Source organism: Leopardus geoffroyi, chromosome C3, assembly GCF_018350155.1.
Source record: "Leopardus geoffroyi isolate Oge1 chromosome C3, O.geoffroyi_Oge1_pat1.0, whole genome shotgun sequence".
Lineage (NCBI taxonomy): Eukaryota > Metazoa > Chordata > Mammalia > Carnivora > Felidae > Leopardus > Leopardus geoffroyi.
In genome coordinates, this window is record NC_059338.1 from 139,572,581 (window position 1) to 139,644,669 (window position 72,089).

Here is a 72,089-nt window from a genome sequence, read left to right on the forward strand (position 1 = left end):
CTGTAAGGAGCAATTAAGTGCAGGTTCTGAGACATTGCGTGACTTTTGTGAAGAGAGCGTGGAAATGCCTGTCTCTGTCGATGACGGGGCAAGTCACTTCACTCAACCAACATGGTCTCTCAGTTTCGTAGGTTCCAGGAACTGGCCCAGCTGGGAGCCTGGAACTCCATCTACTCTAAAATATCTGATCAATCACTCACTGTTAGAAAAGATGACCCCAGGAGAAGGTCTCTTATCAAGGAATCTCTTAAGAATTTATCTCAAGTAAACCCAATTTTTTAAAATTATGTACCTTAATTAGCTCTGTTGGCACAATCCCCTTAGGAAAAGTATGAAATCGAGTTTGCCTTGTCTCCCAAAAGAAAAATGCTTTATCTGTTCCAAACAATAGGCTTATTGGGCTACCAGACACTCTTTTCAAATAACATGACAGATTAATTCTAAACAAACTTTAGGACCACATTTTCGCCTCCAAACGGAACGACTTTATGAGGAATAAGAGAATGTTAGCCATAATTTTCTTACTGTGATCAATTTTATAGAGTGTTTTATCTCCATGAAATATCAGATCAAAGCAATTTAAGACCATTTATGAAATTCACCAATCTATGACTACAGCAATATTATGTAGTGGTTATGAGCAGAGATTTGGAAGTCAGACTGCCTGGTTTGAATCCAGGATTCTTCGGTTACCAACTGTGTTAATATCTCCGTTCTTCAGTTTCCCACCTGTAAAATGAGGATAACAGTAAATTATCCTAATAATTTATATTAGGATATTTATATATTTATATTATATATATTTATATTATAATATATTTTACATATAATATATATAATATATATGATCATATATATTATATATATAAATATATAAATTATATATATTATATTATATACAATATACATATAATAGGACATAGGATATATAATATGTAATATATATAAATTTATATATAATATATATAAATAAAATATATATATTATATAATATATTTATATATATTATATATCCTATAATATTAGGATATTATATTTATCCTAATATTAATTATCATATATTGTGAACAATAATGCCAATGGGTACCAAATCTAGGATAGTCATGATATTAGACTCTATTATAATCTTCATCTTAAAGTGAAAGTCAGAATAAACAAAAATATTTTTACAGTACATGTAAATGTCAACGTACATGATGTTAACCATGGTTATGTCCTAATTCCCTCCTTGCCTTACTGATTTACACCAAACACTTTGCTACAGCTAACAGATGCACCCAATATATGGCATACCTCTCCCCTGCCACACACACAAGAGACTGTACTTCTTTTAAAAAAATTCTGGTGGTATGTTTTCATTATCATACAAAATCAATTCACTTCCTAGCTACTTTCAGGAAATGCACCTCACTATCAAGCATCAAGCATAAAAGCAAACTCACTGAATTGAAAGGCATTTCCCAACATTAATTACATTTCAATTAACTGCACCAATTTTAAGTAACTCCACACAATGCATCAATTCTCTCAACTCTAAGGAAACGTCTTTTACAATTAATTTCATTCTGTCTAGTTCCTCAAGACGTAGTTCCTTCTCAGACAAGATGGTCCGTTGGTAACAAATGCCTTTAAAATCGTTTCATGCTAAAATGAATTCCTTCATGCTATGTGGTGCAGAACTCTAGGATCTCTGCCAAGTGGTGGTGCGAGAGCTTGAGAAGATTTAAAGCTCTTCTTTGACAAAACCACTATCTTTACTGCATGTGGCCCTGGAGTCCCTGCCCGTATTCAGGTGGGTAGGCCTTCTGCCTCGGAGAAAATAAGAATTGGGTTTTTAACCAAATGAGAATATCTACTTGGCTGCCTACACATTTAGTACATAAAATATATGGCCTTGGGTTAACCACAGAAGCACAGAACACCTGCTCTACATTTAAAGAAACAGATCATGATCTCACTATAAGTTAGATGGCTTACTCAAGACGTCTGGTATTAAAGAGAATGCTTAAATGGGCATGCCAGTTCTCCACACGACATTCCCTAAAGTCTATCCCTATATTAATACCGATTATTTTTTTACAAAATTACTCAGCCCTTCATGATGAATTCAGTATTCTGCGAAGTTTCAATTTTATGTTACCACTTAAGCTTTTACAGGTCAAAACAAGAAGCATTCTTTTGAAAAGCGTTTGTGGCTTTTGCAAAATCATGACTGAAAAAAGTTTTCAGCATGTTATCACAGTGCTTCAGAAAAGTACAACATAACAAACCGTCCCTTTAATTTAGCTCAGGAAAGTGTTGCTTTCTACCCATCAAGGTATATATTTTCTTTAATCAGACAACAGAGTTATGTGCCTCAAGTGTTTCTCTGTGTTCCCTAACTGTTAGGAAACGAAGACATGATTCATGGAAAGTGCCACTGCTGGCCACAGGAAGCACTCCGTTACAGCTAACTCTTGTTATTAATAATTACAATATTGTTTTAAGTGTCAAGTGACATCTCTCTGATCTGTTGCTTTAGATGGTGTCTTTTAATTTTATTCTTAACGGTCCTGTTTTGTATTAGTTATTTGTATAAGCCACCTTAAATTAGAAAAAGTATAAGTTCAAATTAAAGGTTTTTAAACACGTAGGACTTTAACACAGTATTTGTGTTTCCAATAATGGCAGAGGGGTTATTTTAAACTCACAAATTAGGGCTGACGAAAGAAGTGTAAATAAGACTGTGATCAAGAAGTATGCTAATTTTCCTACCACCATGAGAATATTTTCCCAAATTCAGCGTGTAACTATAATTTTTGATTTATGGTCAGGCATGGTAAAGCCTCAATAGGTCAAATTAATTTGGGAGTTGTGGAGAAAAGCTAATGCAATGAAAATGAAAGAAGAGTTTAAACCATAAAATACATAAATAGTGTAGTTGTATTATTTCAAGAAACATGACAGCGGCAGCGACCTGGACGTAAGCAAGGGGTGATGGCCGGCTGAACCAAAGTCGCGGCAGTGGGAGGAAGGAGAGTGCAGAGGAGAGTTCCGGTGAACGGGGCAGGGTGCACAGGGTACATACAGGAGGCTGAGCGTCCTCGCTTGGAACTCCAGGAGACTGCAGGAAGGTATGCATGAGCACAGGCTGCTTGCAACAGAGATGGAGGTCTTTCCAGATTTCTAGGCTGGGCAGTCCCTGTCCCAGCTGCAGTACAACCTTTTAAAGACATTCCACGAACTCTTTCTTATTTTGCTTCCGTTCCAGACACTGCAAACAGTCTTGAAATCATGGGCTGTTGAAGCAGGAAGGAACCCCGTGGACCATACAGCCAGAGCTTTCGTTTTGCTGCTGAAGAAACTGCCATTCAGAAAGGTTATTCGAGGCCACACAGCTGGTCAGTTCAATAGCCCAATCTTCATATCAGGGTTTCTGATTCTCAGTTCAACACTCCACGCTCCGCTGTCCTCCTGTGATAGGATGATATTTGTCTGGGATTATTGTAGTTTTAAAATGGAAAATCTCATATCCTAGGAAAAAAACCGTCAGCCTCAAGCAAAACAAGAGAGTCAGTCACCCTAATGGAGATATGAGTTATTATTCATATTTCCCTAATCTTCGAGAATATTTTTCATGGTTCATCTTGGCAAAAATTCATCATCCAAGAGGTTGGGCAAAACAACTCCAGAATAAAGGGTAGCCTTGACATTGAGGAGTGGTGTCTTTATGTCAACATAGTGGAAGGGAAGAGTAAGAACCCCTTCATTTTCCAACCCACTTGTGATAGCAATTCCACCATCAGTTCCAAGTCATGCTATCAAGACCCCATCTCCATCCCTTTGCCCAATCATATTAAGGGTAGCAGATCACTAGTAAAATTTGCAGAGGGTCTCCTTTTCCCAACACCAATTAAAATCTAAAAAATATTCCAGAAGGTCGGCGAAGAGTGGGATTTGAAACCTGCCAGTTTCGCTCCCCACCATTAATTACTCCAGGAAAACATGGATTGACTTAAAGGGCATCAAGCAAATAGACATACAGACTTTAGAGAAATTAAGCTATCTGCTTCCCTCCAAAGTCACCAGAAGCAAAAAGCAAGCCCTCTTGCACATTCCACGTGGAGCAAAATGGAAGGCCTACTGCAAAGTCATTTGGGGTTTTCGTTGGGGAGGAAAGACAGGCAGGGGCGCCTGGGTGGCTCAGTCAGTTGAGCATCCGACTTCGGCTCAGGTCGTGATCTCGCAACTCATGAGTTTGAGCCCCGCGTCGGGCTCTGTGCTGACAGCTCGGAGCCTGGAGCCTGCTTCGGATTCTGTGTCTCCCTGTCTCTCTGCCCCTAACCCACTCGCATTCTTGTCTCTGTCTCTCTCCAAAGGAAATAAACATTAAAAAAAAAAAAGAAAAGAAAAGACACAGGCAACATCTAGAAATCCTGTGTAACCCAGCAACAAGATGCCTTCAAACAAAAGACTGTGATTTCCATCCCAAAGGTCTTTCAGGCCAGTCACCTTTGATTTGACCCTGTCCTTCCTCATGAGTCATGCTGGCGGGCACCGTCCCCAGGCAGCCCAGCCTCCTCTTCCTCAAAGTCACTGCATCCATCAGAGATTCAGTCCTGGCAGCCACATCCCAGGACAACTCCAAGGATCTGAACATCCACCTCCAACCTTCATGGGGAAGGTATCGGGGATTTTAATTTCCAATTAAGCTGCCCTGACTTTATGAAAAAGAAATGCCTAGTGAGAAGCTAGACAGTAAGAGAAATAGCATGTTGTCCTTGCCCCTGGATTCACACTCTAATAGGAAAACCCTCCTTCTCTGGGGAGATGGATAGGTTGTTTTTCCTTTGCCCCTTCGTCCCCTTTGATTTCATTTCAAAGGAGCTTGTGAAATAAAAGGATGTCTTTTGAATCAATTCCATTCACACTGAAGAAACCACAATATCTTACTTTTCACTTCATTAAAAAAAAAACAACACTCTTTTACTTAGCCTCCATGAAGCTCCTGGGTATGGAATCAAGCCTTTTATAAGAAAGTTGCTTTTCTTAGAAAAGTTTGTAGTTGCTGGCCATGTGTCAGTAAAGGTGCAGCCCATGCTATGTAGATGCCTTTAAATTTCCTTTTCTGAAAGTCGGTGGGAGCCTGCAAGACACCAAAGGTGTGGATGATCGTGGCTCAAGGTAACATAAATTATAGCTAATGCACTTTCTGTGGATTGGAAAGATGAAATTATAATTTCAATTGGAAGCAGCCTCCGGCTCCATACCCCCAGATCATAGTAAATCTCCCATTTGAACACTCGCACCTCTGAGGCTTCTAGATTGAATCAGAGCCCCAGAGGCCGCCTGCCTTCCCCTGCTGTTGCAGACTGACTTTTCCACTGAACGCGTACTGTGATACGCCAACATATCCTCACCCCTATTGGTTTAGTTTTGTGTAGTTGTTCCGTTTTTGTTTCATTCTGTCTTGTTTTAGGAAGTCTCTCCGGAAAGCATGCTTGACTTCAAATTTGAATTTGAGCCCCAGAATACCACTAATTGCCTGGAACTTCAACAATCTCCTGAGCCTTTCTGCATGTTCGTCTCCTATCTCGAAAATAGCAACAATGACACAATTATACAGGTTTCTGGAAGAATTACCACAGCACAGGTGAAAGCGACTACACACAGTAGGCGCTCAGATATTTACGCACTGCTGCAGAGCAACTATCACCTGAATAGCACACAAGACTGACTTCAAATAGGTCGCAGTCTCATGATAACTACCATCTCTCAAGCACCTATTATGTGCCATGTGACGCGCTGGGTATTTTCATAGGCACTGTCTTACTTAATTCTCACAGCAACATTATGAGGTAAATATTATTATAGCCATTCTGTAGATGAGAAAACGAAGCTTGGAAAAGCTAAATAAATTTCCTAAAGTCACAAGATTAATACATGGCAATGCTGAGACGAGGATACAGGCCTGTCTGTCTTCATACAGCCCTCCAGTGCAAGCTGAGAAAGCATTAAACACACGCGCGCGCGCACACACACACACGCAGAGCTGATCATATTCCAGAATATTCCCCACTCTTGTTCAGGACGTGGAGGGTTAAAAAGAAGATGACTAAATAGCATAAACAGCTGGTTCCAAGGTGCTAGTTGCTCTTCTGTGATACCATTTTGTTTGTGCTTCTGCAGCTGTACCAGAAAGTTTTTGTTCTCTGAAGAAAATACTGAACTGAAAAGATAATTGGAATTCAAGACACACATGTTTTCTACCAGCAAATAAGAAGAAAGCACAACAGGATTCTTGAAGAAGGCTGATTTTTTTGTGTTTTGCAATTCTGCATTTTCAAAAATGACATCTGTTTTGTGAGTGACTAAAAACTCTGGAGGAAGAATTTGTAAAAGGAAATAAAATTGTGTTTCTGAGCATTTTCCTCCTTACTGCCTTCAAATGATGTTTAGTTGGCCCATTTTCCCCAAAACATTGTCAAGGCAGAAGTTTTCTATTTCCTGCTCACATTTCTGACAGGTTTGAAATGATGTTCCAGTGGCAAATGTTTTAAAAGTTTCTTTTAGCACTTTTCCTCCATGTATCAAATCATTCTTTCTTTTGAGCACTCCAAAAAAAAAAAAAAAAAACTGTGCCTTCTAGGAGCATAAATGAATATAATGCATCACATTTATATCATGCATTTCTAGAAGGAACTCAAAAGTATTTTACTGTCTTCACTTTTCCAGGCTGTTTATTTTTTGCTGGTGCATCAACAAATACAAAAGTTTAAGGGAGCCATTTCTTATTCATTCCCATCTCTTTGATTTATCACTTCCTGTTCCATAAATTTCCAGTCTCTACTTCACACAAATAAAAAAGATGCCGTAACTCATGTAGTTTGTCAGCCAAATCCCAGTTTTAGAGAAGAATGAATATTATCCAAGGTCATCTGAAGAGGTCCCCACTGTAAAAGGTGCGGTGTCAGGTGAACCCCCATTCTCCCAAATCTGCGGGTGGCCACTCCACAAGAATCACCTTCCTCTTCCGAAAACATATGAGAGCTTCCAAGCTGTAACCGGCAGAATCAGCACCCTTCAAGGTGGGCAGGAACTTCTAGACTGCAGGTACAAGTCTTTCTCCCTCTGTTTTACCCCAAATTTATGGAGCCATACATCACAGAGAAATGAAATATAAATGAATCTTTGGGAACTCTCATGAGGCAGAAATCTCCCAAGTTGTCCTGACGATTTAGTTCACATTTATCTAGCCCCATAATTCACAAACCATAAACGCTGTTTGTACAAAGCTTCTTTCTCAAAGCTCATATATGTCATGTTTGTTTGTGATATCTTAGTTATGCACACTTCAACTTCCTCTGAATTTTACGCATTGGCTAGCCAAGCACACCCGCCTCAGTGTTTGCTTCCGACACAATCCGTCTGGCCCCTCGCTATGTATTGACTTCATGTTTCTTCTTCAGAAGTCCTAAAGCAGAAAGTCCCAGACTTCTTCACATATAGGGTGGCTCTGTCTCCAAGCCTGGAGAGACCAAAGCTACAGTGAGCCTACCAAGGAAGAAATCATATACCTCATTCTTGGTGTCAAAGGTTTCATCAGACAAGGCCACACAGAATGCTACTCACAGACAGAGAAATCTAGATACAAATAATAAAAGTAGCATATTGCTCAGGAAACTGAGGGGGAACAAGAGTTCTACCATGCCTGATAGTTTGTGATTGGGACCTAGGGTAGGCATCATTCTCTCTCCCTTCGAATAGTTTCTGGTGTCACCAGTGAGACCCTTCACATTGTAAGATAGACTCCACCAGCTCCCCATCCTGAAGACATGCTTCCTCACAGAGTTGTTCTTCTGGAGAAACTCCTGGGATTGGAAGCCCTGGTTCAACCCAAAGGACAGTCCCCACGTGTCCAGTGTAGGGAAAATGGTAGGTACCAGATTCATTTTTAAATCATGATGAAGCACGGGAAAAGTTAAAATGGGCAAAGTGGTCTAATTCATTGTGCACACATGTCACATCATACATAGCTTCCTTCTTTAGACAAGGTGCTCTCAGACCATTTAGACAAACTCATGAATTTGAATATTTTCATTTGTTTTTTGTAGTTCCCACTGCTTACACCCTATTTTTTCCATTCTGTATGACAAAATTATTTTCTTAGATGTTGCCAAGGGTCTCATTTATTTTCCTCCAAAAATTATCTATGTATTCTTCCATACTTATAGAAAGCCACTCTTTTCAATTCACTCTTTTTTTGTTGTTGTTCATCCTCCATTCTTACTGTGAACTTGGCCTCTTCCATAAACATGCCTACTTAAACATTGACTGTGAATGGCATGGTCTCTCCTCACCTTTCTAAACTGTATTGGACCCTCAAGGTCTATTTCAAATCCCAGATTTTTCACCTAGGTGTCTAAGATACTAACCAGTGTTGATCTCGTCACATAGGAACTGTCCATAGCATCACAGCATGAACCACAACACATGAGTTTGTGTTATATCGCCCCATTGCCCAACTAGAAACCTATGACCTTCTCCTAACAGTAAGCACAGACTTAGGCACAAAACAAGCATGCAATAAACACTTAAACTGAACACAAGTGGCCATAGAAAAATTAGAAATGTGGACACACTCAAGAAATTTTCATTTATTCGTATATATACCCAAAAATGTTTATGAAGTCCCTAAACTCCTGTGGTAGGCAGCAGGAAAACAAACACACATAGGTCATAATCACTGTTCTCTAAAGATCTAGTGGGAAGAATACAAATGTGAACAAAGAATGCATTAATGTGCCGCCACATTCTGTGTAGAAATGATTAAAGGGAACAGTAGAAGCACAGTGGAGAGAGTGATCAGTTCCAACCTGACTTGGAATTGAAGCAATGATTTAGCTGGATTTTGAAAAAATGACTAAGATGGAGAAGGAGAAAGGGGAAATGTTCTGGATAAAGGGAGAAGTTTGAACAAAGTCAGGGTATAATATTAACAATTGAGGCACCTGGGTGGCTCAGTTAGTTGAGCATCCAACTTTTGATTTCAGCCTAGGTCATGATCCCAGGGTCGTAGGATCGAGCCCAATGTCAGGCTCCACACTAAGCATGGGGCCTGCGTGAGATTCTCTCTCTTTCTTTCTCTTCCCCTCTGTCCCACTCATGTTTTCTCTCTCCCTCTAAAAAACTTTTTAAAAATATTAACAATCTGTAAGGATGTTAATTCAGTAAGTATGATATAGGGTCTAGCAATTACCTTCTTAAACAAGCATCCCCTGGGTAATTCTGATGCAGGCGGACCCAGAACCATACATGGACCCAGAGGAACATCAGTCCACATTCTACTTTGTGAAAAACTTGCTAAGAAACATTGGATACTGGGTAAACGTCTTCTGTGCCTCATTTGGTGAGAGAGAAGATCCACTCTGGTGTGGACAGGTCTCGCCTCTACATCCCTGCTTGAGTGAACCGTCCAAGATATGAATCCGGATATTACCTCTAGTTTATCATCCTTCAGGGATATCCGCCGACCAAAGACTGCCCAAGGCTTTAGTAGAGCATCCTTGGCCTCACATGAATTGGCCCTTTCCCTGGCCTCGCCTCTAGTCTCACTGCTCAAACTCTACCTTATGATTATATCAAATGTCATGCCTTGTGCTGCTGTTTATCATTGTTATGAAGTCATTAAAATTTAAAACACATATGAAGGGCTTTCTGTGGAGAATATCCAATTAAATAAGATTATTGTCCTTATACAAGTATAGGATCAATTTAAGTGTTAAAAATGAAATACCAGAGCACTTTCCTTTTGTCTACGGAATGTTAAACTGTCTCATAAATGCAGTGAAACCAAAGGAGTTCAAAATTCTGAGAGAAGGTTAAAAGGTATCCCATGAAACGAGAACAGAGTCGCCAAAAGTATTCTAATCCCCATCCTAACAAATGTATGTACACACACACACACACACACACACATATGCGTGCACACATACACACACACACAGATGTCTCATACCACTGGAGGGCATCCTGGAATCTGTGCATCACCAAAATATTCAGTGATAAAGACATTTTCTTCCTGGCACATTAGAGAGAGAAACTGAGACCAGACAGCTAGTAAGATAAGACACACTCTCCCTTCAGGAGCACATGCTGCTTTGGCAAACACAAATATCACTCACTCACACACACATGTACTCAAGCCTGTGCATAATTCTCTTGACAACTCCAACTTATAACATTAGCATATGAATGCCGAGGCTTACAGTGATATTCGCCCACCAAATGGAATTTATAATATAAATGCAGTAAAAAGTATCTGAAAGATTACTCTTCGGTCTGAATTGAGTCTGTCAGAGCTTGTATGTAAAATATATGTAATATCTGTAGAGAACCCAGTGTAAATATATTCTTCCCGCATGCTCCCACAGAGAAAAGCTGAGATGGTTAGGACAATACTAAATTCATACCTCCTTCCCAAATAATGCATAAAATAAATGGCTCCAATTCCCCAGCTTTATGCGTGTGTGTCTCCCCATTTCCAATATTTCACATGTATTAGGCCAAATGTGAGTTTTTTCAAAGTCGCTCTGTCTTCATTTTATTTTTGTGAGAGGTCCTTTTCCCAGCTGCCAAGAATTATTCACAACTCCAGGAGGAAGAGTCTACAATTGTATCCATAATCTACTCAAACAAGAGCCAGAAATTATTAGTATACGTGACACGTCTTTCCCAGTGGATTATAAGTTCCTCAAAGGGAATGACACTGATGTGTTTATTTTTAAAGTCATGTCATCTTTTAAGTCCTGTGCCTGAAAAAGCAACAATTTATTATTTCCTGTGATTCTGCATGCTGGCGGGTGGTTCCTGTCGGCCTCTACCTGGACTCACTCAAGCAGTCCCATTCATCTAGAACGGCTGGAGGGGTCGGCAGTATCTGGCTTCACTCACAGGTCTGGCAGGAAGCGCCCGGGGTCAGCTGGGTTTCCTTTGTCCTCTTCCTCATGGCCCCTTGTCCTCTGGTTGGCTAGACTTGCTCCCTTACACTGTGCCTCAGAGCAACACCGCGAGGCCCCTGACAGCCTCCTGCAGCAGTCACACACCGTCACTTCCACCAAGCTCTATTGGCCAAAGCAAGTCAGGAGGTAGTCCCTGTACATGGAGGCGGGTGGGGAATAGATACCACCTTGTGGTAGGCGGACGGGCACAGTCACCTGGAAAGGGGGCAGGCCCCCAGACATAAGGGAAGCTTTGGAGCCATCCTTGCAAACAATTTACCACACCAACAGAAACCTGAGACCCCCACGGTCGTCAGAGATTTTTTTGTTTAGCTATGCGTTCATTCATCCATCTACCAAATATCAAGAGCCTACAATGTAGCGAGCCCTTGATTTGGTTCTGGAAATAGAGGTGGCAACAAGGAGGAACCAGTTCCTGCTCTTGTGGAATGTGTGAAGAGAAAATGAAGGAGCAAGAGAAAGAAAAGTGATAGGCAGCTGTGGGGGGTGGGGGGGTGGGGGGTGGTGGTGGAGGGAGGTCCTTGCAGAGACATGGCTGCAAATTCTCGGCTCCCTTCAGAGTTAAAGGTTTATAAATTTTGAACTGCCTGAATACCTTATTGGAAGTGGGAGACTCAAGCCAAGATACTCTCAAGGGACTCAAGTCACAGTTGCACTCCAAGAGGGTTAGGACTGGAACAGCAAATTTCTATTGAAGTCAGAAGAGTTTGCAGACGCTGGAGGGACCGGCTCAGTTTTCCATATGAAAGACTCCGAGACCACTGATCAGTTAAGGTCTGGTAGAAAACAGAAAGCAAACTCAGAGGGAATTGGGGGAGAATTAATGAAGAGACCACATATATTCATAGGGGCAAATTTAAAAGAAACTACAGGAGATACTTAGATACCCAAGGACACACAATGGGAGGAAGATTTTAGCTAGCCCTGAAGCAACAGAAAGAGGAAATGTTTCCATTTTGGTGAGGTTTTTTTTATTTGGATAAATGTATTTGAATTGAGCACTTCAAGATAACAGCAAAATCTTGAGAAATTCCACACCTCAACTACCAGATTCTTTTTATTTGTATCTCTTAGGAGATTTAATTTTTATTTCTTCCACATTATACTTATACATACACATTTATTTCTCCCGGTACACAGTGAGCATCCTGAAATCCAAATGCATTTTTAAAAAATTAGTCTCTGAATCTTCACAAAGTTTAGCTCACTAGGTACTAATATTAAATATGCATTTGGTTAGAAAATGGTTGCCTTTATCCTCATTCTTTCACTAAAAAGGGAAAAAAATTACCTTTAGGATACCTGGAGGCTCAGTCAGTTGACCGTCCGACTCAATTTCAGCTCAGGTCATGATCCCAGGGTCATGGGATCGAGCCCGAAGTTAGGCTCCACACTAAGCGTGGAGCCTATTTAGGATTCTCTCTTTCTCTCTCTCTCTCTCTTTCTCTGCTCCTCTCCCCTGTTCATGTTCTCACTCTCCCTCTAAAAAATTTTTTTAACATTAACAATCTACAAGGATGTTAATTCAGTAAGTATGATATAGGGTCTAGCAATTACCTTCTTAAATAAGCATCCCCTGGGTAATTCTGATGCAGGCGGACCCAGAACCATACATGGACCCAGAGGAACATCAGTCCACATTCTACTTTGTGAAAAACTTGCTAAGAAACATTGGATACTGGGTAAACGTCTTCTGTGCCTCATTTGGTGAGAGAGAAGATCCACTCTGGTGTGGACAGGTCTCGCCTCTACATCCCTGCTTGAGTGAACCGTCCAAGATATGAATCTGGATATTACCTCTAGTTTATAATCCTTCAGGGACATCCGCCGACCAAAGACTGCCCAAGGCTTTAGTAGAGCATCCTTGGCCTCACATGAATTGGCCCTTTCCCTGGCCTCGCCTCTAGTCTCACTGCTCAAACTCTACCTTATGATTATATCAAATGTCATGCCTTGTGCTGCTGTTTATCATTGTTATGAAGTCATTAAAATTTAAAACACATATGAAGGGCTTTCTGTGGAGAATATCCAATTAAATAAGATTATTGTCCTTATACAAGTATAGGATCAATTTAAGTGTTAAGAATGAAATACCAGAGTGCTTTCCTTCTGTCTATGGAACGTTAAATTGTCCCATAAATGCAGTGAAACCAAAGGAGTCATGAACTCCTGGTTGTGGAATCGAGCCCTGTGACAGGCTCCATGTTGGGCATACAGCCAGCTTAATACTCTCTCTCCCTCTCCCCCTCCCCAACTTGTGCTCACTTTCTCTCTCTCTCTCTTAAAAGAAAAAAGAACTTTTGAAGAAATGCTTTTAACAAAAACCAGATGAGAGCTAGAGGTGTGGAAGAGAGCACTCTCAACAAGACGTACAGCCGTGGAAGAAGCCACTGCCAGAAGAGCAATTCCAAGTCACAGAAGTAGCAGGGTAACCCAACCTTTTCTCTCTTCCTGCCCTTTTCTCTCCTGTCCTCCCCTCATTGGTCAGATCCAACCAGAAATCTGAGGGCATGGAATCCTCCACGCCAGTACGCCCACTAAATCATGGGTCAGCCATGATACCACTACACAAAACAGAGTACTGAAAGGAGCTGGAACTTGAGAGTTACGGAAGTGACAAATTTACTATTGAAGTTTTGAGCTTAAGACGCCTGCAGCCCATCTGATCATGGACCTCCTGTAGGTATGAACCTGGAATTCAGGGGCCACAATTAGCTACAGATCAGGATTTGAAAATAATCAGCTTAAAATGGCTGCTACAGCCATATGAATGTAACGTGGTCCAGACCAAGTATGTAGAGAGACAAAAGAACAAAGTCAAAATTCCAGTTCTGGCATAGTAGGGACATATAAATGGAGCGAGGACGGCAATAGACAAAGACAATGAGATAAGTTAGAAGAGAACATGAGAAAAATGAAATCTGGAAATTCAAAGGAAAAGAGTGTTTCAAGAAGTTAATCACCAATGTTGAATGTGATAGTTTAACCAGAAAAGAAATGACTGAATTTGGTAATTAAAAGGCCACTGCTGATCTGCATACATACAAAATGATGTCCTCCAAAAGGCTCCTGCAGCTGGTATTATTTGACTAAATAAAGTTTAGATTTGTGTTCATTATATCCGTAGATGACTCCTTATTGAATACGATTATTAATAATTTAAACAATAGCTCACAAGAGCCACCCTAAGCATGGAGCCTATTTGGGACTCTCTCTCTCTCTCTCTCTCTCTCTCTCTCTCTCTCTCTCTCTCTCTCCCTTTGCCCCTCTCCCCTGTTCATGCCAGTTTAAGGGGTGCTTGGGTGGCTCAGTTGGTTAAGCATCCAACTCTTGGTTTCAGTTAAGGTCTTGATCTCACAGTTTGTGAGTTTGAGCCCCACATCAGACTCCATGCTGTCAGCACGGAACCTGCTTGGGATTTTCTCTCTCTCTGCTCCTCCCCTGCTTCCGATCTCTCTCTCTCTTTCTCAAAATAAATAAACAAACTTTTTAAAATGGCCAGCTTAAAAATACATGCATACATACATACGTACATACAAGACAGGTGCAAGTCATATACCTAGGTACCAAACATAAATATATATCTATGGGAAATAAATAAACATAAGCAAGGAAGAAAACTATTTAAATAATATATAATTTTATATCAATAAGACTGTTATTATCATAGCTATTGCTATTATGTTCTATACTATTCAAAATGATTTACTAAGATACCAACATATGACCCCTAAAATAATAATTCTTTTTATTGTATTTTGATCAATTCATGGTACACATAAGGGAAAATAACATGGTTTAGCATAGGTGAACTGCTATAATTGTCTATGCAGATTACTGCATCATGTAGAACACATAGGACACTTTAGATAAGTTCCCTCGCTCCTGCTGTATATAATCTTTTTATTTCAAAATTTCCAAAAACTTCTCATTTAATTCTCTGCCCTCTTTGAATTTCTCTCAAAATAACTTATTCTTCACAACCCTTGAGAGCCCTGGAGTTTTTTCCGTACGTTTTAAAGACTAGGATGGAAAGGATAAAGGACACGGAGGGATGGGAAAGAGAGGATGCCACATAAATGTAATAGAGGCGTCAGGTGGAGCCCCTTGCCCCTTGGAGAGGGAGGCTTACTTGGCCTGAACCCCAGCTTACTCCTCAGCTACCGGAAGTCTGATGATTACCCCGTAATTCCTGCCCATCTCCAGGGATCCTACCAGCATCATCCTCATCTCCAAGCACTTCATCAGTTTTAAAAGAATTCGTTCAAGCTGCATATGGTTGTGGGGATGGGCCACGTCACAACCTCCTGCCATCCTCTCCCTACATGCCCTTGCTTCCTACCTTCTCGCTCAGAAGCGTTTGCTGTACCCCAGCCCTGGCCCTCTATGTTCTTCCAGACAGAGTAGCTTTCCCTTTCTTCTGAAATCTTAACACGAGAGGAGGGGTGGAGCTCAACTTCTATCAAACTCGCTTAGCCAGACTCATGGAGGCTCTTAGCAGATCCCAGGCCTGACACTAACATGACCAACTATCTCTCAGCAGCAGAGAAGGTAGAGATAACATGTCCATCACATATAGCTTTTCAACATTACGATACACCACAGTTGTGTGGTTATACAGCTCGCTCCAGATCAAATTCTGTCCCCTAAAATAGAATGTAGTCTTGCAGAGAAAGTCTAGCAAAGAGAGAGTTGGTCTTTGTAAAAAGCTTGAGACGTAGTCTCCACAAGCATCTTATGTAAACATTCCAGTGCAATTTCTACAAGAAAGTATACCTAAGCTACCAGAAAAGGTTGGAAATCCAGGAAGGGAAATTAAAAAGCCATGCGCTTCTTAAATTTATTTCCTGAACCCTCAAATATGTTAATGAGGCAAGAAGTGAAAACAGGCAGGTCAGGTTCCCCCTTCTTCTACTGAAATGTTACCACAATTTAGCATAAGAGAAAGGGGGCATGCCTGTGATATGCTAATGACTTCCCACTGGGAAACGTGTGAGTTTCTAGACTTTGGGAAAAACTCATTAAGCCTTTAGCCTAAGAAAGAAGTTCATTTTGGTCTTTCCTAAAAACTAGATCCTTCCTTATCCTTGCCCATGTCCTGCTCTTATATGCTCCAGGAACTCTCCCTGCAATTTGTTATTTTCTCCTGTAAACCAAGCTTTGTTTTGCTTCCCTGCTGGGCTTTTTTTTAATTTTGTTTTTGTCTTTTGAAAAAGAGAGAATTGACCTCCATAGTCACCTTGAATCCCTTATACTCTAGCACTCCTCCTTTAGGATTGGGGAGAACTACGATATAAGATATGATTTTGTAAAAGCTTCTATAAGGGGAGAGATTGCCACTTCAGCCACATTTTTTAACATCTTATTGATGAGGGAGCTTAGGGCAAGCTGAGGGAAAATACAGGCTGACAGCTCCACCATCCACCCCCAGGTGAAATATGTGTGATAGTCCTTGGACACTCCTGGCTACCCAGGAGCAAAGGAAAGGGGTGTCAGTACTTGCCATGGTAATGTGGGAAACTAAGGCAAATGAAAAATTAAGTTGCCTTACTGCCTATAACCGATAGACAAGTCCTTGAAACTGGCACAGCGACCTCGCTCTAGAAGCTCAGCTGCCTCAATGATGACCCTCTGCTAGGGGCAAAAGTGAATCTTAGCTTAACATTACCCCAACCTCAAGGATCCTGAAGTCTACTTCCTTTATCTCAGCTCTCACAAGATATATATTGGCAATCATACTCCAAGCGTATGGCCCTCCGATATACATCTGTAGGGTCTCATGACTGAGGTTTCATTAAACGGCAATAAGTGGCATTTCCCTAGCAACAGCTAGCCCCTCAAGGTCCTGGAAACCTTGTTTCCAAAATATCTTAGAGACCTACTCTAGCCCTAACCCCCTCCCTACCTGAGGGTATACAATGAGTTACCCGCCCCAGTGCAGCTCGTCCTGCTCATGGGTCCTGTCCCTGTGTTTTAATAAAATCACCTTTTGGGGCGCCTGGGTGGCGCAGTCGGTTAAGCGTCCGACTTCAGCCAGGTCACGATCTCGCGGCCCGTGAGTTCGAGCCCCGCGTCAGGCTCTGGGCTGATGGCTCAGAGCCTGGAGCCTGTTTCCCATTCTGTGTCTCCCTCTCTCTCTGCCCCTCCCCTGTTCATGCTCTGTCTCTCTCTGTCCCAAAAATAAATAAACGTTGAAAAAAAAATTTTTTTTTAAAAATAAAATAAAAAAAAAAATCACCTTTTGCACCAAAGACGTCTTCAAGAATTCTTTCTTGGCCATCAGCTCCGGCCCCCACAAACCCCCCATCACCCCAAAACTTCATCACTATTATGATGGGAAAGAATGAAAACCTAACAGCTAATGAGTATCTATTTGCCCAAAGGCCTACACTGTTTTTTGAAGCCCTAATCTCTTAGCTTTTTGGAAATAAAAAGTTCTTTCTTGCAATCTGCCATTGTGTTTTTATTTTTTTTTTCAATATATGAAATTTATTGTCAAATTGATTTCCATATAACACCCAGTGCTCATCCCAAAAGGTGCCCTCCTCAATACCCATCACCCACCCTCCCCTCCCTCCCACCCCCCATCAACCCTCAGTTTGTTCTCAGTTTTTAAGAGTCTCTTATGCTTTGGCTCTCTCCCAGTCTAACCTCTTTTTTTTTTTTTCCTTCCCCTCCCGCATGGGTTTCTGTTAAGCAGCCGCTCTGGAAAACAGTGTGGAGGTTCCTCAGAAAATTAAAAATAGATCTACCCTATGACCCAACAATAGCACTGCTAGGAATTTACCCAAGGGATACAGGAGTACTGATGCATAGGGGCACTTGTACCCCAATGTTTATAGCAGCACTCTCAACAATAGCAAAATTATGGAAAGAGCCTAAATGTCCATCAACTGATGAATGGATAAAGAAGTTGTGGTTTATATATACAATGAGTACTACATGGCAATGAGAAAGAACGAAATATGGCCCTTTGTAGCAACATGGATGGAACTGGAGAGTGTGATGCTAAGTGAAATAAGTCATACAGAGAAAGACAGATACCATATGTTGTCATTGTGTTTTTAATTGGATCCTTTTCTTCTCCCCAAACATTTGTGTTCCTAAGATTGCAGACATGGACAAGTGGGCTTCTAACTCTATGCTCTATTCCCCTATAATTTTATCTAAAAGTGTGGTGTGTGTGTGTGTGTGTGTGTGTGTGTGTGTGTGTTAAAGTCTAAAGCTCTGGGGAAGTGAAGGGCTTGAGAAATAAGTTTAGGAAGTATCAATTTAAAGAATTGAAATGACATAAAGTATGTTTCTTCTAACAAAAAAATAATTATATTAGAAATCGGTAGTAAAATATAATTTAAAAGTCCTCAAAATTTTGAAAAAATTAAAACAAGTCAAAGAAAAAATAGACAAATTCCTTGAAAATACAACCTATTGAGATTATCAGCAAAAAGGGGATGGGGGAAATCTGAAGAGTACTCTTCTTATTTTAAAAATCAAATCTGTAATTTCAAACTTTCTACAAAAAAAAATTTCCAGCCTAGATGGATTAATTGGTACATCCTTCAACATTAAGGTAAAAAACCACCAATCATACACTGATCCAGAAAATAAAAAATGAGGAAACAGCACTATCTGCTTATTTTATAAGGCCAGCATTAAATTTAATACCATGATCTTCCAAAGACATTTTGAAATAGGAATACCACAGACCAATCTCTCTTCTGAACACAAGTATAAAACTCATTTATATTAGCAAAGAAACCAAAGCTATATATGTATAAAAAGACAATATATCATGGCAAACTGGTGTTTATACCAAGAATGCAAGGTTATTTTAACACCATAAAATTAATCAATCAGTAAAAATGACCATCTCAACAGACTAAAGAAGAAAAATTGCTTTAAAAATATGCATTAAAATATTTGGCAAAATTAAATTTCTCAATAATTGTATTAAATTTAAAAATTGAACTGAAGTAAATCAAAAGAAGCTTCAGAAGCTAGTGATCATGTAATAACATGGAATATACATTTCCAAAAAATTAAAAATCATAATAATGATGAAATGTTGAAAACATTTCCATGCAATCAAGAATGAGACAATGCTGGGGCACCTATCATGATGTCACCATCATGAGACTGAGCACTGCATTGGGCTCTGCATGGGCATGGAACCTGCTTAAGATTCTCTCTCTCTCTCTCTCTCTCTCTCAAAAAATGAAATGAAGAATGAGACAATGACACTTTCTATTACTTCATTTCAATCATTTGCTGGAAGAATTAGCTAATGCAATATGACAAAAAATACATATACAAATAATGATTTTAAAAGGAATAATAAAACATAAGTTGCTTAAAGACAAGTTATTATATATGTGGAATATCCAAAAGAATATGCAGATAAACTATAAGAATTAATAAGTGAATTTAACAAGGTCACTGGATGAAAGTTTATTTTGGATAAACAGAACATAACTGTATTTCTAAAATTAAAAATAGAAAATTAAATGTTAAAAGTGATATCACTAACAGAAGCACCAAAAACATCAAATACCTAGCAATAATTTTATTAAAATATGTGTAAAACGTCCTCCCAGGAAACTATAAACTTTACTGAGGTAAATTTAAAAAGACCTACTTAATGGCAGAACATATATAGATTAAAAGGTTCACTTTGGTAGAATTATTAGTTTCCTCAAACTGATCCATAGATATCATGCATTCTGTCAAAAGCCAAAAAACAAACAAAAAAAATCCTTTGTGTGGAAATTGACAAACTGTACATCTACACAATTCAAAACAGCTAACAATAGCAAAAATAATCTTGAATAAGAACAAAGTTGGAGGGCTTACTATATATGAAGACTCATTATAAAGCTACAGTAACTGATGGAACTAGAGTGTATTATGCTAAGTCAGTCAGAGAAAGATGAATATCACATGATTTCACTCAGATGTGGAAATTAAGAAACAAAACAGATGAACATAGGAGAAGGGAAGCAAAAATAAGATAAAAACAGAGAGGGAGTCAAACCATAAGAGACTCTTAAAAATACAGAGAACAAACTGAGGGTTACCAGAGGGATGTCGGGTGGGGAGAGGGAAAAATGGGTGAAGGGCATTAAGGAGGGCACTTGTTGGGATGAGCACTGGGTGTTGTAAGTGATGGATCACTAAATTCTACTGCTGAAGTCATTATTACACTGTATGTTAACTAACTTGAATTTAAATTTTAAAAAATAGGGGCGCCTGGGTGGCTCAGTCGGTTAAGCGTCCGACTTCAGCCCGGGTCACGATCTCGCGGTCCGTGAGTTCGAGCCCCGCGTCAGGCTCTGGGCTGATGGCTCAGAACCTGGAGCCTGTTTCCCATTCTGTGTCTCCCTCTCTCTCTGCCCCTCCCCCGTTCATGCTCTGTCTCTCTCTCTGTCTCAAAAATAAATAAACGTTAAAAAAAAAACTTTTAAAAATAAAAAAAATAAATAAATTTTTAAAAATAATAGATAACTATAAATAAAACTACAGTATGTAAAATATTATAAACCAACAGAAAAAATATAAATTGTAAAATTATATCCACATATATATAGTCACTTGATTTATAATAAGGCCAATAAGTTTAAATCACTATAAAAGGATTAAGGGGTGCCTAGGTGGCTCACTCTTTTCAACACCCAACTCTTGATTTCTGCTCAGGTCATGATCATGGTTCATGAGATCCAGCCTTCCTCTCTCTCAGTCCCTGCCCTGCTCATACACCCTCACACTCTCTCTAAATAAGTAAATAAATAAACTTTTTTTAATATTAAAAAAAATTTTTAAGGATTAAAATCATACAAAATATGTCTCTGACCACAATGGAATGAAATTAAATTTGGAAAATTCACAAATATATCAAAACTAAACGGTGCACTCTTTAAATAATCAATGGATCAAAGAAGAAATCACCAGGAAAACTAGAAAAAACTTGCAGGTGAATGAAAACAATAAAACAACCCGCCAAAACTTATGGGATGTGGGTGAAGTAGTGGTTAAAGGAAAATTTATAGCTGTGATTGCTTACATTTTTTAAAAAATATTATCTCAGGGCATCTGGGTGGCTCAGTCAGTTAAGCATCTGACTTCAGTTCAGGCCATGATCTCATGGGTTCGAGCTCCGCCCCGTGAGTCCCTCTGTCCCTCCCCAACTTGTGTTCTCTCTCTTTCTCTCTCTCTCTCTCTCTCTCTCTCTGTCAAAAATAAATAAATAAAACATTTTTAAAAATAAAAAAAATATTATCTCAAATCAATAACCTAATTTTCATCTAGAGAAACTAGAAAAGGAAGTGCAAATTAAACTAAAATCAAGCAAAACAAAGAATAAAGAAATAAATAATAATAATAAATAATATTATGAAAATAATAAATAATATGAAATATAATAAATAATAATATGAAACATAATAAATAATATGAAAACAACTGAGATAATTAGGAAAACCAAAAGTTGATTTTTTTAAGTTTATGTATGTATGTATGTATGCATTTATTTAGAGCCAGAGAGGGACAGAGAGAGAAGGAGACAGAATTGCAAGCAGGCTTTACTCCATCAGCACAGAGCCCAACGCAGGGCTCAAACCCAGGATCAGTGAGATCATAACCTGAGCCACCAACAAGAGTCAGACGCTTAACTGACTGAGCCACCCAGGCGCCCCCAAAAGTCAATGCATTAAAATGATTAACAAAATTGACAAAATGTTAAATATGTTGATCAAGAGAAAAATAGAAGATAAAAATAATTAAATCAGGAGTGAAAGAGGGGACATTACTACCAATCACAGAAATAAAAAGGACTATAAGGGACTATTATAAACAATTGCATGCCAACAAATTAGATAATCTAGATGAAATGTAAATAACCTTAGAAAAATGCAAACTTCTGAAAGTGAAAACAGGATAGAAAATCTGCATAGACCTATATAACAAGTAAAGACATTAAATCAGTAATGAAAAAAAAAAAAATCCACAAAGAAAAGCCCACAGCAATAAGTCTTTGCCTGTGGATTCTACCAAACACACACACACACACACACACACACACACACACACACACTAATACCATTCTTTAACAAATCTAAAATATAGAAAATGAACGAATAATTCTTAACTCATCTTGTGAGGCCAGTATGCCCTTGACACTCAAATCAAAGACATCATAGGAAAAGAGAACTACAGAACATCTTTTATGAATATAAATATAAAAATCCTCTACAGAATCAAAATCCAGCAACCCATAAATAGGATTATACACCATGACTAAGTGGGATTTATCCCAGGAATGCAAAGTTGGTTGAACATATGAAAATCAAGCAATGTATTACACTATATTAATAGAATAACAGACTAAAATGATGGATCATCTCAGCAGACACATGAATATGCATATATATATATATATATATATATATATATATGCACACACATATATAACCTAAGGAATCTATAGGAAAAAAACAGCAGAAGTAATAAATGAGTTCAGCAAGGTTTCATGATACAAGATCAAGATACAAAAAATCTATTATATTTCTATCCATTGGCACTGAATCATTAAAATTATATTTAAGAAAGCAATTTCATTTATAATTACATTGAAAATATACTTAGGAACAAATTTAACAAAAGAAGCCCATGGTTTATACAATGAAAACTACAAAACACTGTTGAAAGAAATGGTTATTTTGAGGAAGATAATGAGTGATAGAGTGCACTAGGGCAGCTTCTGGGCTGCTTGTAAGTTTTTATACCTTATTAACAAAGGTTGTTACACCAGAGTATTTAATTTGTAAAATTTCATTGAACTGTACACTTAACATCTGGGTTCTTTATTATATGTATGTTATATTCAATTTTTATAGGATGCCAAAAATAATCAAATCATATCATACTTTGTTTCTACTCTCATTATTAAACATAATGCACTTAAAACAGGAAAGACAGAAAACTACATTGTAATGAAGATATTGAATTTCAGAAAGAGAACCAATAAAGGGTATCCAACAATGGAAAATGAGTTCGAGTCACTGGATCTAAGTGAAATACGTCTTAGAGTAATAAAGGATCCTTTTAACACAATCCCTAAGAGAATGACAGTGATTATAAAGAACTTATAGAAGACCTCAATAAGATAGATATTCTTGTTTTCGAAAGGAAAAAAGGTAGATTCCAGGCATAATTCATTTAGAAAGGTGATATTGATTTCTATCAAAAATCAGTAACAATTTGGTCTCTAATACCATTCTGTACCACATGGAAACAGTTCTTTTCAGAGCAATGGTGGACCCAGACTGCGGCATGGAGGGAACAAAATGAACGCTGGATATCCTATTATTCCCCCAAGTGAGTAAATGTTAAAACAACTAGCAGCAACAACAAATCAGTATGCATTTGTCACAAGGATATGAAGGAGCTCCCACTGGCCAAATCAGGAATAAATTTAAATATCAAAATAATTAAGGATGGTAAATAATTATAGATATTGCAAAAATAGGAATTCATCATATTATTGATAATTAATAAATACATAAATAGGAAGAGAAAGCTCTCACTTTTGGTACGCAGTATAATTTCAAGAGCAACCAGGAAATATGGTGGGAAAGGCAGAGTTAGAAAAGGACCATTTAGTGCCACTGGCATATAGATTGTTTTAGTCAAGAATTATCTACAGATGCTAAATACAGGGAAAATTTGTGATGAGGACCACAGTATTTGCATAACTTTAGAGTAACTCCTAATAGATTTCTAGTAGTTGCAAGAGAAAAAATAATAACTATTCAGTAACAAAATGGATAACACTTTCACCCAGTAATCAAAATTAATATGCCAATGTGGGGCAGATAGACATAATCTTCCTCTAGAAATGATGCACTCAGAAGGCTAAAACCTCTCTTCTGGTCCAGCCTGGAATGTATAACGTGATTTTAAACATGAGAAAACCTCAGTCACTCCCAAAACAAGGAAAGTTGTATTTTAAAAAAGGAATAAATGCGGTGCCTTGGTGGCTCAGTCCGTTAAGCGTCTGACTTTGGCTCAAATTGTGATCTCATGGTTTGTGAGTTTGAGCCCTGCATAGGGCTCTGTGCTGACAGCCTGGATCTTGGAGCCTGCTTCAATCCTGTGTCTCCCTCCCTGCTTATGCTCTGTCTCTGTCTCTGTCTCTCTCTCTGTCTCAAAAATAAACATTAAAAAAATTTTTTAAGGAAAAAATACTTAATTCTTCAAAAATGCCACTGTCATTAAAAAAAATAAATAAAACCAATGGGAAAAATTTCAGATTAAAGTAAATTAAAGAAATATAACAACTAAATGTAATACCTGATCCTAGACTGGATTCTTTAATGACAGGGAAAAAAATCATTAAAGGGCATCATTGAGACTCTTAACAAAATTGGACTATAGACAGTAGTTTAGATAAACTAACGATGATATTGTTAATTTTATTAAAGTTGATAACACCATCAGAGAGAAAGGGAGACTGATGATAAATGATAAAGCAAATGAAAGCAAATGAGGTAAAACAATAAAATAGGTAAATCTGACTAAAGAGTATATTGACATTCTATGTACTATTTCTATTGTTATAACTTTTCCATGGGCTTCAAATTATTTCCAAATAAAGGATGTTGAAAATTAAAAATCAAAACAAAATCTATAATATTTGTAGGGGAAACTAACATTAATCAAGGGTCTTCACATTCCAAAAATTCTTTAAATATCTATCCACACAACAACATCACCCAAATGCCTTAACAAACTTAGAGAGATTCTCCTTGGCTCTTTTTCTCAAAATTTTATTTACCGTCTTGGTTAACTAAGTTCTCGATTTAACAGTGATCAAAGTTCTTTGTCTAAAAAATGTATAGGATACAGATATGCAAACACACACACACACACACACACACACACACGATGGTGTGCATATATAGAAAATCTATATCTATCTAGGTTTACTCAAGTAATACATTGTTAAAAATAAAAAAATTATAAAATTTTTTTTTGCATGGCAGAAAACTGGAAGGGATATATAATATAATAAATAAAAGACATTCACAAGTGTTCCAATATTCTGTAATGCTCAAACAAAAGGTTTTAACATGAAATTTAACATTTATAAATATAAAATTCAATATTTTTATTGAAGAACCCAATTACATGTTTAAGATCGGGGAAATAAGCTTGAAATTAGACCCCACTGAAAACAAAGAAACCTTACTTGACTACAAGCATATTAGGTGCCAACGGTCATTAAGCAAATAAAACCCATATCTGCCATAAAATAAATGATATAACCTTCCATAGCACTTATAAAGTATTGCAGTAAGATCTAGAAAAGTAAATATTTTCACTGTTACATGCCAGTTGTCGATTTCTGGGAGCCACGTTTCAAGAAAGGCAATGCCAAACTCTGGAGTGTCCACGGGATAAGGTGTGGCTACAAAACTTTTTTTTTTAATTTTGTAAATACCAGTATCTACCCTGTGGCCAACACTTTTCTAGGAACATTCAAGTGAACCCATAGTTTCTGCCTTCAAAGAACATCGCGAACAATTATCTGGCATATTCCTCAAGCATACTGCTCTCTTCGGGGCTCTGCCCACTCAAACTCCACTAGCTGACTCAATGCCTCTCTGGGCTCTGCTCTTACCCATTCTAGTGTAGACAGAACTCAATGCATCCAGAAGGCAATCAAGTTGGCCCACGTGGTGCTGCTGCTGGAACTCTTTGCTCTTCTGTTAAGAATTAGGGTCCTTCCAGGTACAGTGACTAAGGCCCTAGGATTACTGCCTGTTATGCAATTTCTCCAAGGCCGATGTTTGGCCTTGCGTACTTTTGTCTTTTAGGAGATAGATTCTTGCCTCTAAATTTGAATTCTTCTACTGGAGCCTTCGTGAATGGTGTTAAGAATTGTCTTGATAATGACCATCTGCTTGGCTTGCTGCTAATGATCAGCTGAAGAGATTCGGTGTCCCTGCGTTTCACCTACGCCTTGGGGTACCTTCTAGACCTCTTAGATACCAGCACCTCTAGATCATCTCCTACCTGAAACTATGCCCCTGGGCATGTCCCTGGAAACCGAATGTGGTACATCCGCTCCAGGTCCCCATGCCCTCCATGCCCACCTTTTCTGCTTAAGACTCGCATTTCTCTGACAAACAAGATAGGCAATAAAACAAATAATGCAGAACACTCAGAAAGAAAGAAAAAGAGGCATATTTTAGTAATGATTTTAAGGCGTTAAAACAAATCACTGTACAATTCTAAAGGAGCTCTTACCTGATTAGGGATTCAGGAAATAATTTGTAAAGGAAGTGACATTTGATCTTGGTTTTGAATGATGAATAATTTTTATTAACAGGATTGCTGAGAGCAAGGGTGGATCCAGATTTTGTGGGGCCTGAGACCTGTAAAAATGACAGAAGGAGGGACTCTTATAGAATGCAAAGTGACAACACAAAATTAACTATTCACCATTCATTAAATAATAATGATTATTCATTAAGCAATCATTTAACGAGAATGAAAAAAGAAATCTTACTGAACTTTAAAGAACTGGTAAGTACCGAAAACATCACAACAACCAGAAAAATAACATATGTTTCTATTAACTTACTACCTGACATTTTTTGGCTACATACCCTTTAAATCACTTATTTATATGACACTAATTTTGCAATATTTTCTACAGAGAATCGAAAGATATTTCCATCTTTTATTGATTTGGTTGACCAAAATTTGTTTTTCATTACTTGGAGTATACGAGGGTTCCTTTGATTTCATAACTCATTACACTTAATGTCACATAAATTTTTAGTAGTATTGTCAAATTTAGGGAAATATCTGCCAAGTTGTTTGCTTATAAAAGACCTACTTACTATATATTGTTACAAGTTTGCATCCTAAAAGCACAAGAAGTCTCATAAATTCTATTTTGTGTAAGTCCATCAAAAAAGAAAAATATAGATATATATTGTAATAATTTTATACACTGTATTACCACATATATATCTACCAAGAGAAAACTTTGTTTTAACTGTGTCAGTAAGGATAACATTGTTCTTACCATATTTGTACATTTACTACAATTGTACACAGATGATTAAAAGAACTTCTCACAGGGGCAACTGGGTGACTCCGTCAATTAAGCATCCAACTCTTGATTTCAGCTCGGGTCACGATCACACGATTCATGGAATCAAACTCCGCATTGGGCTTGTATGGTTAAGGCCCTCCCAGCGCCTAGAAGGGGACCAAGCGAGAGAAGGCCTTGAAGCTAAAGCTTCATTACCTCACAGTAAAAACAATGGCTTCAAAGCATTTTCAGGTAGAAGAAACTGACAATTTCACCCCGAGCCCTTTAACTGAGTCTACCATCCCATCCAGTAAAGTGTCAGTTTTGTCAAATATCCTGTTTCACTTAATAGAGGCATAAATTCAGAATAAGGAAGGCAGACACTCCCGTCATACTCATAAGACCGGTTTTGAGAATCAAACTTTATGAGGCCATTTGTCAAAACTAGAGGAAGTTTAGGGGACCGTGATCAAGAAAGTCAGAAGACTCAAGAGAAGAATAGTTATTAGAACTTGAGTACTTAGAATGTCAAAGAGATGACTTAGGAAGGAAATAAGACTTTTTGCAAAATGTGGGAGGGATTGTCCTATGGATGAGGAATTCAACTTGCCCTACATTCTTTGGGGCAGAAGAAAGACTAGGAGTGGCTTGAAAATTTAGCACAAAAAAATATAGACCATTAATAGTGTTTATGTTGATTACATGTTGAAATGATAATATTTTGGATAAGTTGAGGTTACATAACATGGATTAATTTCACATTTTTTTTACTGCTTTGATTTGGCCACTAGAAATTTTTAAAGTATATACACAGCTTGCATTTGTGGCTTACAAGATATTACAGGTGGTTGGCACCGGTCTAAGGTTTCAGCCCACTGAGATACTACCTAAGCGCTCAAAGCTATTGCAGTTGTACCGAGAGCTGAGGCGTCCAAACCATTGTATATATTTAGGTAGCTTTTATTTGAAATCCTTCTTTTTAAAATTTAATCCATTTACTCGTTTTATTGGTGTCACTTGGCTTTTTTTCTATTGAGGTATAACTGACATACCACATTACATTGTTTTCAGGTACAACATAATGATTTATGTATATTGTGAAATGATCACCCCAGTAAGTCTAGTTGACATCCATCACTACACATAGTTATAGAATTTTTTCCTATGATGAGACTTCTAAGATTTACTCCCTTAGCAACTTTCAGATATGCAATACAGTGTTGTTAACTATAGTTGCCATGCTGTACATTATATCCCAATAATTTATATTATGACAGCAAGTTTGTACATTTTGACTGGCTTCACCAATTTTTTCCATGCCCCATCCTCTGCCTCGGGCAACCGCCAATCTGTTCTTTGTATCTATGAGCTTATTTTTGTCATTTTTGTTTTAGATTCTACATATAAATGTGATGATAATTGTCTTTATCTCTCTTTCTCTTTCTCTTTCTCTATCTCTGTCTCTCTTTCTCTCTCTGACTTATTTCACTTAGCATAGTGTCTTCCAGTTCCATCCATGTTGTTGCAAATACCACAATTTCTTTATTTTTCATGGCCAAATAATATTCCATTGTGTATATATGCCACATTTTCTTTATCCATTCATCCACTGACAGATAATTAGGTTTTCTATACCTTGATTATCGTAAATAATGCTGCAATGAACATGAAGATGAGTATATATTTTCAAGTTATGGCTTTGTTTTCTTTGAATACCCAGACAGAATTGCTAGATCATGTGGCAGTTCTATTTTTAATTTTTTAAGGAGCCTCCATACTGTTTTCCACAATGGCTACACCAATTTACATTCTCACTAATAATGCACAAGCATTCTTTTCTCCACATCTGTGCCAACACTTATTATTTCTTATCATTTTTATAATAGTCAACTAACAGGTGTGAAGATTTATCTTACTAGGTTTTGATTTGCATTTCCCTTATGATCAGTGATGCTGAGCATCTTTTCGTATTCCTCTTGACTATCTGTATAGTTGTTTTGTTTTAGAAAAATGTCCGTTCAGATCCTCTGGCATTTTTTTGGTTAGAATTTTTTTTTTTTTGCTATTAAGTTTCATGAGTTCTTTATGTATACTGGATATTAACCCTTTATCAGATAAATGGTTTGCAAATATTTTCTTTCAGTCAGTAGTTTGCCTTTTCATTTTGTTGATGGTTTCCTAAAAACTGAAGTTGTGTAGAAGCTTTTTAGTTTCACTTGTTTATTATTGCTTTTACTGTCTTCACTTTTGTTATCAAGTCCAAAAAATCATCCCCAAGGCCTATGTCAACGAGCTTACTGCCTAGGTTTTCTTCTAGGAGTTTTATGTTTTCAGATATTACTTCAAGTCTTTTATCCATTTTGAGATAATTTTGGTGTGCAGTGTAAGATACTGGTCTACTTTTATTCTTTTGTGGGTGGCTATCCAGCTGCTCCAACATCATTTATTAAACAGACTGTCTCTTCCACTTTGTAGATTCTTGCCTCTTTTGTCATAAACCAACCAACCACATATGCATGGTTTTATTTCTTGACTCTCTGTTCTATTCCATTGATCCACGTGTCTGTTTTTATGTTAAAACCATATTGTTTTTTATTACCATAGCTTTGTGACATAATTTGAAATCAGGGAGCTTGATACCTCAAGCTTTGTTCTTCTTCCTCAAGATTGCCTTGGCTATGCAAGGTCTTTTGTGGTCCCATACAAATTTTAAATTTTTTTTTTCAACGTTTATTTATTTTTGGGACAGAGAGAGACAGAGCATGAACAGGGGAGGGGCAGAGAGAGAGGGAGACACAGAATAGGAAACAGGCTCCAGGCTCTGAGCCATCAGCCCAGAGCCCGACGCGGGGCTCGAACTCACGGACCGCGAGATCGTGACCTGGCTGAAGTCGGACGCTTAACCGACTGCGCCACCCAGGCGCCCCCCCCCATACAAATTTTAAGATTGTTTCTTCTGTTTCTGTGAAAAATGCCATTGGAATTTTGGTAGGGTTTGCATTGAACCTCTAGATTGCTTTGGGAAATATGGACATTTAAAAAATATGAATTCTTCCAATCCATGAGCATGGACTATCTTTTCATTTATTCATGTCTTCAATTTCTTTCATCAATGCCTTATAGTTTACCCAGTACAGGTCTTTCACTTCCTTGGTTAAATTTTTTCCTCGGCATTTTATTATTTTCAAAGCAATTGTAAATGGGATTTATTTTCCTAATTTCTCTTTCTGATAGTCTATTGTTAGTGCATAGAAACACAACCAATTTCTGTATATTGGTTTTGTATCCTGCAACTTTAATGAATTCGTTTATTAGTTCTAAGAGTTTTTTGGAGTCTTCAGAGTTTTCAATATATACTATCATGTCATCTGCAAATAGTGACAATTTTACTTCTTTCTTTTCACTTAGATACCTTTTATTTTTTCTTCTTGCCTATTTGTTCTGGTTAGGATTTCCAGTACTATTTTGAATATGAGTGGTAAAAGTGGGCATCCATGTCTTAGAGGCATTGATCTCAGCTTTTCATCATTGAGTATGTCAGCTCTGGACTTGTCATTTCTGGCCTCCATTTTGTTGCAGCATATTCCCTCTATACCCACTTCGCTGAGATTTTTTTATCATAAGTAAATGTTGAATTTTGTCACATGCTTTTTCTGCATCCATTGAGATGATCATATGATAATTATTCTTCATTTTGTTAATGTAATGTATCACACTGATTTTCAGATGTTGAATCACCTTTGCATCCCTGGAATAAATTTCATTTGATCTTGGTGTATGATCTTCTGAATGCATTGTTGAATTTGGCTTGTTACTATTTTCTTGAGGACTTTTGCATCTATGTTCATCAGAGATATTGGCCTGTAAATTTCTTTTCTTGTGGTATCCGTGTAGAATATCCTTTCCTTGTGGTATCCTTGTGGTAATTCTGGTTTCATAAAATGACTTTCAAAATGTTCCCATCTCTCTATTTTTTGAAAGTGTTTGAGGATTGGTATTAATTCTTTGAATGTTTAGTAGAATTCACTAGTAAAGCTGACTAGCCCTGGACTTCTGTTTGTAGGGAGTGTTTTAATTACTGATCCAATCTCCTTACTTACAACCAGTCTGTGCAGATTTTCTATTTCTTCATGATTCAGTCTTGGAAGGTTGTATGTTTCTAGGAATTCAACTATTTCTTCTAGGTTGTCCAATTTGTTGGTGTGTAATTATTCTAGTAGTCTCTTATGATCCTTTGTATTTCTGTGCTATCAATTGCAGTGTCTCTCTTTCATTTCTGATTTTACTTATTTGAGTTTTCTCTCTTTTTTTCTTGATGAGTCTAGCTAAAGGTTTATCAATTTTGTTTATCTTTTCAAAGACCCAGATCTCGGTTTTGTTGATCTTTTTTATTGTCTTTTTAGTCTCTATTTTATTTACTTCTGCTAAATCTTTGCTATTTCCTTCCTTCTGTCCTTCTGTTAACTTTAAGTTTTTTTGTTGTTGTTGTTTTGTTTTTTATCTTGACGTATAAAGTTAGGTCATTTGAAATTTTTCTTGTTTCTCAAGGTAACCGTTTATCGCCATGAACTTCCTTTAGAGAACTGCTTTTTCTGTATCCCATAAATTTTGGTATGTTACATTTCCATTTTGTCTCAAGGTATTTTTGCTTTCACTTTTAATTTCTTCACTGACCAGTTGGTTTTTCAGTAGCATGTTATTCAGTCTGTACGTATTTGTGAATTTTCCAGTTTTCTTTCTGCAATTGATTTCGAGTTTCATACCACTGTGGTGTGAAAAGACGCTTGGTGTAATTTCAGTTATCTTAAATTTCTTAAGACTTGTTCTGTGGCCTAATTTATATTCTACCCTGGAGAATGTGCCATGTACACTTGAGAAGAATGTGTATTCTGTTGTGTTGGGATGGAATGTTCTGTATATATCTATTAAGATAGTGTCTGCTCTCTGGGGTCTCAGGAGTTTACAGTCAGCCCTTAGATGTGTGTTTAGTTGGAAGCCTGCCCCTCAGGCTGCAGCTATGATAATAAGCTAATAGGCTTTTTTCCAGAAAGATTGAGCTCCTGCGTCTATTGTCTCTTGCTCCCAGGCAGGGGCAAGGCAAGGAGGAAGAGCTTGCTGTTTAAGAACTATTTTTCCATTGGTTACAGCCTTGAGGGACCTATGAGCATAAGTCTATCTGACCACCAGAGGCAGGTGATACAGAGATGTCCCCAAACAGCAGCCCCCAAAAGCAGGGTACCAGAGAAAAGCATAAGCTCCTCTCTATAAGATACTGGTGGACTGGACCGAGGCAGAGAAGAGTGCAAAGATGGCATTATCAGCTCCCGCTTCTAGACAGCCTCTGCATAGTCCCTAACAACTGTCTGTCCAGTTGTTACAGCCCCATGGGACCCAGGAACACAAACCCTCTTGGCCTCCAGAGCCAGGGGATCAAGGGGCATTCCTTAGGTGGCAGCCTCAAAAACTGTATCACCAGACATACATACTGGGGTCCCAAATGTGTGTAAAGGATTCCCTTCAGGAGATAATGGCATTCAGGAGCACTGAGAGGGACAGAACATGAAGATGTCACCCACTCCATGGAGTGAAGCAGAGGGTAAGTGGAAAGATGGCGCATGTGCACGCGCACGCACACACACACACACACACACACGGAACAAAAAGAAAAGAAACAAAGAAAATAGGGAGAAAAGTAAGAAAAAGCAAAAAGGGAAATAAAAAAAAAAAAAGAAGATGGTGCCTACCAGGGTTAGCAAGGCAGGGGAGAGCAGGAAGAAGGTGCCCACCAGGCTCCCTTCAGGAAGAGTATCCCCACCCCTTAGACCAATGCTTTAAAATTAGGAAATGAGTATCGTTCCCATAAAGTCTGGGCACTTTTCAAAGGGTTGCTTCTGTGCTGGGCCCTGGGGCAGGCGAGTCAGCACATAGGCCCTTTAAGAAACATTCCTCATTTCGCCACAGCCCTGTGGGTCTCTTGTGTATGAGCCCTGTTGGTCTTAAAACTTGGCCTTTTCTTAAATAAGGCAAATGAGCTCCTATAGTGTTCAAAGAATAATCCAATCAAGATATTTCACTGTCCCTTTACTCAATAGGAATTGTTGGGTCATAGCAGTAGGTCTGACATTGGCAGGTTTATACAGTAATTTTTTTTCTTATCAGCTACTTAATGAAATGAATTTGTATCATAGCATCTTTTAAATGTTAATACTCTTACAGCTGTCTTCAAAGACCTATTTTGAACTAAATATGTTATCAATCAAAATACTCATTAAAATTCGATGCAAGCTTATGTGGAGAGAGAGATTAAATCATTGAGGCATCTGGGCCTCTTATTCCACTAATGTGACCTCATTATACCATAATTTGTTATTACAGAAATTTAATATTCTGATGCCATAGAATTACTAAGGGCCTTCACATTTCCCTGGTTTTCATCTACCCTAATCGCAAACTTTTTGATCATTTACTGGTTGGGTTCTTAGATATTTCCAAGACTTGTATTTCTGGCAGACCACACGGTGTAAGGTGAGAAAGCAATACTCTCTGACACTGGAGATATATGATGGCACCAATCCGTGAGGGAACTTGGAGACTGTGTTTTCTCTGATGAGATGAGGAAATATTTTGAATATTTTATTTCCCGTTAGCCACCATTAATACAGGTAGATCCTGACTCTGACACCTTCACACACTATAGCTTATCACTGAATGACATCCCACTCCCATAGATGAGTGATGGACTCAGAAGCACAGGGGGTACTTCTTAGAGCATTAAGCGGTTTCTCTATCCACTATGGAGTCCTGACGACCAAAGAAAGGGATGTGCAGAGCTCTAGTAACTGCCTCACAAAAGTAAGTACTAAACAAATTCTCTCCCAGCCCACCACTTTAATCTAACCATTCAACTGAACATGTCACTTGGCTTTCTCCTGCCATTTAAGTAGAACCCAAGAAAAGCCAAAGAAGAGATAGAACGTTCGGAGTGTCAGGAATCAAGGACATAGCGTTTAAAAATTTAGTTCATTTTTTCATACAGAGATGATTATGAAAATATCTTAATTTAGAAGCAAACTCAGAATAAATTCTGAAAGAGTCATCTCTAACTCATATACCTGTATCCAACACTGCTCTTAATGATAACAAAATGGTCATTCTTCCCATCTGTGATGTTTTTTCTCCCTATTAACCTATTTCTTCAACAAAAAAAAAGCCAACCTTTGTGGGCCTAGTTGACATTGGTGGGGATAAACTTTGACCAGATCCCAGAACCCAGAGATGCAGAATTAGTACCACTCAGTTCCTAGTGATAGCAAAGAAAAAACCTGTAAGGAAGACGAGCTGCCCATCAGATCAACAGCCTCCTAGCCTCAAGTTATGATAACACTTATCTCTTTTGATAGACGTGAGCTATCGGGAACTAGGTATTTTCATTACATACATCCCCAAGTACATCTGCTGTCTCTTCTACTATTATCCTCCCCTTGTACCCTATGGCAGCGACACTGGCTTCCTTTTCCTGCTTCCACAGTCACTTACCCTCGTAGGGCCTTTGCACTTTCTGCGTTCAGATGCTATAATGCTCTTCCCCCAGATTCCACATGGCTCACTTCCTCTCATTCTTCAAGGCTTTGCTCAACGATCACCTTTGCAACGTGGCTTTTCTCATGACCGAATTGCAAACGGAAACTCCTTCTGTGCCCAGCACCCCCATCTACCTCTTTGCTTGATCTTCCTGGATGGTGCCTACCACCGTCTGCCACACTCCATACTTCACACACTCCTCCTTTGCTGTCAATCTCCCTAGCTCAAGTGTGAGGTCCCCAAGGTGAGGACTTAGGGCGGCTTCCTCGTTGCCACATCTCAAGTACCTATAAGAGTGTTTGGAACAAATGATAATGACTGAGTAAACGAAGAGAGCATATAGTAATGGATTTTTGTCATTTTGTTGGAGTGCTTCGAATAGAGTTAGTCACACAAAGAACGTTATTTTAAAACCCATGCAGTGCATCATTTTGGTGACTTGATTTATATGTACATGTCTATTTGCAAATATGAATACACTGCAGCCTAAATTGTTGGGGTGGTTGCTGTGCACGTTCTTCAGTCACTAAAAAAACAAATGGCTGTGAATTCACATAACCTTCAGCGCAACTCCGAGTAACAGATGACAGACTACGTTCCCATTGTTTTATGTGAAATAATGAAAGAGAAATATGTAGGAGAAAAAAAGCCACTTTGGAGTGAAAAGAAATGCCTGAGTTGGCTCGGCCCGACCAGCAGGAGCCCAGGAAAACAGAAACGTTAGATTGCTGAGTGATGGGCAGATTCAAGTGCCTCCCAAGCAACAAACCTTCAGTTTGGGAGATGCTACGACCAACAGAGCAGGGAAATTGGCGTCAACACCATGTAAAGAATATTAAATCCCTTAAAGCAAAGGCATGACATTTCTTCTCCACACCCTCTGGTTTGTCCTCTATTATTATTTGAGAGTAAGCCTTAGTGCCAAATGAAAAAAAAAAAGTAGACAATTCTTTGCAGACGACTTCAACAACCTGATAAGTATTCATTTCAGCTTAGAGCATGCTTGTAAATATCATTTCAAATAAAGCACTGACTTGATTTTTAATCAATGAAAACTGACATTTGTTGAAAAGCCTTTCTGAATAATTACCTTGCATTCTTATTACTAAAGCGGATTTAACGGAAAATCAAAACAAACGGTATTAATTACATCGTATCCTCATTATATATTAATAGGTTCAGAAACCAAACATTGAGTGTCTTATAGAGCTGGGTGTAATATTTATATGAAGCTTTATGATGGAAGCCAGCTTAATTCTAATACATCCATTTTAGTGCTCTGACCTTCTGCTCTCTGGACACATGATTTTGGTCTCCGCTAGGAGCACACGTCTCTGGAATCCATGGTTTGGGCTCATGTCTGAGAACCCAGAATGTCGTAGGACATTGACTTTCTCATGCCAAGGGACATGAGTTGTCTGACTGATCAGACATCGTCTACTTTTCACTCAGAGTTGTCACTGAAATACTTCTCTGGGTGATGGGTTTAGAACATCAAAGGAAGGGATCTCACTGTGCGACTGTGCCCTGAGATCTGCTATCATCTGCATGTCCAGCAAGCAACTGGGCAGGTGCAAAAGCATGGAAGTGGGAAGAGCATTACAGGAGAAGGGGTTTTCTCAGATCTTCATCCCCTGGACTGCCCCCTGGACCATCAGGTCTTTACACTCATGTTCAGCCCTAGCTCCGGCTCCTTAGTTGTAATTAGAACCCAGCAGGTGGGTTCCTAGCTGTGGAAACCTTTTAAGTTGTACAACACTTCTGAGTATCAGGGTTCTCATTTGTAAATTAGAAATAAAGATAATATTTGGTTGATGCAAAGATTAAATGAAACAGTTGTTATGATGATTAAATGAATAATCCTTCTAAAGTGCTAAGCACAGTTTCCAATGTGTACTAGACTCTCAATAAATGTTAGTTATTAAAATCATTATCAAAGGCCTCTTTCCGTCCTGACATTCTATGACTATTCAAGTGCAGGATGGAAGCCCCACTGTGAATATATAATCGGACTTCTTACTTCTTTAACCTTTTACTACGGCACATGTCTTTCAAACCCCTGAGCTTGCTACAAAACACCAGCATAAGCAGAATGGACAAACACAGAGAATTGATTAAACTTTGGACATAGAAGGCCTCCCTACTGGAATAGAGACCACACACAAAGCAGTGGAATTTCACCAAAGTAAGGAGCATCCAGACAATACCATCATCCTTGGAGATGACATTTGCAAAACTAGAATCATTCATTCAGCATATATTGAATGTGCCAGGAGAGTTTTAGGTACCGGAGACCCAGCAGTGAACAAAAAGACAAGTGCATCTTGGGAAGCATATGTTGTTGTTGGGAGATAAACATGATTGGACGAGAAGGGAATGGGAGGTGACACAGTGTCCTCCATCTTTCGTACGGGCTCCTGAGAGCCTTCCTTGGCTTCTCCACCACTCCACTGGGCGTATTAGTCAGCATGGGACTGTCATGGATTTTCCTTCCTCATCTAAATCCCCCACTGCCGCCTCCTCTCCAATCCCACTGACACTTCCCTCTGCCAGGTTTTTCTTTTGTCTTGCTTTGGTTACAATTTGATTCCATAAATTCAAGAAGTTAGATGAATGGAGGGATGTGTGAAATTAAAAAGCTCCAAATCAAAGTTCTAAAGATTAAAACGACAATAACAGAGATGAAGCATGTAAGTGATGGGATTAACGCAGATTTGAAAACACAGGGAAAAACACCAGTGAATTTGAAGACATGGCAATAGAAACGACTCGAAGTGAAACAAAGAGAAAAAAAACTGACAAAAATATGAACAGAGCACCAGTGAGCTGTGGAATACCTTCAAATGGCCTACTATATGTGTAATTGGAGCTTTCAAAGGACAGGAAAGAGAGTAGGTGACAGAAAAAATATCTTTGAAGAGATAATGTTTAACATTGTTCTATACTCGATGAAAATTATACACCCACTTTTGCAAGAAACTGCATGGAACCCAAGCAGAGGAAACAAGAAGAATATTTCATCAAGGCATATCAGTGTCACATTGCTAATGATAAGGAGACCAAAGCTCCAAGCATTTACCTAGTTTTCTTGGTTATATAACAAGTACGGGGTCCATTCACAGTGAGTGGACTTTATACATATCTTAAGGAAGTCATAGATATGGATTGGTAAGGACTAGATCAGAAGTGAAAGCAAAAAGAAAAATACCACCTAGGCATGAAGGCAGGGATGTTGCCAAAGAACTTTTAAAAAGTATATTAACACTTCATGCACTAAGCCAAGGTCAGCAAGACCACACCTCTGCAGGCAATGAGCTCTACCAACCACACTGAGTATGAAGCCGGGACCGAGGGCTACAGTCTACACTCTCATTTCCTTATTCCGTTGCCTGTTTCTTCAGTCTGCCTTCTTCCTCTCAGGCCTTCATATTCTGCTTCTTGGGAGTACTGCCCCGTTCAGCGTGGATTTTTATGTTTGTTTATCTGTGTCACTGGGTTTTCTCCTGTTCTAAAAAAAAAAAAAAAAAAAAAAAAAGCTTGAGAAGTGGGATATGTATCATCTCCAAAGCTTATAAGACCAAGAATTTTTATCAATTTTCCTTTTGCTCTTTTTGTGCTTATAAATATACAATTTTTAATGCCTATTTAGTTATTTTGAGAGAGTGTGTGTGCAAGCAGGGAAGGGGCAGAGAGAGAAGGAGAATCCCAAGCAGGCTCTGCGCTGTCAGATATGGGGCTTGAACTCACAAACGGCAAGATCATGACCTGAACTGAAATCAAAAGTCAGACGCTTCACCAACTGAGTCACCCAGCCACCCCGCTCTTTTTACGCTTATGAAGTAGAAACTCCAGGCACTCCCTCAGCACTTACCACTCAGACACTTGAAATTGCTGATTTTTTTTCATTATTTGTTGGATGAGTAGTCTGATTTATTTTTCTTAAAGAGTCTTTTAACTTCCCAGGTTGAGTTTGCCTGTTTTGCGATTTCATATATGTTCCCTTTTAGATGATAATAAATAAAAGGAACTATTGGTAAAAATCTGAAATTAGATTTAGTACTGAGCTGAGCACACTTTTACAAGTCTTCATGCCCCACTCCACAACTTCCAAATATGATTTTTACTGAAGTTGAAATACCGAAAATATGTTTTAGATCTTATTCGGCTGACCATCACTCTACCCTCTCGTGCACACACACACACACACACACACACACACCCAGCTAGGCCTGCTGAAGGGTGTAGAGAGGAATGACATCGGCACTTCCCACAGGAGGGCTGTAACAGGGACAATGAGACAAGATTAAACTAAGCGAAATCCAAGGCAAACAACGACAAGTGTTTTCATTGTCAATGGCTATCCTGAATAGTTTGTTCAGATACAAAACACACACACACACACACACACGCGCGCGCGCGCCATGCAAGTTCCAAAATCCTGGTTTCAAAACGAGCCCACATTGGTTGGAGCAGAATGCAGGCCCGGACTCTTGAAATCACACACGTATGTCTGTGTCCTCAGACAGCGTTTCTGGAGTTTGAGCCTTACCTAGCCCTGCTGCATATAAACTCTGCGACCACACACCAAAAGCATAGTACACCAAAACACGGACAAAGGACTAAACTTTCATTAGCACTGCATGAAACCTACAAACCTTAGAAAACTGGTATCAGTCAGCAGGCCAAGAAAGATGAACAAACCCGCAGCCAAGAAGTTTCTAATTCTGGAACTACCCCTGATTGTAAACAACCCGGGGAATACCTGTGTGTTTCTATCTCTACCATAATTTGAGAGAACGGTCGTCTTTAACAGTATCACAATTCTTGCCTCTATTAATCTCAACCTAATCTGTGGTATTGAGTCAGATATAGCTAGGAAGCCGACCTTGCAGGGGAAGCTAGGACATCTTGCCTTAAAACCCCTTCTTGATTCCCTCGCGTTCCTGAAAATGGCACAGACCAAATAAATAGCCGTAGCTGTTGCACTGAGTAGAGACAAAGAGGAAGGTGCCAAGCGGGACTACTAAATTTCTTTCACGAGCATTCATCCTTTCCGTTTTCCTAGACAGTCCACAGGCAGATTGGCAAGGCAGCAATCAGGACCCGTGGTTAAGATGGCTGAACAATCGGGGTGGCGCGGCTGCCATTCCGTTTGTCAGACCGAGCCAGGAAAGGATGGAGCCTGAAGGAGCAGGGCAGAAGAGGGTGCACGAGTTGTGCTCTCTGGCCTTGGCAAAGGACATATATCCAGGGGCAAATGGATGTCTGGGAGCAAACAGAGAGAGAAGCACCCTGAGTCAGAGAAAAAGCCATGAACAGTGGGGTGACTAGGAGGTGCCTGGGGACATTTATTACTTATTTCCTGAAGTCAGGAGAAAACTAGTCTTAGGAAAATAGCTTCATTTCCGTTCCTGACTTGTTTTAGGGGAGATTTCCCTAGAAAGATCTTCCTTCCCTCCGGACGGTTCAGCATACACCGCCCCCCTCCCCAGGATTTTCTCCTTTCTCTCCTGACAGGAGTGTTCCCATCCTAACCCTCCAGCAGTTAAAAGCTCCCTACTCTCCGCTCCAGCATCTAGGTCTGCTCTCTTTCCTTTGTTCCGAATGCTCTGCCAGCAGGAGAAAGGATCCTTTCTAGAAATCGCCGGATGGCAACGGGCTAGAAATGGAGGGAGAGAGAAGTGGGAACAGAGTGCGATAGAAACAGAGACGGGACACGGAGAGAAGGAGAGGGGGGGAGAAGAACAGCACCGATGCGGGAAGCCCCAGCCTATTGTCGCCCCCGTCTTCTCGCCTGCCCTTCCCGGGAGCTGCAGCTCAGGTGACAGCCTGCTGCTGGGGCCGCTGCTACTGCTCTTTCTGCCCTTCAGACTCCCTTCACCATGGTGATACAGTAATGAAGGAGAGCTGCCCTGTCAGACCTCATCAGCAGTCCTGTGAAGGCAGGATGAAATCACTCCTATTGACCCCCTGGCATATTTATAGGCTCTCTCTTTCTGCTGAGGCTGGTGGTTATCACCTTCCCGTCCCGCCGTGTGTTTATTCAGCAGCACGCTAAATCACGCCCGTGTGCAAGGGAAGCATTCATCAGGAACCACCAGCCCCTCTTTCAGGCTGCCAAACCTATCCAATTACTGGAGCTGCAAGGGCCTGCAGAAACCCCTTCGGCCAGGCAAGTTCTCTTGTTTGTACCCTCTAAAAATAATACCTTCTGAGCTCTGCACGCTTCCTCTGTCCAATCTGCACGTTGCCTTTGAACTAGCAGAGCGCTCATTTATCCTTCATTGGCTGCGTCTCCAAGTTCCCCCTTTTCTTCTTAAACAATGAGAAAGGGGCGCTGCATCTCTTTCTGGAGAGGTTGGGGAGAGGATGCGGGCATGCCCGCCACTTCCCTCTCGGTCTTGGCTACCTCTTCAGACCTGCAAGTTAAGCAGTCATGCTCTCCTGGAGGGCAGCTAGCACTCTGGTCCCGTGCTGCCCTCTATCTTTCTGTCTCTTGCTAAACAAGTGATTTGCGAGAAACTATTAAAATAACAAGGGAAATGGTATCATTTTGGTTTAAAGGCATGAGAACCAGATTTAGACATGCCTTTAAAATGTTCACAGATGAAGGCGGCACATTGTTTAAAGTACCTGCCTCTTAATATGTATTAATTTAATTAGAGCTTTGGGTTGTTGTTTTTTTTACCAATGCTTTTACATTGTTTATTTCTCTGAAGGTACCTCATTTCTCAGATTAGAAAAAGAAGCAAAGATTGATGCTATTAGACCTAGTATTTTATTCCCTAGCCTGCAATGTTTTCTGAAGCTAATTACAATGGAACATTTATGACTTAGGACTTTCTAAATTATGGGAGACAGAGTGAAGAAACCGCAGTGAAACCTACCTGAGACTTAGAAAACCTGGATTTCTTGTCCCAGTTTCACTTCTAACTAGAATTGTAACCTTGTAAGTCATTAATCATTCTGGGCTGTAGCTCCCTTATCTACGGTTCTGTCTACAGCTAACATTTCCATACTCCCAAGCATGGCACTGAACAAAGGCAACGGGGCTAAATGACCACTTGATTAATAACCAAGCCATTTGTGAGACCTGGGGCAAAGGTTGATTGCTTCCCTTATCCCCAGAGGCCAACGCATAATAGCTGTTGAGGGTGCGGCAGTAACATACAAAGCATAATAAGAAAGACGCCCAAGCCAAGCATCAACCTTATAGCGTGTGCTGCTACATACTTACAACTAGCTCTCAGAAAAACAAAAAGCAAAAAACAAACCACCCATCTGTAGCCCTTGCCAATTTCTGTGGTGTAAGTAACCCAACCACAGTCACTTTCAAGCTCCCAATTTGATTTCACTGATGGAGGAGTCAAGGAGAAATGCCAGAAGTTGGTTCTCCAGAGCCCTCCCAATGGTGTTCCAGCACAGCACAGCTTCTGTGTGCACAGCCCATCTACCTCCGACTCCCATGGGTCTCCGGACATCAGCTGGCCTTTGAGAGAACAGTGGGATTCCACTGAGACGCACAAAATAAAGGTGGTAAGATTGTGAAGAAAAGCTTGTCCTGGTTTTGAATACTTCTCAAAAATGTCACAGAGGGGCACCTGGGCAGTTCAGCAGGTTGAGTGTCTGACTTTGGTTCAGGTTAATGATCTCACGGTTCGTGAGTTAGATCCCCTCATCGGGCTCACCGCTGTCAGCTCAGAACCTGCTTCAGATCCTCTGTCTCCCTCTCTCTGCCCCCCTCTGGTCTCTCTCTCTCAAAAGTAAATAAACATTCAAAAATATATCACAGAAGTATCTCTAATGACAGAAAAGGAAAAAGAGGGGAGGAAGGTCTTGTGCTTCTAGTCCTTCTGGTCTACAGTCCAAAGATACTTCAGAAAACATTTCTTTAAAGTTTCCTGTGAGTTTTACATTCTATTTTGGAGTTATCTAGAACTATTTTAATATAATAATCATATGAAATAAGGACATAATATGACAACTTTAAAACTAAAAAAAAAAAAGATTTTATATAACCCCTATCACACCAAAATGTGCGTCAATAAAAGACTCTAAAATGGAACCACAACTTGAGGGATTTTGAATGGTTTTTTCCATGAAGGAAAGAAGAGAAGGAGAGAAAAGAGGAAGAAAGAGAAAGGAAGGGAGAGAGAGAAAAAAGAAGGGAGAAAGGAGGGAAGGGCGGCATGCAAAACAAGCTACAGCAAAGCACCATGACATGGAAGAAGAATAGGTTTGAAAAGAGATAATGCAGTGGGGACATCTTCTCATGAATCGGTTCATCACCACTCTCCCCAGCAAGAAGGCTCCACATTCCGGGGCTCTTTAGCTCATTAGAGAAATGAATGCTTTCTTATTTAGATGAATGCCTATTTAGGAAAAACATGAATCAACACAGGAAATGTGATAAAGACCACCCAAATGGGTGTGTTCAACAGGAATAAGTTGAGAGAGACCACCGTGAGAGTGGTAATCAAGGACAGACACACAGAATTATGAGGAGGTAATAGCTTTGGCATTCACATCCTTAGACGGAAAAAGTGAACAGTAATCTAGAAGCTTCACCACCTCAGTGGGAAAGGAAACGTTTTGAAGAATTTGTACTAATGGGTCAAAAAATTCCCAAATAGATATCGGACCATTCAATTTAATCTCATAAATATTCATGGTGCACCTGTGAGCACAAAATCCCAAGTGGAGCAGAAATTGGTGCAGGAAAGGGGGCAGGCATACGAAGAGTGTTTGAAGATAAACAAAGACGTGATAAGCACCCTAAAGAAGCTAAGAATATAGCAGAGGTTGATGAACTGCTATCTAAAGTATGAGGAAGAATGACAGGTATTATAAGAGAAGTAAAAACACAGTGCCTGAGTAATAACTCCCAGTGGGGAATAAGGAAACGCACCATGACCTGATTCCATGTCTATTCGTAAATTCCTTTTTTTTCCCCCTATAAGTGGTATATTGAGCTTAGGCAGAATTAAGGAAGTCGTTTCTATTTCAACTAGATATGCCCAGATTTACCGCATTTTTCCTTTTCTCAAGTATCATTTAGCCATGGAAAAGGGCTTTTTGCATATTGCCAGCTAAGACAAAAGAAGGTTGCAAATGGCCTGCCCTTCTAAAGACCTTGCAGACCAATTCTTGGTGATGAGCTCATGGAACTGTGTGGTCGAAAATTGTTTCGTATACCTCTCAGTGCTGAAGCGAAGGCTTTGCTTTCAGGTTCTAGTCATGAGTGTAGAAATATTTATGAAAGATTTTTTTTTATTAAGGGACATAATTCTGAACTTAACTTTAAAAATCTGTTACTGTCCGGGTCGCCTGGGTGGCTCAGTTGGTTAGGCACCTAGGTCATGATTTCAGCTCAGGTCATGGTCTCACGGTTCGTGAGATGGAGACCCACATCAGGCTCTGCACTGACAGCACGGAGCCTGCTTGGGGTTCTCTCTCTCCCTCTCTTTCTGCCCCTCCCCTGCTCATGTTTCTCTCTCTCTCTCTCTCTCTCTCTCAAAATAAATAAACTTAAAAAAAATAAAAACTTGTTAATGTCCTATTAAAATTGTCTGTCATTTTAAAATTTATTAACGCCATTCCAGGGTTTATTATGCAAGGATAGAGGAGCATATGGAGACTGTTAAAGAGAATACCATCTGGTCCACACGTTGGTTGACCTGGGCATTTTACACCCATTATATATAACCACCTATGGCACTCAAAACCCAACACCTCATGGAAATCTAATAAATCCAAGCAGTCAGATGTGCAGCCAAACATCTAGATATTTTGAAATTTCAGGTGTGAAAACTGAATTTTAATTTTCTTCACTTACAACATTTTTTGGGAACCGCAGCTAAGGGCCAAATTCCAACCATCCATAGTGGATAAATTAGCAAATTCATGAATTGTGTATCAAAGCATATGTTTGAACCAGCCTTGAAAGGTATAATGAGGAACATAGGCTCCAGGGCCAGACTTCTTAGATGCAAATTCCAGCTTCCCCCTTCCCAGGCTAGAGAGCCATGGACAGCTTACTAATCTCTGAGCATTCCTACATGGTGAGGTTGTGATAATTAACAAGTAAACATGTGTAACACACAGAAACCTTCCTCCAGCACTACAGTGAGTGTGAGCTGTTACTATTGCCACATGTCTGTACTCCCCCAGTTGTACATTTCCCTAAACACGGACCCTGCTATAGTTGGGCTATTAGCGAAAGATCTGTTTATGTTCACAGGCTTTGAAAAATTCCAGAAAAGAAAGTTCAACCAATGTTTTAGAGAATGACATCTGTGAGGACACTGAAACAAGTTTTCTGGGGCGCCTGGGTGGCTCAGTCAGTTAAGCGTCTGACTGGCTCAGGTCATGATCTCACAGCCCGTGAGTTCAAGCCCCGCGTCGGGCTCTGTGCTGACAGTTCAGAGCCTGGAGCCTGCTTCAGATTCTGTGTCTCCCTCTCTCTCTGCCCCTCCCCCATTCATGCTCTGTCTCTCTCTGTCTCAAAAATAAATAAAACATTAAAAAAACAAAAAAAATTAAAAAAAAAAAACAAGTTTTCCATGCTGACCCTTGGACCCCATGAAAAGGTGACAGAAGGGGGTCATTGATGAACTTTAGGGAATCAATGACCCCCTCAAAAAATGTTTATGCAAAAATGATTACGTCCCAATGGACCCTTTGGAGAAGACTTCCATGGCTCTCACCAGATTTGAAGAGAGACACAAAAGATGATAAACCCCCTGCATTTGACCCAAAATACCACTGACCTTAGAATTCAAATAGAACCTAATTCGGGTATTGTCTAATTTCTCTTCTTTGCTCAGACCTAACCCTTCATCTTTATGTGCTTGCCAACATTTTACATTATGTGGCAATATTGTATTTCTACCACCTGTTTTCTTTAACTTTCAGTTAAAACAGATATGCAAACTATTATCAAACCCATCGTAAAATTCAGGTTTCTTTTATTTATATTATTTTCAACTTAACAGTTACTTTCGTTTAGAATTCTTATTACTCCCCTTTCTCCATCAAATTTTTTAGAACAGCATCCTATAAACACATAGAGGGATAGCACGATAAATGGGCTTTAGCATCAAACAGATGCCTGGATTCCAGCTTTCCCGCAAAAGGAAGATAGGAAACCTGCCCTAAAAAATGGCTCTGAGGAACGTTACAGATGACATACATGCAAAGCACATGGCCTACAGACATAGTAGAAACGCAAAGATGGTTTTCTTCCCCTTTCCCCCCTTCTTCTGGCCCTCTATCCCATGAGAGGAAGTATCACAGCTTTGAAAATGGCATTTACTCCCAGACTTCATCGAAATTAGCATAATCTCCTCTGGTTTTATTCATTATGTTCACAAGCATATTTTCCATGGAAAAAGGAGAACTGGTAAAAATAAATAAAAGGCTTTTAATGTTTAAGTGCAGCAATTTGTTTTATAACCAATTCATGTTAATAAAAAATTTAAAGTGTACATGGTGTAGTAAGTTAGAAATTATTAGTGTAATATTGCTGAAAATGACCACATTCTCAGCCAATTATTTTGTGTGCCCTTGGTGAAGATAAATAAAATAAATTTACACATTTATTTTAAAATGCTTTCTACATAAACCTCATGTCTTTCCCATCGGTGCAATGTTTTTTGGAAATAGACTTTTATTACACAAACATTTTTAAAAATATTTCTAATACTCCAGTGTTGGAAAAGATACATGGAAAAGAAGGTCTGTGACTCAAAGGTTCAGTTGTTCTTTGAAACACAACTCTTGTCTCCTTTGGAACAAACTTTTAAAGTTGCCTCGAAACTCAACTCCAGAAAGAAAAACGAATGGAAGATTTTAACAACTAACAGTATTTGCTATAAAAAGACAAAGCGTAAAAACCAGGTTCTAATTATCACACGGCAACAGTTTTGAGTTAGCCAAAAGGTAGAGTTCAGATTTCAGGTTCTTGATTACACAGGTATTAGGTTTACTGACCTTAGCAAATAGCTTCCCTTTGTCATTTACATTTCGGGATCAGTAGTAATAGCATTTTATTGCTACCTAAGACAAGACCTGAACCTGCATAATTTTCTCATTTCACAATGAATAAGGTTCTGAGTTAAGGCACCTGGGGAGCAAAGGAAAGGATAATAATGGGTCTTCTGGGGATCCTCAAGGGACTAATAACTCCAGGTGGTCTTAGAAATCATGGAGAATATCCCATCAGGAGCTCTTGGGAGGAAGCCAGGGATAGGCAGCTGGTCTAGCGTTCAAGTCCGCTTCACAAACAGCTTCACAAAAGTGCCCTGTCACTTCTCAGGGAAGCCCTTCAGGGAGCCATAATAATGTCGCATCCTACAGATTATCACCTTACAAGTAATATCTCAAATGTTCTCACTAAGCGGTATCTCAAAGTCACAGCTACCAGCTAGGAAGAGCCAATGTGAGGGATGACTGGTATCAGCAGAGGGCGCTGTGGGCCCCTCACCCAGCTCTCCTGGTCCTTCCCACCCCTTTCCCTGGCCTCCAAGGCGGGCAGGGGGGAAACAAACAACAACAAAAACAGCCTTTGACTACTCCTAAAACCTCAGGTGCAGGAGTAATGCCAAGCAGGGGTTCTCCTTCAAACTTCTTTGAATTCTGGTTCCGTCCCCTAACAATCATATGACCTTGAGTTATTCTTCCTTAGGTCTCAGTTTTATCCTCTGTGAAACAGGGAGAAGACCTACTTTCTAAAGCTGTTGACTAAAGGCACTTTAGTGACTAAAGACACTGGGCACTAAAGTGACTGGGCACTTGGTTAAGTCTCTCAACCAGCCTATAAGAGTGTGGAGGACACACAGTACTGACTAGGATACCTGAGGGAACAAAACTAGGAAGGCAAGAATTGGGAGTGGCTTAGCTGTGTCAATACAGGAGAGGATTGCGAGACCCCTGCAGCCACAACCCAGTTTGAAGTCAGTCACCCCTTGGCTGGAGCACAGTCTAAGGAGCCTGTCAGAGATCTCACCTATGACTTCTCCAGCTCTGTGGCAGCCAGACTAAGGCCTTAGCCCAGACGTTCTACTGCAATCTCAACTCTGTGCTTTTCTGAGTGAATTTGTAATGAGAGACAGATCTAATGACTAGCCACCTTTTAAAATCAAAAAGCACTTCGGCCTCATTAAATGCTTACAATTGTGTGATATAAATGTTTAGTCAGCACACAACATCGGATTGATCCTCAGGACAAGCCAATGACCTGCCAGGAATGACTGTTTCTTGGGCCCAAGTACTGTTCACAAGATGTTTTAGAGACTTCCTTATAAATATAAGCTGGAAAACCAAGATAAGCCCTTGTTTATAGCATCCAAAATCTTAACAAATATTCCAGCCTGTGAGTTATGAATTAGCAAGATTTCATTATTTGTCTGCAAGAAAATGAGAGGCATCAGGTCCTACAGAAAACCTAAACAAGTCCTCAGAACAGTCGTATTAAAAAGCCTGTCAGTATTTTTAGGGCTATATATACAGAAAGGTCAAGGCCTTGAGAAAGCACACCATTTAAAAGAACAAGGCATAGAGAACATCAGCAATCTATTCTGAAAAGTCTGATATATGTTCTATACTTTGTTCCCCAGTGAAGGAGCAATTTTCTTCATCACATACAGGGGAGAAGTGTTCCACTTGCCCTTCCAGGCAGAGGGGGATAGGTGCTTAGGTATGAAGCTTATCTTCAGCATCCTTCCCCTGCCCCATTTATCACCCTTCTGCCGTCTCTTGGAAACCTCTCAGTCTCTACAGCTACTTTGGTGCCCTATGAACAGATCTTTTTTTTCTCATGTTCCTCATGCCCACATTTTCTTTTGTCCCATTCTGCTGTTCAACAGGAGCTTATGATACAGAGAAAGAGGAAAAGCCCGGGACTTAAGATCAGAGGTCCTGAGTTTGGGTGGTTTGACCAAGAATGGGCTGCAAGCATCAGAATTTTTTAATGTTTCACAAGCATGTTGATATGCAGCTAGGGTTGAAAATTAGCTTGATGTTAACTGATAGTGGTAATACTCAGTAGGACTTCTGACAGCAAGCAAATAAATAAACACCTACTTTCCATAATATAAGTTCATTGTGCTACCCAGTCTAAGGGATAAGTGGCCCAAGGATGACTGTTAGTGCTTCACGGCAGGTCATTGGGAAAGCTCCCTACATGTTGGTGAGTCACGTAAACATTCTCAGATCTGCTATTCCATCTACCCAGCAACTGGTCCCAATTCAGAAAACACCTGTACTGCCTCTTGTTGCCAGTTAATGAGGCTAAGGGACAGTAAAAGATAATCCAAATGCCATGGGGTCTATTCATTCAATGTATTCAGAGTTGAACTCAAATATGATCTCACAGGTCTAGACCTTTTCCAATTTACTAGGAAACAAGAGTCTACTAAGTTTCTTCCTTCCCTAAAAGTAAAGCACTTTTGTTTTCAAAGAACAAAAATATTACTCAGCTTGTAAAATAATATGCTTGAATGTTTTAGATGAAAAGATAAAACTACTCATATTACCCATAGAAAGCTCAAAGAACCATTTGAGGGGTACCTAGTCAGCACATAAATTTGCTGGTTTTATATCTTACCAATAGAAACCAAATATATTGCTAAGCTTCTTCTGGAGAACAGCTGCTTCCTCCAAATAAATGGTAGGCTTCCAGCCAATTATTTGGATCATGTTCCTTAAGAAAAACAAAATTCTCTCACCTTCACCTCCAGACTGAGCTTCCTTGTTATGACTTACAAATATGGCTGCACATCCAAATGGTCTGTCCCACCAAAATGTACTAAATAATATTAATAGTAAAGCTGAGTGTGGCTTCTGGGAATCTGTATAATTGGAAATTTCTTTTTGCAAGTGTATCATTCAATAAATAGAATTGGGTAACTGAGAAACTCCGAGGGAAAAAAAGTGAGTTGCGTCCATACCTGACATATTGAAACAGGATGAAGTCAAATGGTCTTCATATAACCACAAATGAACAAGAAATGAACTTTGCGCTAATTCCTCTACCATCTAAGAATTGAAACAGCTGTAACCTATGAAAAGATTGATTCAGCAATGTAAAATATTTTAAACATTGTTATAAAAACTGTTGAGATAGATGATAGATATATAGATAGAGAATAAGAAAGTCAAAGGATAACAAACTGACAAACTGAGGGGGAAAGGTTAATTTATATGACACCTAAAAATCTGGTCTCCCAACTGTAAAGTATTCCAACAAATTAATAAGAATATATGTGGGCGCTTGGGTGGGTCAGTCAGTTAAGCGCCTGACTTCCGCTCAAGTCTTGCTCTCGGGTTTCGTGAGTTCGGGCCCCGTGTCCAGAGGGAGCCTGCCTCAGATTCTGTCTCCCTCTCTCTCTGCTCCTCCCCCACTTGCATTCTGTGTATCTTTCTCTCAAAAATAAATAAACATTAAAAAAAAAGAATACATAGCTTACAGGACAAGACTAGGAAATGGCTCATTAACAAAACATATGAATATTTTTATTTTTCAGAAAAAAATCCATAAATTAAAACTACACTGAAATGTCTTTTCACAGTTCAGAATGGAAAAAATCCCAAAGTTTGATAATGCACTCTTATTGAACAAGGTGTGGAGAACCACCTTGTTTACTCATGGAGAGTGTAAATTACATGTCTGCGGAGGACAAAGTAGCAATGTCATCAAAACTGCAAGCAGTCCTGTCATTTGACCTAACTGTTCTCTTCTTTTCTATAGACACATTTTCATGCATAGGAAGAGACATATGTTCAATTATTTTGCAACATCGTTTGTCATAGTAAAACACTTAAAAATAACCCAAATGTCTATCAAAAGGGGCCTGTTTTATTAAATTATGGATTATCCCCTCATTGGAGTGCGTGGTTGCCATAAAATAAGACCTAGAAGTTTCTTTCAGTACTGACATTTGTAGGTATCCGAGGAAACAAATGAAAGTACAGCACTGTCTGAACATAATTGTACGATTTTATTTTATTTTTTTAAGCAAAGGGTGGGGACCACTGGTGTTTCTAGCTAGCTGATCTCTCAGTCTCATAAGTCACTATAATGCCTGCCAAAAATGTTTAGCCAATATGCCCTATCTAAACTGAAACCCCTTGGGGTTCCTGGGTCATTCAGTCGGTTGAGCGTCTGACTTTGGCTCAGGTCGTGATCCCACAGTTCATGAGCTCGAGCTCCACGTCAGGCTCACTACTGTCATGAAGCCTGCTTTGGGTCCTCTGTCCTCTTCTCTCTCTGTCCCTCCCCCTCTTGTACTCTCTCTCTCTAAAACATACATAAAACACTTTTATAATTTTTTAAAAAATGAATTGAAATGCCTCTAATGAAGCCACATGAAAGCACCAACAAACAGAGTGCCTGATTCCAGACAAGACCAGAGTAAGCTTCCGTCATTTCTCAGGTTTTCTCTAGATAAAACTGAGTCTCTGTTGATGTTGTCCAAAGAAGTTCTGCATTATTATCATCATCTTCCCCATATTTTAAGTGAAACCATCTCCTAAAATTGGAAAAGGAGAAGATAGGTGAGCCTGAGAAATGCCCACACATTAGAGACTGATCAAGCAAATTGAGAGACAGGACGCTAGCAAAACAAATTCTAATTGACGAGATTTGGGTTTGGATCTGAAATGTGGCATTTCAAATAAGCTCTCGGCTGATGTTGATGCTCTACCTCATGGATCATATTTTGAGTAAATGTTGTTATCAACACAAATATACTCTTTAATGTGTCCATTAAGCTCCTTGGTATTTTATTGTGCTATCTTTGGTGAATTAATATATAAACAACTGGAGAAATAAACTTGAGTGTCTGTTTGCCCGGGAACATATTGGTTTTTTTTTTTTTCTTTTAAAACTAATGGATTCTAAATTCCAACCATCCAAAACTTTTTATTCCCACAGGTTTTCAGGAATTCATATGTGTACACATGCCTGTGTGAGTAGTAGCTTCTATGTGCATAAAATCATTCTGGATGCCTCTGGAAGTGTAAGAATTTTACCACTGAGTAGAATGGGGAGCATAAATAATGTTCATTAGTTCAACAGTTCAATAGTGCTCAGACTTCATTATACTTCCTTTTGTGTCTTTCGAATTTGAATCAGATAAATACATTACTTATTATTAAATAATTTTTTAATTCCCTTCCTAAAACCGGTGACCTCTTGAAGCCGAATGGAAAGAAAGGAGAATTTATGCAGGTCTAAACACACAGAAAGCTTTTCCAGGAAAGACTTGCTGCCGAGCTCCCTCGACCAGCTTAGAATAGCTTAAATCTACACACAGAAGCAAATAAATGCACAATGATTGTATCATCAGTGAATGAGAGACTTCCATTCTTCTGATAGCGTTTTAAAAAAATATTCATTAAGATTATACATAAACATGATTTTAAAACCACTTCATATAGTAGAGCATGATAAAAAGAAATAGTACCCAATTCACCACCTGTCCACCTAGGAGGGATCCACAGGAAAAACCATTTTTAATAATTTTCCTGTGATTATGTCTATGCTGACAAATAGCATGTTTTTACACCTATTTATAAACTCAGGAGTTTTATGCATTAACCATACACTCCTTGCCATAATGGATGAAGATTAAGCTCACGGTTCACCCCCAACCTTCTCCTATCATCCACTTAAAATAGTTTTATCACGACTTTTTAGGCTTTTCATAACTGTAAATAATATGTTTTTCATTTATTTCTTATCCTATCAACTGATAGTTATCTCTTGACTTGTCACTCTGTATTATGAGAACATTCTTGTCTTTTCCCTGCATTTTAGTTCTCTCTCCACTTTTGGTCCTCTCAAACAGTCATCTGTCAAGGTGATAATATTTACATTCTATTTTTAATCACAAGTGCATAAGTCACATTTTATCCTAAAAGGCTTATCCTGGGGCACCCGGGTGGCTCAGTCGGTTGAGCGCGTCCAATTTGGACTCAGGTCATGATCTCGCAGTTTGTGAGTTCTAGCCCCGTGTCAGGCTCTGGGCAGACAGCTCACAGCCTGGAGCCCGCTTCGGATTCTGTGTCTCCTTCTCTCTCAGCCCCTCCCCCTCCATGCTCTGTCTCTGTCTCTCAAAAATGAAAAAAATGTAAAAACAAATAAAAAATTAAAAAAAGGTTTATCTTACATGTTGAAAATACAAGGCAATATGTATGTAATCATGACCATAAAACTATGGTTCACTATACCCAAATAGTATAATAGTATAATATGATTCTTTTATTTCTTATATAGCTTTTTACTTTTCCTAGAGGTCCTAATTATTCTTTTATTTTCTTTCCATTATTTAACTTTTTCATAATTTTAAGACTTCGGGATTTTCCCTAATACATTCATTTTTCCTCTCTAATATCAAGCCATATTTCCCCACCGTCTTTTCCTTCCCAGAGCATTCCATTTGTACTGCCATTTGTATGGCAGTCTAGGCTTGCTAACCCAATTATCTTCCTAACTTCCCCTTCTTTGCTGTCCTGGGTTGTATTCCCGCCACTGTAGGGCTCCTTTGACTGGAGGAGAAGCTCTCGGCCAACATATCCCTGCAGCAACCACAATGAAACACTCTTCAGCTCAACAAGGGAATCTTGAGGAAAAAGATTAATAGCAAAAGTCTAAATACCATCCTCCACACTCCTCTTTTGCATGCCTCCAGAGTAGCAATCTGCCTTTTCGAGAAGTTCCCCAAGCTGGTGATTCAAATAAGGCAATTTGGAAGTTGATTTTAATTTAGTTTTTTTAATTCATGCCCATTATGATTCACTCCGTGTCATATTGAAATGTTGCACTTTATTTTTCTTTCAAGAACTATTTGGCAGACACCAAATAGAATCTCTTTTTTTAAGAGCAAAGCATGCTTAATTGTCAAAGGAATTAAAAATATCATCCATGGACCAATGACTAAGATTTTCCTATATTTTACTAAGGTGCTCTGATTCAGTTTCCTTAATAATGACCTATTCTTTTAGAGTCTAATTCTTGTGAGCCTATAAGATAGGGTAGGGAAGGAGGTCTATGATTACTCACAACCCGATTAACGTTTTTCTTGACGAAGTATTGTGTCACGGTTATGTACAGCCCCGATTCTATTTAAATATCTGTGTGGCAAATATTCCGCAGAGGAAAAAGAGTAGAACTTGAGTAATGTGACTAAGTCAGCAGACATAATTTGTTAATGCCATTCGTGCTGATTCTTAGTGGAAAGCGTAAAAGATGGACAGTCTAACATTTCTTATGAAGGTTCAGTTTACATCAAATCCTAACAGAGGTAAGTATCTTGAAGTCATTTAATGTGCGAATGGCTTCTTTTATTCATTTCCATTTTTAAAATCTGACCTAGGATGTTTAATTTGTTCATGGTCCTGTGTTGTACTTTTGGTCAGTGAATATTTAATAAATGTTTAGTGTTTAGAATTCCCTCCTATTTACCTGGCACAGTGCTAGGTTCTTGAGGGAATCAGAATAATTAAAGACCAATAGCTCACTCTGAGTATCTGGTAAAATAGATAGAGACAGAAGAAATGTAAATATGAAACAAAAAAGTATTCCAAACGGTCAATCAAGAGCTACATTGTGTGGCACAAAGAATTGGGTGGCATTTAAAGACATCTGAAGAAAAGGGAAATGAGAATCGGAGAACCCATGGAAGGCTTAGTGAACAGAGATGGGATTGTATTGTTTACCTGTGGATTATTTTGATGCAAACATTTCAAGCCAATTTGTTGACTGTGCAACAGAAATTTTTCTACTACATCTGGAACATTATTTAACTTCTTGGGTATGTTTTCTTTCTCTCTGTGTGATGGGAATAAGATAGAAAGATTAATGCTTGCTTTTGAAAGTTGACTCTGAATGTCAACATGTGTGTGTGTTTGACTTTGAATAGAGCCTCTCTTTCTTTTTTTAATAGAGAGTGCAAGCAAGGGAGAGGGACAGAGAGAGAGAGAGAGAGAGAGAGAGAGAGAGAGAGAGAATCTCTGCACTGAGTGTGGATCCCGACACTGGGCTCGAACGCACGACCCTCAGATCCTAACCTGAGCTGATATCGAGAGTTGGATGCTTAACTGATGAAGCCATCCAGGTGCCCAGATTAGAAGCTATCATTCTAACTAAAATTCATGTTAAGTAAAATTATTTATTCTTTGCAAGTAACTTCAACTCAAAGGGCATTATCATTTTAGAAGATGTGTTCATACCATTTTATGACCAACCTTAATGCAATGGAGAAAACATCACCTCAAGTCAGTCTGGGTAAGTTTATTTTTAAACACAAATCCCATGGCCAAGAATTTATGATACAGGAATATTTCACTTAAGGAAAGAGATAATTCCTAAAAACCTGGAAAACTGGAAAGCAGAAATATTAATTTAAACCATACGAAATTGCCAGTTGTATAGGTCAGAATATGAGTAATTTTATATGGTTCACCATAGAGCATGAGACTCTTTTCCATCTGGTTCTTCTGGTAGCCACTACCTATAGACTTGTTCCCCCACACCCAAACTAAACTTATAAAGGAAAGGCTACTTTTCTTTCTAAAAATCAAAATATTTAAAGTTAGAGGTAGATAAATCATCTCCAGGACAGTGAAAACAGATAACTGACCTTTCCTTAATTCCATGAAGGTTCTTGGAAGATTCCTTGGTGGATCTCTTACCTCAGCTAAAAATAACTAGCATAACAATATGTGCATTTGGTTTTCAATAAACTGAATTATACTGCTTATTCTAGAACGCTTTTAGACTTTCATATAGGAAATAAGGAAAAGAGGAGAGAAATGCTTATCAGCCTTGACCCAGAGCTCATAAGACAAAGAGAAACAATATACTGAGGTCTATTCAAGCTTTGCCCTCTCCACATATCATTGCAACCAAGATGCCAATTAGCACTGAACGTGACAGTGGCTTTTGTGACGTGGACAGCTGGCCACTCAAAGATACACAAGGACCACCTGCTCATATAACATAGGCCACCAAACAGGCACAGATGGTGACAACATTTGAATGTTATTACTATAGTCGCTTTCACCTCAGATCTATTTGAACTGGACATTAGGAGGCAGGGCTGTAAAATCCACATTTGATTTGTAGAACAATGTAGTCAAAGAATCATTCCTGGGCTTTGGTGGCTCAGCAAAAGTTCTACATCATGTGGCAACTAGGAGAAATTGGCTTAACCAACATATACTATACCTGCTGAGATGCCCTTATGGAAAGCTTGGAGAGGAAAGATGTAGAAAAATCAACTACAGGAAAAGACTCAAATGAGGTGATGGAGTTAAGGGCTGGTAAAAAAGTGAAAAATAGTCGTCAGAAGAGGAAGTGCCAAAGCAGCAAGAGGAGCCAAGACATGCACATTTTTGGCTACATATCCCAAGCCCTTGAAAATTGCTCCTGGCTCTACAGATACTTAGGGGGAAAAAATATCTTAAAAACTTTAGACAGGCTTATTGCACACACACACACACACACACACACACACACACACACACACAATGGTACAAATACAAATTTATCAACAACTGTGCACCAAGAGGTTGAGAGAACATTCCGGAGTTTAAATCACTTCCCCAAGCTGAGAGGAGTGTTCTGTTACATTGGCTGATGCCCCAAGCATGGCAGAAGGGTTATAAAGTAGCTTAGCTAACAATTCTGAAAACCGTTTCTACTTTGAACAAAGAGCCATCTATGGTTCTATTTCATGGGGAGGAATGGACCCGAGATTACACCTCCAAATCCCTGGTAAAGAAAATACATTGTCTGAGGAACTAGGGATCGTATGTAAATTGCCTAGCAAATTACACAAAAATCAAAAGACCACACAGATTTCACTAATGGTATTTATTCTGCATTATAGACTGAGGTAGTGTTGACTAATCTGTAAAAAAAAATCCGATTTCCTTTCCCTAACAACTTAGATGAACCTTGTTGAAACAGCAGCCAGATGTCCAATATGATTTCCTGAATTTCAAAATGCAACTAACTTAGCAGGTGGTCCTAAGTCTCTAAATCAAATTGTTAGGGCTTTGGGGTGTGGGTGGGGAGGGGTCCTAGCTTTGGAAAATGGGATCAGTATGCAAAAGAATCTGAAAAAAAGCTAGAAAAAAAAGAGCAAAGAAAAATATTAGTAAAATTTGACAAATGTATTTCTCAGTATTATGTCAAACATGTTTACTGAGCTGCACAATTAATAAAAAATATTCTGTACTAGAGTCCCTAATTATTATTCCACACAGGACAGAACACCTCTTCATTATCCCTTTTTGAATTGATTGTGTACATCAAACAGTCGAGATATAAATAAAATATGCCTGCATGCATAATACCCTCACATTAAAGCTAGAGGCAATTAACCTATGATTTCTCATTAATTAAATTAAAATAACCTTCTAAAAAATGTCTAAAATCAAAACAGATTTCTTTTAGTGTAGATTTTCCTGAAAATGATGCAGAGAGGTTGTTTACTAAATTTACCACACCAATAAAAAAAAAAAAAAAAAAAAGCTATTTCTTTTTTCATCCAAACCGGTCTTTGGTTTTCTCCTGAGGTTCCAATCCCATTTTGCTAAATCCGATTACAATGTTTTTTGTTTTTGTTTTTGTTTTTCTGTGTCTTTAAAAATATCCGTTTAAATCAAGACTTCTTTTCCGTTAAATTGTCCAAGCACTTTCTCCCTGAGCTGGATCACTATCATATAGTGGAAAGCTGCAAATTATTTGGTGAATTTGCTGAATTTAGACAGTTGAAGCACGTAAATAAGATACCACAGGGCATTATCGGCCTGAATATGGCGCTACCCTCAGCATGGATAGAAATTTCTCATTATCTCCTGTTCAAGCTCTTCCTAATTCTTCCTCTCCTTCCCTGACTCCCCATTACACCAAGTTGTTAGTTATTTCAGATTTCCATAGTCTTCCCTCTATAGAGTATTTTCATTCTAAAATAGACATAAAAGTGTACATATCACAAAGGAATATGACCTTAACGAGAGACATTTTTGTTTTGTTTTTCTCTAAAGTCCTTTGCAGATCCCCTAAAATCTCACTCTATTAAGAGAACACATAGTCACAGATTGCCCCCGCCTAAAGTCTGCCTTAGTACACAATCAGGTGCTAATTTTCTTAAATGTCATGCATTGATTGATTGATCGCTTCTCCCGTGGGAAAATTAGATACGTTCACCCTGTTTTCCACATCCTGGAAATCCGCAGTGCTTTCACATGGTAAGTCCTCAATAAATGAGGCTGTATTGAATTTAGTGTTAAGCCTGGATTCACTCCTTTCCCCCGAATCAACCACCACAGGCTATTAAGAGACAGCACTTATCTTCTAGACCCTTGGATGAGAACGTTGGGACATCTTTTGTCACCCTCTCTTAATCCTTTCATTGAGTTCCTCATGAGGTGCTATCAATTCTTCCTTCAAAAGATTGGATGACTTTCTTTTTCTTGATTCCGACCACCACGGCCTAATACAGACGCTTAATGCATTGCCCTTAAAAACCCAAACTTACCCTAATTCCACTCACTGCCTCTAAATTATCCCTTTACAATGTGCACACCTATACTTGTTAACAACAAATCTTCCCTCAGCTTAGTTTTCGCCTTGACCTCCTCACATACCTGTCTCAGCTGCACAGCACACGCTGTCCATGGCCTATCCAACAAATTTCATCACCTTTCCATCTCTTTCCTGCTAGTAGAGCCCTGGATTTTGGGGTCTCTTCTGCTCCAGGATTGGTCTATACCAGCCAATGGTCGAAGGGTGGGCATTTGGCCCTGTTCTGACCAATGAAGTCTAAGAGAAAGTCATGAAAAGGGCAAAGGGATGGCTGTGCGAGGCGGTGGGAGACTTCCATTCCTGAATAAAATGGCAAAGCTTCATAAGGACAACACATTTTACCCCTGTCGCTTTACTGCTCGGTATATTGATACGAGGTTGTGATGCTTAGAGCTATACCAACCGGAGGTAACAGTGGATCAAAAGAAGAGAAAAATGTCAGGTCTTTGATGGTATCACTGAGCTGCTGAACCAACACTTTAAGACTTTTTGTTAAAGAATAAGAAATTTAGTATATTTAATTGAATTGAAAAAGATCAAAAGAAATTCTTCTACTTATACCAGATGAATCTTCAAACGCACTATGTAAAGCATTGTTCCTCAGTTTGGGAACTCACAGGCTCGGAAGACCATGAATACCCCGAATATCATGTAACTTCATGATAAATTCTTGTAGGAGATTGATAACATATTACACAGGATTCAATGTCAAGGTACACACAATCTCCATCCAACAAAGGCATCTGAGAAATTCACTAAGCACGTATTTAAACAATTGAATCTGTCATGTGCATTCGGAGAAGTCCCTGAAGAAGAATTTGCCTGACAGGATACAATGGCATTGGAGAAGCTATTATAGTCAATTCTATGAATCAGGTACCCTGATTCCCCAAGGCAATTTTTACAAGAGCAGGTCAATGGCTTATGTTTAAAGCTTTGTTTTAAAATGGTAAGAGGGATTTGAGAAAGGGTTTCCTTTTAGTTACAATACCTTTTAATACTACATTAAAATAAGATAGGTGCTATTTATACAAAGGTACCTTTTGACAAAAGAGGATTTTATGACAAATAAATCTTAAAATGATGTATTAATCCAATTTTTACTGCAGACCATTATAAATAGAATACAGTATACTATGCATAAAGAAATGATAAAGCATAAAAAGATATAAAGTATTAAAGTAATATGGCTGAATTTGACAAATCATATATATGATTTTTAGCCACTTCAAAGGAGTCACCTTGTAAAGCTATGCCCTTATTGTAATAATGCTCAAAATGTACTCTGCATATACGTCCTTGATAATGACAAATCCTTAACCTTTGAAAATAGAATTTGTGCTTTGGAAACAAGACAAAGTCATTAAGTTGAATGAAATCAAACTCAACTTGCCAAAAGCCTTGTGCTTCTCAAAGACCAATGGAACTCAAATCTTTCTCATGCCCTGGGTCTGCAAACCAGGACTCGCCAATGTCACACAAGTGTAGGAATACAGGTTCCCCTCCCATGGCTTTTGCATGTTAAAGGCTTCATTCCTTCAAAATAGCCTCCCAGAGCCCGGGAACCTAATTCCCCCAAAGACTAAATTGAAGATCATCCCCTACTATGTGTTTTAATTCGTTGCCCTAAATCCCCCTCAAATCCATGAGAAGAGCTCTGTCCTCTTCCTCCCTTTGGCTCATCTAATCCTAATTCTATCTAGCAAGCATATCCCGACCGCTCATTACACTTCAGTGCTTTTACCTCACAATCTGTAGGGGTCGTGACTACACCTCACCAGTGTCTTTGAGAACTCAGATCCATTATCCTCATTATACTATATTCACATAGTCTTTTCTTTTGTATACCATCTCACCAAGAGGGTGTTAATTCAAACTCTTTCAGCATCTAGTTCACAGGAACCATGTCAGAAAGTATGCCGTTCTGCCAGTCCTCAAAGTCATTTTACCACTTTAATCTGAAAACTCCATAGCCTTTGGGGCACCTAGGTGGCTCAGCGGGTTGAGCACCTGACTTTGCCTCAGGTCATGATCTCGCAGTTCGTGGATTCAAGCCCCACGTTGGGCTCAGTGCTGACAGCTCAGAGCCTGGAGCCTGCTTCGGATTCTGTGTCTCCCTCTCTCTCTCTCTGCGCTCTCCCCGATCGTACTCTATCTCTATCTCTCTCTCAAAAATAGAAAATAGGGGCGCCTGGGTGGCGCAGTCGGTTAAGCGTCCGACTTCAGCCAGGTCACGATCTCGCGGTCCGTGAGTTCGAGCCCTGCGTCAGGCTCTGGGCTGATGGCTCAGAGCCTGGAGCCTGTTTCCGATTCTGTGTCTCCCTCTGTCTCTGCCCCTCCCCCGTTCATGCTCTGTCTCTCCCTGTCCCAAAAATAAATAAACGTTGAAAAAAAATTAAAAAAAAAAAAAGAAAATAAACAAAAAATTTTTTGAAATAAAAACCCTCCTAGCTTTCTCTACCAATGACCCTCAGAAACCATACCTAACTTTAATCATACCATTACCAACATACCATCAACGGAAGCTTCTACTGATACTACTTAAGGGTATAAGAGCTTGAAAATAAGGGAATTAGGATTATTCTTTGATACTAAACTGAAAGATAAACATGCCACCTCTCTCTTTTTAAACATGTACTATCTTGAATACACCAGATAAAATTTTGGAGTGAAAGCTGGCACCTTCCCTAAGTTCTCATTACTACTGCCCATTATCCAAATTCTCTATTGAGAATACAATAGATTCAGACTAGTTATGAGACTTCACTGAGTTCTTACCATACAAAACCTAGGAACCGAATAAATTAGGATGCAAGGGACATTTATTGGACCAAAATTGTAGAGCAGCATGGAAAGAACAAAATGGGTCACAGGGCCTGCAAGAGTCGATTAAAATCTGATTTACCATATGAACATATTTTAAGAATCTTAAGATGAAAAGATGGCTGGTCACCTATGAAAGCATAGAGTGATATACAGAGCAAACAGCATACACAACAGGAGGGAGGAAGTTTTGGCCAAAGTTTTAAGTACTTCAATTCTATACAAACAGAAATTGTGCTTAAATGGAAAGCACACAGGTCTACATAGAGCACATCCTTCCACGTTTTCAGATTCTAGCCATTCGCTTTCTTGGGGCTGCTTTGCAACTCTTTGTATTTTGATAAACATTCCAATTCTGTCATGTCCAGTAGAGTTTCCATTGATTTCATCGCCCTCCCACCCCTTTCACTCTTCCCCCCACGGTGAGAAACTGTTTTGCCTCCATTTGCAATTCAATACCTTTATTCCAAATACATTGGCACCTTCTTACTTTCCTTATAAACCAGTTATAACACTGGCTGGGCTGTTTCATTGTATAAGTACAATAAATTCTTTAATATATCTTCATTTGATATGTGTATGACAGAATTTTACCTTTAAAAATTATCTTTATCCCTAGTTAACAAAGGCATCTTACATTTTTTTAATGTATATTTTTGAGAGAGAGAGAGAGAGACAGACAGACAGAACATGAGCAGGGGAGGCACAGAGAGAGAGGGAGACACAGAATCTGAAGCAGGCTCCAGGCTCTGAGCTGTCAGCACAGAGGCCAACACGGGGCTCGAACTCATGAACCGTGAGATCATGACCTGAGCTGAAGTCAGAGGCTTAACTGACGGAACCACCCAGGCGCCCCTTACATTTATAGATAGATGCAAAACATTAGATATCAATTGACTTTCAGTATTTCCAATTCTAAAGGCCAGTCTGTCTCCCATTATTAAAGGAATATGTCACGCTATCTTAACCTCATAGAAATGAATATTTATTTTACCTAATTTCTTTTATTATGACTTTATGTTTACCAATGGCCCATTTGATTTTTTTCCAGCTTTGAGATATTGACATATAACATTGTTTAAGGTGTACAACATGTTTATATATTGTGAAATAATTACTAACATCTCCATAGTATTAGCTAACATCTCCATATCTTCCCATAATTTTCATCTATTTATTCCATTCCATTTATAGTAATAATAATATTTAAGGTGAACTTCCTTAGCAACTTCCAAGTATCAAACACAGTTTTATTGACTATAATCACCACGCTGTCCTTTAGGTCCTCAGGACTTATCCATCTTATATCTGGACATTCATACCCTTTAACCAGCATCTCACCATTTCCCCTATTCGCTAGCCCCTCAAAGTCCATCCATGTTGTCGCAAATGGTAGGATTTCCTTTTTCTAATGGCTGCATAATATTTCATTTTATATCTATAACATGTCTTGTTTATATAGTTGTCTGTTGAAGAACTTAGGTTGTTTCCATATCTTGGCTATTGTGGAAAATGCTGTAACGGACATGAGGGTGCAGTTTCTTTAGGAGATCCCCATTTTCGTTTCCTTTAAATACCTACACAGAAGTAGGATTGCTGGGTCATATGGTGGTTCTGTTTTTAATTTTTTGAAGAATCTCCATGATGGCTGCACCAGTTTACATTTCCACCAACAGTCCACAAGGGTTTCCTTTCCTCCACATCCTCACCAACACTTGCTATCTCTTGTCTTCTTGATTTTAGCCATTCTAACAAATATGAGGTGATATTTCATTGTGGTTTTCATTTGTATTTCCCTGATGATTACTGATGTCAAGCAACCTTTCATGTACCTGTTGGTGATTTTTATGTCTTCTTTGGGAAAATGTCTATTCAATTCCTCTACCCATGTTTTTTTAAATCAGATTGTTTTGTTGTTGTTGTTGTTGACTTGTATGAGTTCTTTATATATTTTGGATATTAATCACTTATTAGTTATGTGATTTGCAAATATTTTCTCCCATCCTGTGGATTGCCCCTTCATTTGTTGACTCTTTCTTTTGCTGTGCAAAAGATGTACTCACACTAATTTAGTTTGATGTAGTCTTACTGATTAATTTTGCTTTTATTGTTTGTGCTTTTGGTGTCATATGCAGTAAAAGTTGTCGTAAAGACCAATATCAAGAAGCTTTTTCCCTACGTCTTCTAGGAGTTTTATACTTTCAAGTCTTATGATTAACTCTTTAATCCATTTTGAGTTAATTTTTTTGAGTGCTGTGAGTCCAATTTTATTCTTATGTTTATTCACTTTTCCCAATACCACTGACTGAGGAAACTAGCATTTCCCCATTGAGCATTCTTGGTTTCTTTCTCAAATATGAATTGACCATATATGTAAAGGATCATTTCTGGGCTCCTGAATCTATTTCATTGGTCTCTGTGTCTATTTTTACAACAGTACTGTACTCTGACTAGTCGAGCTGTTTTGTTTCGGTCTCAGCCTATCCATAGTGATGCTATCAGTTGGGAATGCCTGGTATGTTCTGCTGGGCCTGTACTACTTGTAGAGAAGCCCCACAGATATTTCCCTGACCACAACTAGTGTTGTGGCTGATCCACGCCTACAGTGCTTACCATAATCACAAGATGTACTTCAGTGACAACCAGCAGGAAATTTTGAAAAAACAAGATTTATTTCTCACAAGTCCCGGAGGGTACAGGGCACACTTGGAACCACACAACCAAGTTATGAGGAGAGAGAGACAGATAGACAAAGAGCGATCAAGACCTGGGGTTCTCCTCCTTGGATAAATTTATTTCTGAAAATTTTATTGTTTTGGTGCTATTGTAAATGGGAATTATATTCTTTATTTCTTTTTCAGAATTTTCCTTGTTAGTGTATAGAAATGCAACAGATTTTTGTATATTGATTTTGTATCCTCCAACTTTACTGAATTCATTTATTAGTTCTAAGTTTTTTGGTGGAGTCTTTAGGGTTTTCCATATATGACATCATATCATCTGCAAATCATGACAGTTTTACCTCTTCTTTTCCCATTTGGATGCCTTTATTTCTTTTTCCTGCTGAATTGTTCTAGCTAAGATTTCCAATACTATGTTGAATAAAAATGGTGAAAGTTGGCATCTTTTTTCCTGATCTTAGAGGAACCTTTTTGTTTCCCACCACTGAGTATGATGTTAGCTGTGGGCTAATGTGTCATATATGGCCTCTATTATGTTGTAGTATGTTCCTTCTACACTCAATTTGTTGAGTGTTTTTTATTGTGAAAGGGCATATTCTGTCAAATGCCTTTTTTTTTTTTGCATCTATTGAGATGATCATATGATTTTTATCATTAGTTCTTCTAATATGATACATCACATGTATTCATTTGCATAAGTGAAATATCCTTGCATCCTAAGGATGAATCTCACTAGATTTTGGTGTATGATCCTTTTAATATGCTTTAACTTTAGTTTCCTAATGTTTTTTTTAAATTTTTTTTTAACGTTGATTTATTTTTGAGACAGAGAGAGACAGAGCATGAACGGGGGAGGGTCAGAGAGAGGGAGACACAGAATCTGAAACAGGCTCCAGGCTCTGAGCTGTCAGCACAGAGCCCGACGCGGGGCTTGAACTCACGGACCGCGAGATCATGACCTGAGCCGAAGTCGACCGCTTAACCGACTGAGCCACCCAGGCGCCCCTAGTTTCCTAATATTTTATTGCATCTATATTCATCATCATATTGCATCTATTTTCTGATAGTGTCCTTATCTGACATTGGTATCAAAGTAATGCTGGCCTTATAAAATGGGAGTTGGGGAGTTTGGGAGTATTCATTTGGGAGTTTGGGAGTATTCATTCCTCTTCAACTTTTTGAGAGAGTTTGAGAAAATGGGAATTAATTCTTCTTTAAATATTTGATAAAATACACCAGTGAATTCTAATCCTGGGCTTTTCTTTTGGGGAGATTTTTGATTGCCAATTCACTCTCTTTACTCATTATTAGTCTGTTCAAATTTTCTACTTCTTCATGATTCAGTCTTGGTAAGTTGTGTGTTTCTCGAAAAGTATCCATTTCTTCTGTTACACAATTTGTTGGTGTATAATTGTTTATAGTAGTCTCTCAAGATCTTTTGTATTTCTGTGTCATGATTTCTGATTTTATTCGAGTCTCCTCTCTTTTTTTCTTAATCTTACTAACGGTTTGTCAATTTTATTTATCATTTAAAAAAATCTCTTCGTTTTATCAATTATTTCTATTGTTTTCCTGGTGTCTATTTCATTTTTTTCTGCTATGATCTTTATTTCTATCTGCTAACTTTGAGTTCAATTTGTTCTTCTTTTTCTAATTTCTCAAGGCGTTGCTAGGCTATTTGTCTGAAATCTTTCTTTTTTCTTAATACAGGTATTTATCACTACAAACTTCCCTCTTAAAACTGCTTTTCCACAAAAATGAACTACTGGGACCTCATCAAGATAAAAAGCTTTTGCACTGCAAAGGAAACAATCAACAAAACTAAAAGGCAACTGATGGAATGAAAAAAGATATCTGCAAATGACATATCAGATAAAGGGCTAGTATCCAAAATCTATAAAGAACTCACCAAACTCCACACCGGAAAAACAAATAATCCAATGAAGAAATGGGCAGAAGACATGAATAGACACTTTTCTAAAGAAGACATCCAGATGGCCAACAGACACATGAAAATGTGCTCAATGTCACTCCTCATCAGGGAAATACAAATCAAAACCACACTCAGATATCACCTCACGCCAGTCAGAGTGGCCAAAATGAACACATCAGGAGACTATAGATGTTGGAGAGGATGTGGAGAAACGGGAACCCTCTTGCCCTGTTGGTGGGAATGCAAACTGGTGCAGCCACTCTGGAAAACAGTATGGAGGTTCCTCAAAAAAATTACAAATAGATCTACCCTATGACCCAACAATAACACTGCTATTTTACCCAAGGGATACAGAAGTGCTGATGCATAGGGGCACTTGTACCCCAATGTTTATAGCAGCACTTTCAACAATAGCCAAATTATGGAAAGAACCTAAATGTCCATCAACTGATGAATGGATAAAGAAACTGTGGTTTGTATACACAATGGAATACTCCATGACAATGAGAAAGAATGAAATATGGCCTTTTGTAGCAATGTGGATGGAACTGGAGAGTGTTCTGCTAAGTGAAATAAGTCATACAGAGAAAGACAGACACCATATGTTTTCACTCTTATGTGGATCCTGAGAAACTTAACAGAGGACCATGAGGGAGGGGAAGGGGGGGAAAAAGTTACAGAGAGGGAGGGAGCCAAACCATAAGAGACTCTTAAAGACTGAAAACAAACTGAGGGTTGATGGAGGGTGGGAGGGAGGGGAGGGTGGGTGATGGGTGTTGAAGAGGGCGCCTGTTGAGATGAGCACTGGGTGTTGTATGGAAATCAGTTTGACAATAAATTTCATATTTTAAAAAAAGGAGATGTGGTTTATATATACAATGGAATACTACTTGGCAATGAGAAAGAATGAAATCTGGCCATTTGCAGCAGCGTGGGTGGAACTGGAGGGTATTATGCTAAGTGAAATAAGTCAGGCAGAGAAAGACGATACCATATGTTTTCACACATATGTGGATCCTGAGAAACTTAACAGAAGAGCATGGGGGAGCAGAAGGGGAAAAAAAAAGTTCCAGAGAGGGAGGGATGCAAACCATAAGAGACTCTTAAATACTGAGAACAAACTGAGGGATATGGGGGGTGGGGGAGAGGGAAAAGTGGGTGATGGGCATTGACGATGGCACCTGTTGGGATGAGCACTGGGTGTTATATGGAAACCAATTTGACAAGAAATTATATTTAATATTAAAAAAACTGCTTTTGCAGCATCCCATCGGTTTTGTTATATTTAATTTCCATTTTCATTTGTTTCCAGATATTTTTTTATTTTTTTATTTCTTTTTTAGCTCATGGCTTGTTCAAAAGTGTGTTGCTTAATTTTTCATATATTTGTCAATTTTTCAACTTTTATCCTGTAATTGATTTCTAGGTTCATACCATTGTGATCAGAAAAAATACTTGGTATTATTTCAATCTTTTCAAATTTGCTATGGCTTGTCTTATGGCCTGACATATGACCTATCTTGGAGAATATTCTGTGTGTGCATGCGAAGAATGTGTATTTACCTGCTTTTAGATGGAAGCTTCACTGTATATACATTTGATAGTTCCATTTGGTCTAAAGTAGGTTCAAGTTCAATGTTTCCTTGTTAATTTAATGTCTGGATGATCTGTCTATTGTTGGAAGTGGGTTATTAAAGTCTCCTTCTACTATTTATTGATGTTTATTTCTCTCCCACCTAACCTGTTAGTATTTGCATACTATATTTAAGTGTTCTGATGTTGGGTTCATATATATTTACAACTCTTATATCTTCTTGAAGAATTAACCCTTTTATCATTATATAATGATAAAAAGTCTCTTGTTACCACTTTTAGCTTAAAGTCTATTTTATTTGGTCTAAATACAACTACTCCTATTCTCTTTTTGTTTCCACTTGAATGGAATATCTTCCATTTCTTCACTTTAGGACTGTGTCTGTCCTGAAAGCTAAAACAAGTCTCTTGGAGGTAACATATAGTTGGATCTTTTTTTATTCATCTAGCCACACTGTCTTTTGATTGGAGATTTCAATCCATTTACACTTAGAGTAAATATTAATAGGTAAGGACTTATTAATGTCATCCTATTGTTTTCTGGTTGTTTTGTAGGTTCCTTGTTTCTTCATGTCTTGCTGCTTTCCTTTGTGAATTAATGACTTTCCATAGTGCTATGCTTTGATTCCCTACTCTTTGTCTCTTGAGAATCTACTGTAGGTTTTTGCTCTGTGATGACCATAAGGCTTACATAAAACATCTTGGAGATATAGTAGTCTATTTTACACTGATAACAGTTTAACAATGATCCCATACAAAACCTTTGCCCTTCTATCTTTCCCTTTAATTTAATGTTTTGATGTCACTATTTACCTCTTTCTATACTGTGAATTTATTAACAAGTTATTGTAGCTCTAGTTATTTTTAATACTCTCGTCCTTTCATCTTTATACTACAGTGGTTAACATTTCATATTATACAGAATCAAAGAATTCTGAATTTGCTTATATACTTACCTTCACCAGTATGTTTCATATGTTCTATATTTTCATGTTACTAATTAATATCCTTTCATTTCAGCTTGACTCCGGTCAGCATTTCTTGTAAGGCAGGTTTAATGGTAACCAATTTCTTCAGCTTTTGTTTGCCTGGGAAAGTCTTCATATCTCCTTCATTTCTGAAGAACAACTTTGTTGGGTAAAGTATTCTTGATTGGCAATTATTTTCTTTCAGCACTTTAAATGTATTATTCCACATGTCCTGTTCTATAAGATTTCTGTTGAGAAATCCACTGATAGCCGTATGGGGGGTTGCTTATAACATACAAGTGTTTTTTGTTTGGGGGGGCGGTTTTGATTTTGGTTTTGGTTTTGGTTTTCTTGGGGGTTAGTTGTTTTGCTTTTTGCTGCTTTTCAGATTCTCACTGCATCTTTGATTTTCATCAGTTTTATTATAACGTGCCTTAGAGAGAACCTCTTCAAGTTGATTTTGTTTGATGACTTCTAAGCTTCATTAACTTGGATATCCAAATCACTTCCCAGATTGGAGAATTCTAAGCCATTATTTTTCTTTTCTTTTTATTTCTTTTTTTTTGTAGCTGGCATATAATATTATATTAATTTCAGGTGTACAACAATTATTTCTTTAAATAAGGTTTCTATCTCCTTTCTCTTTCTCTTCTCCTTCTGGAGCTCTAATTATTCATAAATTGGTCCTTTCAATGGTGTCCCATAGGTCACCTGGACTTTCTACACTCTTTTTCATTTTTTCTTTCTTTCTACTCTTCTGACTGATCACAGGGTGGAGAGGAGGTTGAGGGGTGGATGAGGCACACAGGGCACTAGGTGTGCCTATGGGCCAGTTGGGAGGATCTGTAGTGAGGCATTCTCAGTGACACATGGACAAGTTTCTCTAACGAGAACCTTGATGCAGTTAGGATGTGTGTCCCTTTAGTGTCCTCTGAGCGTTCTATTTGCCACTCCCCTTGCCTCTTGTTGCCTTCTAATCATGAAGCTCATGATCCAGCACTCTGGATGGGATGACAGAGAAATGAGCCTCTTTGGCAGGCTCCATACAGCTGGAAAGCTTGGTGCTCACCCACTCTTTCTCTTTCTCATGGGAGATATCATCTGCCTTAGCTGTGTCATCTTGGGAGAGGGATACACAGATAAAGTCAAACTGTTCCTCTTACCCACTCCAATGCTTCCAATCTTTTTTTTTTCCAGTAGGGTGCTGGAATCTCTCTGGAAACTGGGACTTACACAAAGGTTCTCTCATCTGTGAGTGACTAAGAGTGTTCTCTAGGGGATCACAGACCATGGTCAATAGGGGCTAGAGCAGTTTATAGGCCACTGCACATTCCACATCTGGGACTGAAATCTGTTTACCTATTACCCAATACATGACTCATCTTAGATCTCTTAGCATATGGTGCTGCATCCCACAGCTCTCTGAAAGATATTTTTGTCCATAGATAGATCATGAATTTTTATTAAGGGGATGGCAGAGACAAAAAAGTGAGACATTTTAGGTTGCCATGATGCTAAAGTCACTCCTGACCACTAGATTTTTAATTGGCTTTCTGTATTGATCCTCTTTTAGGAAGGGAAGGTACTGACCATGCAAATATAAATGTTTTAGTTCAGTGGCATTATGTATCTTATAACAAATAGCAAATAATTCTTAGGTCAAATCTAAATAGTGAGCACACAAAACAGTTGTGAACAAAAGTGAAATAAAGGCAAGTAGTGTAGTACAAAGGAAAATCAGGGCATAGGCTTCAAAATCAGAACTGAGGTTAAATTCTACCTGTTTCAATTGATAAACTGTGTGACCTTGGGCAGGTCTCTTGATCCCTCAGAGTCCTAGCTTCCTCATCAGCAAATGTGGATAGTAACACAGGATTATTGAGAAGGCTAACAATGATATATTTCTAATCTAGCTGTCAGTCAACGGTATGTTTCCTTTTTATGCTTTGACCTCTGGAAACTCAAGTCTCCAAGTTGGTCTGAGTCTCACTGAGGTTGAAATTCCATGGTCATCTCTCCTAAATTCTTGTTTCTACTAAACATTTTATCTCTTTCACATCCTGCCTCCTGTACCATTGTCTTTTCTCTAACGATGCCACCCCATAGGAAGCACGGCCCCTTTCCTCTGATTTCTCCAGAACACCACACTTCACACAAGGCATTTGTGCCTAGGAGACATTAACAGAATAATAACAGACTTAAAAATAAATATTAAAAATATCGTGAGCTATTTTCTGTTCCCAACCAACTTTTCTATTAAAATTTCTTCCACTTATTCCCAACATTTTCCTCATACCTCCTTCTCTACTCACAACCACAAAAGTTACTGCTATATTTCTTTTGAAAATCAGTGTAATTACCTTTTCTTCTCACTCCCAGGGACATTCTTGTTATGTCCACAGAGGCCAATTCTGAGAAGAATTTGGTGGTCAGCAGTTAAAGTAATGTTGTTTTCTCTTAGCTACATTCCTAAAATTCCTGGAAAAGCAGATATTCAATTAGTGGTAGATATTATCATTATGTGCATAGATCCCCAAGGTAATGACCTTGAAATACTATTCTCACTTGAATATATAAATTGTTTTATGTTTCTTAAAAAGTCAGTCCCCTTACTTTATGGTTGTGCCTTACAAACTACCATTCCTGAGACCATAGAGAATAATTGAATGCTTTTGTTCTTTAGAGTATTGAAAAAGAGCTCACTAATATTGCATTTTACTTGTATGCCAACAAATGACACTTTTTTCCTTGTTTTGTTTTAAAAATCACTTATTTTCCTGTGTTAGATATAGTCCACTTTGGATTTCAGAGAATCAGCCCTAGGCACTCTCAACCTATATGCCTCCACTTGAATTGCCGATACTATCCCGATGGCCAGGATATATTATGCGGTCTAGGCCTAGGAAATAGTCCATTTTATTTTGTAGCCACACCACCAAAATCAAGTGAATCAGACCAAATGAAAATTAATTCTAGACGCTTTCAGGAAAGCCATCTGTGACGTATTACCCTAGCTTCAGGAAAAGTTCTTGGCTAACAGTTCCTAGACGTCAGCCTTCCCTGGAGAACTATCTCAATCAAAAGACACACATGCCTTAGGGCTTCCCAGGGTAGCCAGCATTCGATAACTCATTGATGTTGGTGGTATAAAGACCCAGCCATTTTGCTTCAACTTGGGACAATCCCGAAGGTCATCTCAGATCTTCCTTTTTGTTCTTTTTTGGTGATTGGTACCAAGACATAAAACTGAAAGTCATCTTCTAGGTCTTCCTGTCCCTAACTCGCAGCATCCAATCAGTGCTTCCCATGCACCAAACCCTGTACCAGATGTTTTGTTTGTGTTGCCTCCTTTACACCTCACCACTGACCCCTAAGACGATGACCATTCTTACCTTCACTTTACAAATAAGAAAAATCCAATTTAGAGATAGGAAGTACATTTTCAAGGTCACACAGTGAGTAACTGAAGAAAACACATTGAGATTGACTTCTATCTGCTCTAAGATCCACACCCTGAACCAATTCTTTATATTGATTTTGCATCAGAAAAGCCAAAACATTCTTTTTTTCTTTTATTAACACATTCTTATTTTTAACTTTACAACTTTACCCAGTCACTTTTGGAAAGGAATATTAATTATGCAGAAGCAATTTTTTTTTAATTTTTTTTCAACGTTTATTTATTTTTGGGACAGAGAGAGACAGAGCATGAACGGGGGAGGGGCAGAGAGAGAGGGAGACACAGAATCAGAAACAGGCTCCAGGCTCTGAGCCATCAGCCCAGAGCCTGACGCGGGGCTCGAACTCACAGACCG

General features: G+C 38.8%; 1 long non-coding RNA gene across 2 annotated transcripts; it reads right to left on the minus strand.

The window, feature by feature from the left end:
* Nucleotides 1-7,380: 7,380 nt before the first annotated feature.
* On the minus strand, nucleotides 7,381-41,263 carry LOC123586178. Of its 2 annotated transcripts, none has more exons than XR_006706653.1 (6): nucleotides 40,889-41,263; nucleotides 38,006-38,188; nucleotides 34,636-34,967; nucleotides 27,091-27,266; nucleotides 26,304-26,431; nucleotides 7,381-7,507 (listed from the first exon to the last, which is right to left on the minus strand). It is a non-coding gene; the product is annotated as an uncharacterized LOC123586178 (long non-coding RNA). The 2 variants fall into 2 exon arrangements; XR_006706654.1 differs by lacking the exon at nucleotides 7,381-7,507 and adding an exon at nucleotides 24,150-24,193.
* Nucleotides 41,264-72,089: the final 30,826 nt, after the last annotated feature.